Genomic DNA, 72,089 nt, shown 5'->3' on the forward strand with positions numbered 1-72,089 from the left:
AATTAAATGTTCACTAAGTGGGCACCAAACAACTCTGTTTCAACGAAGTTGTGTTTGTTGTCTGTTGGTGTTTGACTTTTGTTTGTGTTCTGCCACAATATTATAATAGGCATTTTCACTGCAAATGAAGTCAGTACTAGGCTTTAGAGCAAATTTTGTCTTCAGACTTTTTTTTAATGATGGCAACATTTTTGAGGTGTAATGCAATGCATAGAAGCCATTTAAATATTCCCATCGAAGTGTCGCCCTGCGACACGCCGTTCGGACTCGACTACAAAAAGGAGGACCGTCATTGAGCTTAAACTTGAAAAGGACAGCACTCATTGATATGTGAGAAGTTTGCCCCTATTTCTTAATGGAATGATCATGGGCAATTCACTTCACATTCAATATGATGGAATTAACAGAATGTCATTATTTATAATTTATAGTATCTTAGATCATTTTTTGACAATTTATAAGTTTCTTCCGCTTTTTTTGTATGAAGAAATATGCTATTCTCCGCTTACTAAGTAAATCGCAAGCAATTAATCGACAGTCAAAATATTTATTTCTCAAGTCTTTAAGCCTTGACTTAAAACTGTTACTTCAGTTGCTCTACTTTATCTGTGGCAACACTGTTATTTGTAATTAATTGGTATAATGGGGGGTTATTAGTGTACTTAACCATGAGAGAGAGAGAACCTAAAAGGTGAATACTCTTTCTCTCACTCTCATTGCGGTTACGCTGGATCAACAAGCATGATGATGACAATGACTGCGACGCCAACAGCCTAGCATAGCCATTGAACTCCTCCATAATGTTGCCACAGAATGTTGCTCATTTAGTTGTAATAAAGCTAAGCTACAAACCGTAACGGCTCGGAGTCCATAAGCGAAATTCGAAATGAAAAAGTAAAAGGGCAAAACCGAACAAGAAATTCAATCAAAAAAGTGATAAACATGCGTATAATGGTGCATTGAGATAAACAAAACTACGATTATATTACACATGATTAAGAAATTAAAAAGAGGAAAATCTTAAGAATTTATAAAATAAATATATGTAGATATATGAAAAATGTGATTCAATGGGAATCTAAGAAATTCTAGTGCAGTTGCCAGACAACAAACAAAAGTTATTGTGTTTATCTCATATATATCTCTACTGCGTCTGCGGCGAGTCGTGTTTAGTCCATCCAGTCATCCACAACCCATCGACCGACCTGCATTGTGATCCAATTCACTGCAGTTTCGAGCCGTTCTTATCACCATTACAATGGGTCGCTTTTGCAATCATAAACTATTGCTCAATTGTTGTAATTTGTTATTTTTAGTAAGTATTTAATTGTGATACATTTACATTTTTATTATTTACATACGCGTATCTAGGTATTTTGAAATTACCAGCATAATTTGGCTTCATTACCACTGCCAGCTAATAATGGAATGACTATTTTTTGATATGTGAAAGAGAAATCGACACACAAGGGTATTCCTTTGGAAGAGATAAACCACAAATTCGTTTAAATTTGTACTTAACCGTTATATGCATGTGTATGAATGTACGCATATGGGTTAGAGTGGGTGTGTGTGTGTTTATGTGTTTGTATAGTAATCCACCGCAGTAGTGTGGTTTTGTGTGACACACTCAGAGCTAGACTTTATGACGAGAATCTGGCGATAATGAAACGGGAATGAATGCTAATTACCATAAATTCGATATACCCCTACGTATGTCTATCGCTTTACCGGTAGGGCTTATGTTGTCGGCAATCCATATATGGTTTGAAACACATAAAGTAACATAAAAGTGCTACCTTATTTGGATTAATAGACAATTTGTCTAAGTGTAAAATTCAAATCAAAAGAATTATGTGACATACTGACCTCTTAAAAGGTTTTTATGAAAAACTGGCCCAGTGTGCAACAATGAATTTTTAACAACAAAGATTTTTTTTTAACTTTTAAGCTATTACTCAGAGGTTAAGGCGGTTGCATCTGCTAAACTATTTTGGTTTAACTTGTGCAGTTAACTTCATGAGGTGGTATGGCCAAAGGAAGGTCTCCAAGAACGGCTGTTGACCGCTTCCGCTACTATGCCCTTGTAAATGCTACTTAGAACCACCTGATACTCAGCTGGCTCTAGAGGCTCCCTTCTGCAGCGCAAACCTACATTACGATTTTGCAGTGGGGCTTTCACTTCTACAGGTGTTATGGGTGGCGGATGGATTCGGTAAGCTGTTTACCGCTACCGCTGTCCTACTGTAGTGAATGTTATTTAGGGGCACTTTGCTTGATCTAGAGGCTCTCTTTTGTAACGCTGAACCTCTCGTTCCAGATTATGAATATCCCACCTGATGTCTCTGGACGGTGATAGCCTATCTATTGCTTTTTGGTTGCCCAAAAAGTAATTGCGGATTTTTCATATAGTCGGCGTTGACAAATTTTTTCACAGCTTGTGACTCTGTAATTGCATTCTTTCTTCTGTCAGTCATCAGCTGTTACTTTTAGCTTGCTTTAGAAAAAAAGTGTAAAAAAAGTATATTTGATTAAAGTTCATTCTAAGTTTTATTAAAAATGCATTTACTTTCTTTTAAAAAATCCGCAATTACTTTTTGGGCAACCCAATTATAGATGTTGATTTGGATGGCTGCGATGAAAGGATCTTCATATTCTGATAGAGGTAATCCACATGAGAACTGGGGAGTTTGTAGTTTGTAGAGCATTATCCTGGCAGGTCTGGATTTCCTAAATGCTCAGCAATTGGGAATTCTCCACGATGGCTCGGGTGGATTAGTGCTCCTGAGAAGGGCGATCGGTCTATACGATTCTACCTTACCAGAATACTTTCCAGGTTGGGGAACTCTAAGGGTGTGCAGAGAGAGAGGTTGAGTACCTTGGTCATGTTGTCACAAACCCGGTGCATTCAGGCTCTACAGTATCAGTGTAGAGCTTCTTTTACAAACCAGTGCCCTAGATGACTTTGGGTTTTGGTTGGCGTACGTAATTGGCTTGGAGACCACATACATATGCGACGAATGGCCCTCATCCTCTCCTTATCCCCTTTTGGATGCTCAATAAATTGGCTGTAGAACAACTTGGCCCATCTTTTCGCATCAGTCACTTTTACACCGCCATAAGTGACTGAGGCCTTATACTCCCTTCTGGCGGGGTTCAAGACTGACTTGATAATAGACCATAGCCCACTAATGCCGACAGTACTTCAAGTGTTCTTGTCTTAAGTTCCGTTAACGTTCGTGATTTCAAGATGGGGTTTTCTGGCTCTCTTACTCTCTTTATCAATATTGGGATGCTTAATAAATTGACTGTTGAATAACCCGGCCAATCTTTTCTGCTCAATCGCTAAAAGTGAATAGCTGCAATCTGTGTTTTTAGGGTCTTTTTTCCAGGTGTCGCATAATCTCACTACAATGACGCTTGTGTCTGACTGACTAACATAGCATTAGCTGCAACGTTATTGTATGCCTTCATTGTCGAAGCCATGCAAAAAATTGAACATTCCATTAAGGAACGGGGCAAAACTTCACTGCGGCCTGTCCGATTCAAGTTAAAGCTCAATGATAAGGGTCCTCCTTTTTATAGCCGAGTCCGAACGGCGTGCCGCAATGCGACACCTCTTTGGGGAGAAGTTTCTACATGCCATAGTATCTCATATATGTTGCCAGCACTAGGAGGGGATAACCACTGCTGAAAAGTTTTGCTGGTATTCTCAACAGGATTCGAACGACATGGTAACCTCTGCGCTACGGTGGCATCCAATGACTACGTTTGCATAGTTGTAACGTAATTGAATGCCTTCACTACCGTATCCATACAGGCCAAACGAAATTCGATAGAATACGGAGAACTCTTCTCTCAAACACTCCAAGTACTGTTTTGCTGTGGTTATCACTTTTGGTTTCCGACACATAACATCGATGCCGTCGGCATAGCATGTGAATAGTGTGGCATACCTATTCACATCTCCATCTCGTTTAATTGTCTGCAGCAGGTTATTAAAGAGATCACACGTTAAACTGTTTCTCTGTCTGAAACCTCGTTTAGTCTTGAACGGTTGGGAGAGGTTCTTTCTTATTCTTACTGAGGAGCGTGTATCAGCATGCGTTATCCTGCAAAGTCTTATCAAATTGGCAGCGATACCAAACTCAGACATGGCTTGAATAATCTTTGAACGTATAGGAACGTCGAAAGCGGCTTTGTAATCGACGAAGAGATGATTGTCGTAAGTGTCAGTTTATCCTTTTAGGTTCTTTTTTAACCTTGTCCATCCATCTGTCGAAATTACCATAACTATTATATATAAAGATATCCGCTATGCCCAGATAATGTACGTCGTTGGGGATTGCATATGGGCTATATTGGTTCTGATTTGAATATAGCTCCCATATAAACCGATATCCCAATTTGAAAACTTGAACCCCTAGCAACCACAATTGTTATCCGATTTAGCTGAAATATTGGGTTGCCCAAAAAGTAATTGCGGATTTTTTAAAAGAAAGTAAATGCATTTTTAATAAAAATTAGAATGAACTTTAATCTAATATACTTTTTTTACACTTTTTTTCTAAAGCAAGCTAAAAGTAACAGCTGATAACTGACAGAATGCAATTACAGAGTCACAAGCTGTGAAAAAATTTGTCAACGCCGACTATATGAAAAATCCGCATTTACTTTTTGGGCAACTCAATATTTCACATAGTGTTCTGTTACGCCTTCTAACAACAGTGCCAAGTACGGTCCAAATCGGTCTATAATCGGATATGGCTCCCATATAAACCGATCTACCGATTTGACAGATTGACGCAATTTTTATCCGATTTGGCTGAAATTTGGCTTTTAGTGTTTTTTTAGGTGCTTCCAACATCCATGCTCAGTACGGTTCAAATCGATCAATAATCTGATATAGCTTTCATGCAAACCGATCTCGCGTTTTTGACATCCTGAGCCCTTAGCAGACGCAATTGCTATTTGATTTGACTGAAATTTTGCACATAGTGTTCTGTTACGACTTCTAATAACATTGCCAAGTACGGTCCAAATCGGTCTATAACCTAATATAGCACTCATTTAAACCGATCCCCCGATATGAAATCTTAAGCCTATGGAAGCCGCAATTGTTATCCGATTTGGCTGAAATTAGGCAGTGTTATTTAAGTACATCTAACCACCGTACTTAGTACGGTCCAAATCGGTCAATAATCTTATATAGCTTCCATATAAACCGATCACCCGATTTACGATATTAAGCCCCAGGAAGCCGCATTTGTTATCCGACTTGGCTGAAATTCGGCATATAGTGTTCTTTTAGTACTTCCAACCACATTGCTCAGTGCGGTCCAAATCGGTCAATAATCTTATATAGCTTCCATATAAACCGATCACCCGATTTACGATATAAAGCCCCAGGAAGCCGCAATTGTTATACGATTTGGCTTGAAATTTGTACGTTGTCTTGTGATATGACTTCCAACAAGCGTGGTAAGTATGGTGCAAAGCACTGTATAACATAATATAGGCCACATATAAACCGATCTCCAGATTAGTCTTATACGTAACCAAGAAGCTTAAACTTTTGGCTGATTTACTCTTGAAATAAATTAAATTTTGTAAATGTTTAGTATAATCCATGGTGGTTTCCCAAGAATCCGCCCGGCCGAATTAGCGCGTTTTTACTTGTTTTTCATGTACGGGGCATAGTATGCTGAGATTCAAATCATCGGGTATGTGATCTTCTAACCTGATCGGGCAGTTGCACCGATGCATACGCCTTATCAGCCAACAGTATTAAATAGTTCAGCTGGCAACCCATCGGCACCTGCTGGTTACTGCTACTTGAACCTCATTCTGATTAGGCGGTAAAGATTCTATACCATCATCTGGGATTGGTTCTGCGGTATTCCCCTCGATTCCAGCTGCTGGAAAAAATGATCTTTCCATTTCCTAAGCATGCTATCTACATCTGTTACCAGATTTCCTACTTTGTCTCTGCAGGAGGATGTGCCGGTACCAAAACCATTAGTTCGATGTTTGATTCTTTGGTAAAATTTCCGGACTTCACTCCGACTTCTGTACATCTCGATACGTGACGAATTGACGTTTCCCCTCTCTCTCTCGCCTCTGTTGCCGATACCTCTCCTTCATCTGGCGCTTTGCTACTTTTTGCAGAGTTACTCTATTTGGCGCATTCTTGGCTTCAGTAGCATTTCGACACTCTTGGTTGTACCATAGGTATCTTGGGGAAGGTTTCTTGTGCCCGAATACGGATTTCGAAGCATTTTTTACCAAGTAGTTCAAATCCTCAAAGAAAAAAAGTTATCGAGCCTTTGGTTAAGAAGTAAACCCGTAAACGATGGTTTACCTCCTATAAGCCTAGTGCGATATTTAGGGTATTACAATAGTCTCTGCGAATCTGTAAAATTTTTCGCAGTTTTCCTTTTCATTTGTTCAAAAATTTGTTTTGATGCAATGCAAACTTAATTTAGTTATGCTTCGATGAACGTTTTCGTTTTTTTTATTCAATTTTATGATTAAACATCAACAAAAAGCCGCAAAGAGCAATCCACCAAAGCTCATAATTTAGAAGTTTGGTTGGCGTTAATGGATAGCTGACTGGCTGGGTGGTTGGTTGGCTGGTTCAAATTTTTTTAGTTTTAATAAAAATTATAATAATAATAAATTCGGATATATGTATACATATACTGTACATACGTACAGATGTTGGCTGGTATGAGCGCTTATTAATAAGTGAGTAATTGTTTCACTTTCTACAGAAATCCAACCTTTACACACACCATCCATATCCAAGCCGTCATAAAGCCATCCATCTATAGGCGAGCACCACCCAATCTGTTTCATGAATCATTAAATCATCATCATCATCGTTATGCCTATGGCATACAAACTAGATTTTTTGTTTTTTTTTTTTTTTTTGAGAAGACTTGATACGAGGAGGCGGCACGGAATCTCTTTCGGAGATCATAGGCAAATGTTTTGGAAAATTATTTCTAGAGAGGTGTTTTCTAAATGAATTCAAGATATAAGCTTGAAATAGAAAATTACATTAACGTCGAGTGATCTCATACAAGAATTTTTTAAAGTCCACAGTATAGAACCTAATAATTCTGCAGAGCAAACATGTGGGGAATCGGTGTATAATTAAGTTTCGACAAGTTTAAGTTGGGTTGAAAAGAGGGAGCGGATATTAATCCATGCTACTATGAACAGCGATCTGTTGCGCGCTCTTAATACTAAACCAGTAAAAGCGTGCTAAGTTCGGCTGGGCTGAATCTTATATACCCTTTACCATGAATCGAGTTCTTTGCCCGGTATCTCTTTATAGGCATACAAAGGGTAACGGATAACAATTTTCATGCTATTGAAGCTATATCAGGTTATGGACCGATTGGACCATACCTGATTTGGTAGTTGGAGACCATAGTCAGTGAAGTCAGTGTGCAAAATTTCACCCAAATCGGATAAGAATTGGGCCCTATAGGCGCTTAAGAAATAAAATCGAGAGATCGGTATGCACCGATTCAGACCAGATTCAGCACGTAAATTAAAGGTTGTAGGAAAAGTCGTAGTGCAAAATTTGAGCCAAATCGGATAAGAAGTAAAATCGGGAGATCGGTTTATATGGGAGGTTATTACTCGATTTAGACCATACTTGACATATTTGTTGAATAAAATGGGGGAGACGTCCAGTGAGATGAGAGTATGTGGATGGTTTGGATGTTATCCAGGCTATTCCATCAACTGGTTGTCGGCTGTACTGTTCGATCACAGACTCACAGTTCTCACCAATATACCAAGGTGATAGAGGTTACCTGTAGAGCGGAATAAAAACGGGTGGAAAGTAAAACAAGGAGTTGTGCCCTCTGCAAGCCGATTACTGGCTTAGGTGTATGTCCATAGTGGTATGAGGCGGATTAATATCTGCACCCTCTTTTCGACCTAACCTAACCTTAAACAAGGAGTTAGGCTAATATTTCGAAGTGTTACAAAGCAAATGGCGAAATAAAGTAACCTCTAACAAAGTTAGGAATTCCGTGCTACTCACAAATACCTAATTGTCCTCCATTCCTCGCCGCTAAGTTGTGTATTGTGTCCCCAATTTAGTGTCTGTATTTGTAAGCCGCAAATGCCGGGCAATAACATAAGAAATGCTCCAACGCACAGTGGGAGAAAATCAAAAAAAAAAAATTAATAAAAAAAATGCCGTGTGAGAACGGGTAGAGAAATTGGTATGGTTAGAGCGAGATCGAGTGCAAAATTTCAATGCCCTAGGTTGTCGGGGCGCCTTTTGGCAGGCTCCTAAATTGGTCACCTCGGTATTTCGAAAATTTGTTGGGGCTGCCAAATCTTCGTTTTTGGTCCGATCTGTTTTTTTTAGTGCTCAAAAATCCCTACAAAAAAGTCCGCTTGAGATCTACATTATCTCCACTGGTTTCGTAGATATTCAAAAATTTTATGCAATTTTGACCGAGATGTGCTTTGTATTTTGCTATTTACGATCTCTTTAATACCTCAGCTCTAACCATTCCAAATTTCAAAGATATCACTACCCGTTCTTAAGTGGCATATTATTTACTAGTTTTTTTTCGATTTTCTCCCACTGTGCAACGTGTCTTCATCTTTCCCACATGTCCTACACAGGCTATCATTTGCATCATGTCTCGTTATGATACCAAAAGCTATTTTGATCTCCTTCTTACTTGTTTTCAGAAATAGCCTTGTCTTCCCATGATTTGGATCGCTGTTCCACAGTGTTATATGCGCATTGGACGCCCTCGCCCTTATCTTGGTTTGCGTCGCCCCGAAAAGCTTCGGATTCACTAAGCTTATTGACGGCTGTCCTCTGGCCTTCATTGCCAACACGTCTGCTCTTTTATTCCACATTACTCCGCTATGACCCGGCATCCAAACAATGGGGATAGTGCCATCCTCAGGGAAGGCGTTAATCTTTTTTCAATACTTCGTGTTGTTCGTGACCTTACCGTCCTGGTTGTTATATCCCTGATAACAACTTTGCAAATGTAAATTGGCCCATGAACATTCCATTAAGGAACTGGGGCAAACTTCTCATGGGGTCCTATTCAATTCTTAGCTCATTCATAAGGGACCTCTTTTTTATAGTCGAGTTCGAACGGCGTGCCGCAGAGCGACACCTCTTTGAAGAGAATTTTTTAAATGGCTAAATACCTCGCAAATGTCGCCAGCGTTGGGAGAGAATAAGCACCGCTGAAAATGTTTCTGATATTCCTGCCAAGATTCAAACACAGACGTTCAGCGTCATAGGCGGACATGCTAACCTCTCCGCTACGGTGGCCTCCTGGCCACAATACGATCCGAAAACTTGTTCTCACTCGAAGCCCTCGCGTAAACACCATACCACATCACGCATTCTGTGAATTGGAAATAGATCTCCGTCCCTGGGTCTTGTTGTTGTAGTTGATGCCACATTTGCATGTGGAGGGTGCGATTGTCGTCTAGCTCCTGTAGCTGAGCAAGCTCGTTCCGGTCCAAGGACCGATCACCACGAGAACATGGTGGCCAAAAACTCGCCTTGTCATATCGAGAATCATAGGCATTTGGTATTTATGCAAGAGACGGTGCCGCCCGGCCTCTCACGGAGACTCTCTGCTCGATACCGCTGATTGTCCGCGACGGCCGTTGCAGCTACTCCGTATAGAGCATTGCACCATCCGCAAACTGTGAACGCGCCCGTTTGCTCGCATCTAAACTTCTCGCGACAGCAGTGAACACCACACAGATCGGATCTAAAAATTCCAGCCCGTGTGGTGCTCACAGCTATCCCAAGCCTGGGTTTTCATTGTATACAACAGGGCCCTCTGACCTCTGGCTTTGATCCATCCATGTAGCATGGCAATATCAAAGTTCCGTTTATCCAAGACTGTGCCGATGGCTGTATGGCACGTAGTCGGTCTCAAGTGCCGTCTTAGGTATCCGAACCGAAACCTCATCCATTCCTTTCTATTGTCGCCTCGAATTCACCGCCATGTTGTGACCTGCTCCTATCCTCTGTACTTTCTCCCATCATCTTATGTGCCATAGCTGCAGTGGCCGCCACAAACTTAATTTCCACCAAACTCCTGTGGCGTTAGTAAGTTTTGGTCTAATCACGCTCCTGTTGAACCAGTGGACTATCCTTGGATTCAAGCTCCCAACATCTGTGTGCCTTCTCTATACGCTCCCGAATGTGACACTTCTAATTCAGTTTCCTGGCCAAGATTCCTTTTATGTATTTGACCTTGCCAGATATCGAAATGGCACCACACGGGTCCTTATAGGCTGTATAAACTGAATGCTAAGGAAAAGGTGGATAAATTGTGGGTCCAATGACATACATATAAGGAAGAAAGTGGCACAGGCCACGCTACACGCTACAGGGGGCATTTTATTGACCCTCTTATAGGTGAGGCCACCTAAGCGCAGAGATTAGCATGTCCGCCTATGACGCCGACCTCGTGGGTTTGAATCCTGGCAAGACCATCAGAAGAATTTTTTTTTTAAAACTTAGCACGTAGCGTTGTGACTTTTAATAACTGTGCCAAGTATGGTCAAATCGGTTCATATAGCTGCCATACAAACCGATCTCCCAATTTGACTTCATGAGCTTCTGAAGGGCGCAATTATTACTCGATTTGCCAGAAATTTTGGAGGTGGTATTTTTCTATGAGTTCTAAAAGCCCTGACAGATATGGTCCTTATCGCTCAACAACTTGATATAGCTCTTGTATAAAGGGTGATTTTTTAGCTATTATCGTTTCGACAGCACTGGTTTAAACACTTCACGCACGCTTTGTGTTTTGTTTCCCTGTCAAACACCATCAGTTTGATCAATAATTTAACCATGAATCGTCGAACAACGCTTGCAAATTATTGAATTTTGTTATCGAAATACGTGCTCTGTTAAGGAAGTTCATAGTATTCTTCTTCCATTTTATGGACGAACCTCATTTTTGGCCCAATGGGTACGTAAATAAGCAGAATTTTTTGGAGTGAAGATCAGCCAGAAACATTGCAAGAGCTACTAATGCATCCAGAAAAAGTCAGGGTTTCGTGCGGTTTATGGGTTGGTGGCATCATTGGACCGTACTTCTTCAAATATGCTGCGAATCGTAACGTAACTGTGAATGGTGAGCGCTACCGTGAGATGATATCCAAGTTTATTGCAGGACATGTGGTTTTAAAAAGACGGTGCCACATGTCACACAGCACGCGTGACAATGATCTTAAATGAGAGGCGAGTTTGGCGAACATTTCATTTCACGTTTGAGACCGGTCAAGTGGCCGCCTATATCGTGCGATTTAACGCCTTTAGACTATTTTTTGTGGAGCTATGTTCAAGCTCATATCTATACATGCAAACACGCATTGGATGACAACATTGAATCATTAATTCGTGAGATACCGGCCGAAATGTTGGAAAGAGAATACCAATAATGGACTAAGCAGGTGGATCATTTGAGGCGCAGATACGGTCAACATTTGCATGAAATAATCTTCAAACACTAAATTCCATGTACCGTACTATCGATCAAAATGAAGATTTTATGAATTTTTCTGAATTTTATGGGTTTTTTTAACTTTCCTAAAGCTTTTAAAAAATCACCCTATATTTGAAAAAATTTCTTGGCCCCTTTACTGGGTTTTTGTAATTAAGGTGGAAGTTGCTGACGAACAGACTATCGTTAAAACTCCATGATGTCAAATTTTGTTAGAATTCGTCGTAGATTCCGAATTCGATAACCGCTTTGTCGATTAAAAATTGATCCTCCCTAATGTACATGCATGTGGGGATATCGGATAGGTGGCTGCTTTTTGTCCTCCTCTTTTCCTTCTTACTCTCATTTCAAGGTCTATTGTAGAGAATAACTTCTTTTTTGCTTTTTCACCTGTTGGGTTGCCCAAAAAGTAATTGCGGATTTTTTAAAAGAAAGTAAATGCATTTTTAATAAAACTTAGAATGAACTTTAATCAAATATATTTTTTTACACTTTTTTTCTAAATCAAGCTAGAAGTAACAGCTGATAACTGACAGAAGAAAGAATGCAGTTACAGAGTCACAAGCTGTGAAAAAATTTGTCAACGCCGACTATATGAAAAATCCGCAATTACTTTTTGGGCAACCCAATATAATGATTCTCGCTAAGTTATCACAATAGGCCAAACTGACCACCAAGTGAACTCACCTTAATGGTGGGCCAAGCATTCAATCAAGCATTAAGAAGTTACGTAAGGGCATTGAAACCATTAAGTCAGCCCCTGGACCAACTAAATACCTACCATCCTACTCACTTGAAGTAAAACACCTCGGCGTTCACCTTAATGAAATATTTTGTAGATATACAGAACTTTTCGATTCAGAACCACTGTGCAATGATTAGATTTCAGGGTTGCCATTTTTCAGAAAAAATTATAAAAATAAATACTTAACAATTTCTGATCGTTTTTTTCTATTGTTTTTCTTCTATTGTTTCTTTCCAGGTATGTGGCACCATTCTTATTGTAGCTGGCTTTTATCTATTCACCGATACCAAACGAATACTGCTGTCCCGTCTGCTGGCAGCCACCAGCGAAAATCTCAATGATTTGCCTCAGCCTTTATTTTATTACATTTCCATAGGCTTGGCGGTAGCCGGCCTTATAGCTGTTCTAGCCGCAATGATGGGTTTCTGGGCTTCCTGTCTCAACACCTACTGCTGCCTGAGTTTTTATTTCCTAACGGTGGTGGTGCTGCTGTTGGCTGAGTCCATTGTTTGTTTAGCTATTACCCTGTGGCCCCATTGCCTGGGCATTAGTTTGGATGAGACGAAAATGGTCAAGGCATTGCAAGGCAATTATGGTGTACCGGGCAGAGAACAATTCACCATAGCCATGGATCTGGCCCAGGCCAAATTCGGTTGTTGTGGCATGAACAGTGACATCAACTATGACACCTCCTTGTGGAAAATTCAACCTTATGGTCCCCGCGACCGAGTGGTGCCGTTGACCTGCTGCATTCTGGATAACCCCTCGGATAAGAAATCCCATTTGGATCCCAAACCGGCAAATGAAACCATGTGCCAGTCGCTGGAGAAAAAGGACTATACACAATTTCGTTTCTCTTCGCCCTGCCTAAGTTATCTGGACAATTGGTATCGCCAGCAATATGTGATATTTCTGGCGGCCAGCCTTATCATAGCGGTGGTGGAATTTTGTGTATTGCTAAGCATAACCTTGGCGTGTACGAAAATTTCCACCAAAAAAGTTCAAGTGCAAAGCTTTATGGAATTGCGTCCCAGAATTAAATTGCGCCAACGTGAGGACAATGTCTATGAACCGGAGGTGGAATTGCGCTTGGCCGAGGATTCCCGGGGTGCTGTCATCCATGGGGTGCCCAGCGACATATCGGAAGACTTTAAAGAGGTCTATATACAACCGCGAGATCTGTATAAGAATCGTTACAACACCACTTTCAAACCGGTGTCCAGTGATTATAGTGTTCCCACTACAAGAAGTTATTTAGTTTAATTGTCCTGCCACCCCACTCACACTCTTCCTTAGTATTGAATTAAGTTTTCCATTCTATAGAAGAACTGATGGACAAGTATTTGAAATTATATATAAATTATTTTAATGTTAGTGTGTGTCTGTGCATTTTTTTATATATAAAATATTTAATTAAATAATTTTTAGTTTTTGTAAACCAAGAATGCGAACATAATAAAAACGAAACCAAAGAAGAAATTCCGAGAAACGCAGAAAGGTCCTTTAAAAATTAGTTGTTATAAAAAGGACGAGATTCTGATAAAATTTAAGGGCTAAAAATGTTAAAAAAGAACCTGTACCAAAAAATACTATTTTTGATGAAATTTTAAAAAAAAAACTCGGCCCCTTCCCTGCGCCTTCATTAACACCACATCCAAAAATATTTTTCTTACTAACTATGTATCCTATATAATTCTCCAGTACCATTTGCGAGACCGGGTTTGTGATTCACCCCTCCTGGTACTTGTGTACAAATTTGAATGTTAGGTTAGCACTCTACTAACAAAATATCTATCACTTGACCCCTCATTATCTTGATCGGTCAATTAACCTATTTTGGGGTGCTTTTAAGGATAGATCACCACCTATAGACTTGGACACAAATTACTCATATTCTTCATCTACTCTCAAGTACCTTTCATTTGAACATCATTTTGCCGTGATCGGTTAATATTCCCATTTTGGGAGGAGCTTAGGGGGGTGGGGCGGCCCCCCTACTTTACTTGGACCACATTTTTAATGTCATACTTGTAATCAACTCCCAAATACTTTTCATTTGAGCCTCATATTGACATAATCGTCCAAAATGCTTATATGGGCGGTTTTGTCCTTGGGGCGGCCCCCTAGGTACCTGGACCCAGTTTTTAAAATCATATTCATACTCTACTCCCAAATACCTTTTATGTGAGTCCCATGTTGTCCCGATAGGTTCACTTTTGATTTTGGGCGGTACTTTTGGGGCAGTTTTGAGCTCGCGGCGGGCACCTAGGCACACAAACTACTCATATTCTTCATCTACTCTCAAGAACCTTTCATTTGAACACCATATTGCCATGATCGGCTTATATTCCCATTTTGGGAGGAGCTTAAGGGGATGGGACGGACTCGTAATCTACTTCCGAATACTTTTCATTTGAGTCCCACATTGACATGATAGTCCAATATGCCTATTTGGGATGGTTTTGGGCTTGGGGAGACCCCCTAGATACCAGGACCCAATTTTTAAAATCATATTCATACTCTACTCCCAAATACCTTTTATTTGAGTCCCATATTGATTAATTTTTGATTTTGGGTGGTACTTTTGGGGTAGTTTTGAGCTCGCGGCGGGAGAGGACCCTCCCCTTTACCATAATTTTAAAAAATGCCAGATCTCAGATATGAGTTGGGCGATTTAAACCAAATTTCGATTTCACTTCATAGCAACCTAAAAACAAAAATTTGTGCCCAAATTTGGGGTGGGGTTCCTGGAAGGGACGCCCGACCCCCTTAAACCGGCCAAGGTATATACTGACCGCTCACGTCAATATGGGATTCAAATAAAAGGTATTTGAGAGTGGAAAACGAATCTGATAACCAATTTCAGAGCCAAGTATTTGGGATAGAGCCCCAACCCCTAAACTCCTTCCAAATCAAAGATATTTCCTGATTATGTATTGTAGATATGGGGCTCAAATAAAAGGTAATTGGGAGTAGAGAACCAAATTGATATCCACTTCTGGGTCCAAGTGTCTGGGGCTTACCCCATCCCCAACACACCCCCATACTGGACTTATTCATGAACCACTGTAATAAAGGGCTCAGAGCGAATCAGAGCGAACCCTGTCCAACTAGTCTTATATATTAAAATCAATCTATGCTTCTTTATTTGTTGGTTGGTGTGTTCAGAATAGACGTGTTCGGTGAGGCCGAATCTTGGGTATCCACCACCATGGGGGCTTTTAGGGGCTTAAGAAGTCAAATGCGGAGATCGGTTTGTACGGGGGCTATATCAGTATAAAGTCAGAACGAAAGTCCTTGTGCCAAATTTCAGCCAAATCGGATGAAAACTAAGGTTTCTAGGGGCTCAAGATGTTAAAACTGGGGATCGGTTTATATGGGGGTTATATCAGTTTATGGACCGATGCGGATCACACTCGGCACTGATGTTCAAAGTCAGAACAGAAGTCCTTGTGCCAAGTTTAAGAAAAATCGGATAAAAACAGAGGCTTATTAATATATCAGTTTATGGACCGATGCGGATTATACTCGCTTGTCCTAGAGCCAGTTTTAGCCAACTCGGATGAAAACAGAGACTTTTAGGGGCTCAAGAACACAAATCTGGGAATCGGTTTATATGAGGGTATACCAGATTGTTGACCGATTCGGATAATAATCGGCCCTGATGTTGAAATTCAAAACGAAAGTCCTTCTGGCAAATTTCAGCCAAATCGAATGAAAATTAAGGCTTCTAGGGGCTCAAGAAATCAAATCCGGGGATCGGTTTATATGGGGGCTATATCAGTTTATAGACCGATTAGGATCATACTCGGCGTTGATGTTGGCACTCAGAACAAAAGTCCTAGTGCCAAACTTCAGCCAAATTGGATGAAAACTAAGGCTTCTAGGGGTCCAAGAAGTCAAAACTGTGGATCGGGTTATAAGGGGGTTATATCAGTTTATGGACCGATTCGGATTATACTCGGCACTGATGTTGGAAGTAAGAACATAAGTCCTTGAGCCACGTGTTAGCCAACTCGGATGAAAGCTGAGGCTTTTAGGGGCTCAAGAAGTCAAATCCGGGGATCGGTTTATATGGGGGTATACCAGATTGTTGACCGATTCGGATAATAATCGGCACTGATGTTGGAAGTCTGGACAGTAATCCTTGTGCCAAGTTCTAGCCAAATCGGGTGAAAACAGAGGCTTCTAGTGGCTGAAGAAGTCAAATGCGGGGATCGGTTTTTAAAGGGGCTATATATCAGTTTATAAACCTATTCAGACCATACTCGGCACTGATGTTGAAAGTCAGAACCGAAGTCCTTGAGCCAAATTTCAGCCAACTCGATTGAAAACTAAGGCTTTTGGGAGCTCAATAAGTCAAATCCGGGGATCGGTTTGTATGGGCGCTATATCAGTTTATAGACCGAATCGGATTTTACTTGGCACTGATGTTGGAAGTCAAAACAGAAGTTCTTCTGCCAAATCGAATGAAAACTGAGGCTTTTAGGGGCTCAAGAGGTCAAATCCGAGGATCGGCTTTTTGGGGGCGATATCAGTTTATACACAGAGTATGATCCGAACTCGGCACGGATGATGATGTTGAAAGCCAGAACAGAAGTCTTTGGGCCAAATTTCAGTCAAATCGGATGAAAATTAAATCCTCTGGGGGCTCAAGAAATCCAAATAGGAAATCGGTTTACATGGGAGCTATGAGGCTATAGACTGATTTTGACAATACTAACCTCGTTCCATTCGAGGTTAGTATTGTCAAAATCAGGTTCGAGGAAGAAGCGATCATAGAACATTTACTGTGTCTGTGTCCCGCACTGGCAGTCAGAAGAAGTTCCACTTTAGGTTCTCATTTCCTTGAGAACTTGTCTGATTTAGCGGATGTGAACATTCGCAAGTTGTTGGGCGATCTGGATGGTTCAACGGTAGGAACTTGAAGGCATCTTCCTTCTTCTGTCCCTGTGGATGGGCTGTCTTCTAAGTTCTCATGTGGACCACCTTCATCAGGAGACAAAGATCCTACCAGTGCAAAGACATAACTACATGCTGTCTAAGCAATACCTTTTGAGCTGTTATCGCAGAGACCATCCAAATCATCATCTTGTGGATAGATATCCACCGCCCAGAAGCCTTAAGGTAGATCTACATGATCTAGAGTGTGAGGTTCAGCGCTACATGAAAGAAGCTCTAGATCAAGCGGCATATCAAGCGGGTCTAGACAACATTCATGCAGACACGTTAGCAGATGCGGTAAGTGACTACCGGGTGAATGTAGTCCTTGGAGAACGACCGCCTCCCATTGCACCTGAAGAAATTGACCTCCAGTTGTCCAGTTGTAACTAATACACAACTAGAGCTGTTTTATGTACATCCAAATGTATATTTAGAATTTTTTCACTTACAATTTCTCTAACACAGACCGCAACACAATTAAAAAGTAGGTTTTATGGACATTAAAAAAAGTACAGTTTCTAAAAGTAATGCGAGGTAAGTAACAATTGCAGATCTGTAACTAAAAGAGAACAAAACGCTTATCTTTACACTGAGTACAATATGGCAAAACAGTCTTTTTGTTTTTAAGGCAATAATACTAAGGACTTAAACAAATTCAATGTCATCATCATCATCATCTTCCGAGCTATCATCGATCATATGGACCTTTCTTTTTTTCTGCTTGGGTCCTTTGGCATTAGTTTGGCCTGTTGCCAATTTGGCTTTTTTCTTAGCTCTTCTACGATCTTTTAAAATCTTTTCGGCTCTCTCCAAAGGACACATGGAGACTTCAGTGACATTAGGATTATTAGTGATGAAGCTATCATCCTCATCGACCACAAATGAATCGGGAACATATTGTGAACATATCTCCTCGGGCAGCACTGCTTGCGAATAGATGTGAGAATGATCATTAAAAACGCGAGGAGCAGGAATTTTAAAAGCCCCTCTTCTATTCTGGGGACTTCTGCAAGAGAATACAATGGTATTTTTATTAGTCATTATAATATGGTAAATCCTTTTCTTTTCAAAAGGAAACTTACTTTAGTGATTGCAAATACATGGCCTGCATGTGTGACGTGGATGCCTGATCCGTATCATCTTCATCGCTTTGCACCACCACCGAATCGAGCAAATAACAACCCACTGAATGTTCAGCTTCATCTTCACTGTTTTCGGAACCGCTTACAGCTGCTTCTTGATCGATGAAGGAGTTAAAACGTCTTCGTTTTCTTCGATGGTGTATACTACTTCGTTCAGTCTGTTTATATGGACAATGTTGGAGAACAAGTGATTGAAATGAGGATTAGGGAGAGATTAGTCAAATTAATAATCTAGAAAACACGCATAATTAGGACTGAATCATACAAGTGTTATTTTTTTCTAAAAGGAAGTTTTAGACATCTACGACATCTACAGGTACCGAATTTACAAAATTTTTAGTTACTGTAGGATTGCTGGCATCGGTAGACTCTCCGTTATTCTATACAGAGAGAATATTATGAAAAGTTTTATTATATATATGAAAAAAGTCATAAATATTACGAAAATTCTGAATGAAAGAAAATGTATGAATATGATCGTTTATGAAAAAAAAGTTCTTATATTTATGAAACTATGTTTCATACATGCAAAAAAACTTTTCATAATATTAATAATTTTTAATCACTGGAGGATTGCTGACATCGGTAGACTCTCCGTTATTCTATACAGAGAGAATTTTCCTTCATAAATGTAATGATCGGCTTTCATAACCTTTTGTTCATAAATATTATGAAAAGTTTTATTACATATATGAAAAAAGTCATAAATATTACGAAAATTCTTAATGAAAGAAAATGTATGAATATGATCGTTTATGAAAAAAAAAGTTCTTATATTTATGAAACTATGTTTTATACATGTAAAGAAACTTTTCATAATATTAATAATTTTTATCACATATATAAAAATTGTGTTATCGAAATATTTCCGCGTAGGTATACAATGAAGCTGATATAGCTCCCATTGAAACCCATCTCCCGATTTGACTTTTTGAGCTTCTAGAGGGCGCAATTCGTATCCAATTTGGCTGAGATTCGGTACGACAAGCTCTCTTTTAGCCTCCAATATCTGTGCCAAGTATTGGGTTGCCCAAAAAGTAATTGCGGATTTTTCATATAGCCGGCGTTGACAAATTTTTTCACAGCTTGTGACTCTGTAATTGCATTCTTTCTTCTGTCAGTTATCAGCTGTTACTTTTAGCTTGCTTTAGAAAAAAAGTGTAAAAAAGTATATTTGATTAAAGTTCATTCTAAGTTTTATTAAAAATGCATTTACTTTCTTTTAAAAAATCCGCAATTACTTTTTGGGCAACCAAATATAATCCGAATAGGTCGATAATCTGATAGCTCCCACATCAACTGATCTCCCGATTAGACTTCTTGAGCCTCTAGAGGGCGCAATTCGCAACCAATTTGGCTGAGATTCGGCACGATAAGTTCTCTTTTATGACCTCCAAGAACTGTGTCAAGTATGATCCGAATAAGTCTATAACCTGGTATAGCTGCCATATAAACTGATCTACCGATCTCCCAATTCAACTCCTTGAGCTTCTAGAGAGCGCAATTTGTACCCGATTTGGCTGAAATTTGTTACTACAAGCTCTCTTAGGACCTCCAATATCTGTGATAAGTATAATCCGAATAGGTCTATAATTTGATACAACTGCCATATACACAGATCTACCGATTAGACTTTTTGAACCTCTAGAGGGCGCAATTCGTATCCAATGTGGCTGAAATTTGGCATGACAAGCTTTTTTATTACCTCCAACTTGTGTGCAATGCAAGATTTGAATAGGTTCATAAGCTGATATAGCTCTCATATAAACCTCACTCTCGATAAGACTTCTTAAGCTTCTAGAGGGCGCAATTCGTAGCTGAAATTTGGCACGACAAACTCTTTTATGATCTCCAACATGTGTGCCTAGTGAAATTCGAATAGATCCATACGCTGATATAACTCCCATATAAACCGATCTCCCGATTAGACTTCTTGAGCCTCTAGAGTGCCCAATTGGTATCTGAATTTGCTGAAATTTGGCACATAAATCTCTCATATGACTTCCAACGCCTTCGCCAAGTATAATCCGAAAAAGTCCATAAGCTGATATAGCTCCCATACAAGCCAATCTCCCGATTATACTTTTTGAGCCTCTAGAGGACGCAATACGTATCCGACTTGGCTAAAATTTGGTATGACAGACTCTTTTATGACCTCCAGCATCTGTGATTAGTATGATCTGAATAGGTCCATCTATATCAATAGCTGCCATATAAACCAATCTCCCGATTAGATGGCGCCTCTAGATGGCGCAATTCGTATTCGATTTGGCCGAAATTTTGTACGACAAGCTCTTTTATGACTTCCAGCATCTGTGATAAGTATGATCGGAATGGGTCTACAACATGACATAGCTCCAATATAAACCAATTTCCCGATTAGACTTCTTGAGACTCTAGAGGGCGCAATTCTTAATCGATTTGGTCGAAGGACACTCTCTCTTATAACCTCCAACATGTGCGATAAGTATGATCGGAATAGGTCCATAATCTTATATAACTCCCATATAAACCGATCTCCCGATTATACTTTTTGGGCCTCTAGAGGACGCAATTCGTATCCGACTTGGCTAAAATTTGGTACAACAAACTCTTTTATGACCTCCAGCATTTGTGATTAGTATGATCCGAATAAGTCCAAAACTTGATATAGCTGCCATATAAACCAGTCTCCCGATTAGACTTCCCGAGCCTCTAGATTGCGCAATTCGTATCCGATTAGTCTGAAATTTGGCACGAGAAGCTCTTTTATGACTTCCACCATCTGTGGCAAGTATGATCGGAATGGGTCTATAACATGACATAGCTCCATTATAGACCAATTTCCCGATTAGACTTCTTGAGACTCTAGAGGGCGCAATTCTTAATCGATTTGGTCGAAATTTGGAAGGACACCCTATGATCCGAATAGGTCCATAATCTTATATAACTCCCATATAAATCCATCTCTCGATTAGACTTATTGAGCCTCTAGAGGGCGCAATTGGTATTTGATTTTGCTGAAATTTAGCTGCTTGTAAAGAGAAGCCGTTCAAACAACTTAATACGCTATCCATGGTAGAGGGTAGAAGAAGTTTGCATGTCGGCCTATAACGCCGAACGGCTAGGTTCAAATCCCTGCGTGAACATCAGAAAATTTGGTTAACACCTTACTAATGCTTGCTACATTTTTGAGGAGGTTTCCTGCCAACTTCTGTACCAAGTGCTGTGGCTATGCGACAAGCCGTTCGAACTCGGCATAAAAAAGGAGTCCCCTTATCATTGAGCTTAAACTTAAATCGGACTGTACTCATTTTTAAGAGAGAAGTATACCCTGTTCTTTAATGAAATGTTCATGGGAAATTTAGTAGTCCCACGAGTTTAGGCCAATTCGCCTGTTACTCGCTGAGGCGCCCAGGTAACAGAAAGTCTCCCGGTTCCTTTCCTGCCTGCGAGTAAACGTTGGTCGCCCTGACTTGTCCTTTGTAGGTTTAACTATGGGGGATCTCGATCAAAGGGCAACTTCGGCACATTTAAAATTCCAAGCTGTCTGTTCAGGGCGTAAGGCTCTACAAACCCGCCTTAACCCCTCGGGCGAACATTTTGGTCAGTCTGGACAACAGGGAGAAGATAAAATAATTTGAATTAAGTTTTACAATTACTACAAAAATTTACTTAGCACAAGGGTTTGTTACTAAATTATAATGAAAAATAAGTGCCAAAACATTTTTTTTTACAAAAAGTAAAAAATTTAATTTATTCATTACAATTTTAAAGCTAGAATATAAACATCACAAGCTATTCTCTATTCAAAATAGTATACTCTACTCTACTTTAGATGACTACATCTAACTAGGCTACAGTAAATGCTGATATATCACTTAAGAAAACTTACCCCTTGAGTGGCAGCAACTTCATTTTCAAAATCACTATCACTATTATCTTCATTTCCATTGGCTTTTCCTGCATCAATTATTGTTACATCATTTTGGCTATCTTCACTGCCGGAATCACTATCGAATATCTTGCGTTTGGGAGGATTTTTAGATTTCCTCAGCACAATGAGGCTTTCATTCTGTGTGGCAGGCAGGGCGGGTGAATTGTTGTTGGTACCAGCTGTTTGATCACTCATGGACGATATACCCAAGCATGAGGAGGTATTTCTCAAGGCACTGGGTAATTTAACTCTACCCTTGGCATTTTTCAAATACATATCAAAGAGACTGGGTGACTTTTCATTTTTTTGCTTATCGATGGGCAGGCGGGTTGAGGGAGAAGACAATGTGAGACTGCTTAAAGATTTTGGAGGCGATTTGAAGACGTTTGCGGTTGTCGTAGAAGGATTTAAGGAAGACTGACATTTTTTTACATTTAATTTTGAGGAAAGTTTAGAGGCTAGAGTGTTGGGTTTACGCTCCACAACTTTGACTTGCAATAAGTTGGGAGATTTAGCATGATCTTCGGCAAACAAATCCGGTGAGTGGCGAGCCAAAGACTCTTTATTTAAATTCTCCTTAAGGCTCTCTCTTCTAGCAGGCAGTGTTTGTGTTTTTGGTGGTGGTGGTTGTTGGTTCTTCTTAAGAAGTTCTTCTTCCTCGGGAAAGGGTTCCATGAAGGCATCCATATCAATATCCAATTCATGTTGTATAGAAATTTCGGGAGGTGTTGGTAGATTGGAGGTTATTTTGGGTTGCTCTGCAGGCATTTGAAATTCTAGTAACTCTGGGGTGGAATTTAAGGAAGGCGGTGTTAGTTTTACGCTGGATGAGTTTTTTTCCAGGTTCAAGGCAGCTCCATCATTTGTGGTTATATTCATCAGATCATCAGGTGTCTTATCCCTATCAGAGCTGGTGTTTAGCGTTTTCTCCTTATTTGCCTCCGTTTTGCTTTGTGTATAACGCATTTCAGCTTCCAAGGCAGCTAAAAACATTTCATCCTCTTCATCATCTTCCAAAGCATTGCTTATATCATGGCCATTGGTGGGTTTCAAAGTTGAAGACAATATTTCTGGAGCTTTGGTTTCTGGATATTCAGTTTCTGGCATGGCTAAGGAACCTGTGGTCACATCAGTATCTCTGGAGGTAGAATCATCATCATCTTCATTCACCACATTTTTGTGATGCCCTTCTTCCTGTCGCCTTTCCAGCAACAATGTGTTCAATTCCTTTTCACACATTAACAAAGAGTCCAAAAATTTACTGGAGCTGGAGTTATTCAAAGTTGTTTCTTTATTTGCCTTCCAAGGTTCTTTAGGTTCATCTTCCACTGTTTCCTCTTCCTTAACTTCCTCCAGTTTGTTTAATAAACTAATTTTTTTGCTTACCCCTCCTTCGCCTCTTAGATTAAGAACTTTATTTGTGGTAGTTTGCATAGGCGTCGATTTGAAGGCTATATCTGGCTTATTGAATTCCAACCATTGACTGCAGTATTTGGATTCTGTAAATGAAACATCATCAACTTCATCGTTAAGAGTTTCTTCCTCCCCATCATCTTCTCCTTGCACATATGTTTTATAGACCATGGATTCTTGCACACCCATAATGGAGTCCTCTCTTGCCTTTTCCCATTCTTTATATCTTTCAGTTTCTTTGTACTTTTGCTGAACCCAATCAAAAGTTTCTTCACTTTTTAAGGCCGGACCAAGATCACCAAATATTTTATCCAATTTTTGCTGAAACAAAACTTCTTCGCCAGAATCCTCATCATCTGAGTAGCCAATGCCTATGGCTGGTGATTCTTCTTTGAATTTTTCCATATCAACATCTTGCAAATATTGTTCCAGTTGTTCCACGCCTCCAAACAGAGTGACTATAATATGATGGATTTCCTTAATGGACTTTTCTTCTTCCATCTCATTTTCATAATCCTGTAGAGCACTCAAGACTTTCATTTGTTCCAGATTTTCTTTAATAAACTCCAAATTGCCGGTAAGCAATAAATGTTTCATATCATTGGACATTTCTTGAGACCTCAAATGATAGTTCAAATCTTGTATTCTTGCACGTTTCAGCACAGGAGGAGTTGTGAAGTTTGTCTCCATAAATTCAGTCAATTTCTTCAAAAATTCCTGAGAAGCAGTTGGATCTTTGGTTGTGTTTTCATCATCAGCAAGGGCCTTGCCATCACTGGTGTCCCTCAAAAAGGATTTAATGGAGCTTTGGCTGTTTTGCTCTGATTTTAAACGTTTTCTGGGCGATGGTTCCTCAATAGGCTCCGAAGAGTCTTCATCACACAAATCTATGGGTTCTCCAATAATAATTTGGGGAATTTCTTTGCTGGTGCTGGGTTTGGTGTTAAGTCTTTTCTGTGCCTTTTGTGTGGGCGCTGGAGATTGCAAATCTTTGAAAAGGTCTTTGATACCACCCAAGCTTTTCTCCATCTTCTGTTGTGTATGCACTCCAGGGCGAGCTTGAGTCATTTTGGCATCCAGCTCAAAGAATTCCAAATCTTCTGCGTCCATTTCTCTCACAGGTTTTTTGTTGAAAAATCTACGCAAATCTTGTGCTCCCTTCTCAGGGACTTTGACACCCTTTTGTCCCGACTTTTTGCTAACGGCAACTTTGTTCGGCTTCCCTTCTCCTTCCCCCTCATCATCTTCGTAGGGTGTTATATATGTCTGCTGACATGTTGGCTTTAAATCGGTGGGCACTAATCGCGGTGCATGTTTATACAAGGCTTGCTGCACCACACTAGATCTAAGGATTTTCTTATTTGTCTGATCCTTATTGCTTAGGACATCTTTTAGGATTTGCTGTTCTCTGCCCTCGGTCACCAACATTACCACATTGCCATTTTTCTTGCGTCCAGTACGTCCAATGCGTTGCACAAATCTGGTGGGGTTGGAAGTGCTGATGTCGAAACACACAATCAAATCAACTTCACCCACATCGATGCCTTCTTCGCCTATAGAGGTAGCTATCAGAATGTTACTCTTGCCAGAGCGAAAATCATTCATAATTTGGATTTGCTGCTTTTGGGTTAGGGCCCTTAAATTGCCAGTACCACCTTGACCTATACAAAAAAAAAACGAAAAAGGTGAAAGTGGCTCTCAATATTTTCATTTCAAAGTTGCCTTAGGGTTTCATACCCACAAAACATCTTGGCCTTAATATGGGTACATGCTGCAGTAGCATGCGATAAATCAACAATACCGATTCTCGGTATTCGCAAAAGACTATGGCTCGGGATTCTTTGTTCTCCTGCAAGTAAAAGAAATGAAAAGTGTAAATAAAGGATGAAACTGTAGCAGACGAAGAAAAGACTCTATGATAGAGTTAATGGAACAAAAGCGAGGTGAAATTGTCTAAGAGAGCCTCTTATCTACAAAGGGGGTTAAGCACCTATAGACAAGGATTCTTAGAATCACAACAAGAAATAAGGAGCCTTGGTTCATTTTTACTATTCTTGAACTCCTAGATGCGATGAACTTTTCGGGGTATTGGATGTGGCGATCAACCGATAGATTTCGATGCTATTGATGCCTCTCTGGTAAAACAAAGTGTTGAGTCACTGGCGCTGGTTGAGGACATGAGAACAGAGAAGAGTATAGTCAGAGCGTTGAATTCATTTAAACCGAGTAATCCCCAAGCACTGGTGCCCATAGATTGCGTTCAACAGTGAGATCACTGAACAACCTATCAGGGAGCCTATGATAGGTCGCAATTGTCTGCAATGCACAACAGATACCAGACTCAAAACGATGTGCAAACCATTTTGGAAGACAATTTATCAAGGACAAAACTAGATACAAGGCGAGATGGAGCGCCTCAAGAAAGGCACGGAAATTTCCATTCAGAACTGCACTACAACTATTCAGTACAGATGACGTTACCGAGGTTATAAGCCTTCGAAAGCTAAGGGCCCCTTTGAATTATCGATGCTGATGCTCAAGCGTTTGGGTGAAATGGCGCCACACTAAAGACCATCATAGAATGGAGCCGACCATGTACACGAGGAGACTAAGATCCTCAGGGTTAAGAACCTCTGTGAACTTCTTTCTAAACTGTTTCTCCTGATTTGCCATCGAGAGAACCATCTGAATTTCCCACTCAGAGGGCGGACCCCCACCTGCCAGAAACAAGAAGAAGAATACCTGAATGTTTAAGAACGCAGTCCGATAACACCTCTCGGTTCCGCTCACAACTGCCTCATAGAGGATATCCCCCAAGATGCAGTAACTAGTGAAACCTTATCGTACCGATCGAATAAAGTCCTTGGTGTGCGCCCACCACCCATCCCACCACCAGCTGGTGACGAGAAATACTTGTCTAGAAGGACCTCGGATGGTGTAACAGACTGAGCTCCTATCGCTCAAGGTTAGACGATACCATTACAAAAATTTGCCTTGAGTGCGTTACTACACACCATGACACCAATCACCAATTTAGATGTCTTGCAACACCAGCAAATCTGTCTGCAGAGGGACTATGAACCTAACCAGTTGAAGCAGCCAGATTTTTAGAGAATCTAGGAAGCATTTCCAAGTCAGGATGATCTCAGAGAGAAGAGTGGACTAGGAAGTCAGACGAAGACTCATTATTCTTGCAACGTCAGGTTACAACAAAAACAACCAATCCCATGGCAGCCAGTTGTGCTCTACAAGAAACAACAAGAAAAAAGGACGGCATGGGTTTATAGAGCCTACTATGTTACAGAAGGCAGAACCCTTTGCCATGCGGTTTCATAAGTGGATTTTTAGGAGATGTATGTTGCTGAACCATGAAACACCGATCCACTTCCATTCGAAGCCTCAGGCCGATTAATCTTGAAGACCCTGTAGCAGCAGACGAGAGTATAGATGAAGAGGAGACGAGAGGATAAGGATAAGGATAAGGATAAAGATAAAGATAAGGATTAGGATTAAGATAAGGATAAGGATAAGGATTAGGATAGGGATAAGGATAAGGATAAGGATAAGGATAAGGATAAGGATAAGGATAAGGATAAGGATAAGGATAAGGATAAGGATAAGGATAAGGATAAGGATAAGGATAAGGATAAGGATAAGGATAAGTATAAGGATAAGGATAACGATAAGGATAAGGATAAGGAAAAGGAAAAGGATAAGGATAAGGATAAGAATGAGGATAAGGATAAGGATAAGGATTAGGATAGGGATAAGGATAAGGATAAGGATAAGGATAAGGATAAGGATAAGGATAAGGATAAGGATAAGGATAAGGATAAGGATAAGGATAAGGATAAGGATAAGGATAACGATAAGGATAAGTATAAGGATAAGGATAACGATAAGGATAAAAATAAAGATAAGGATAAAAAAAAAGATAAGGATATAGATAAGGATAAGGACAAGGGCAAGGATAAGGATAACGATAACGATAAGGATAGGGATTAGGATAAGGATAAGGATAACGATAAGGATAAAAATAAAGATAAGGATAAAAATAAAGATAAGGACAAGGGCAAGGATAAGGATAAGGATAAGGATAACGATAAGGATAGGGATTAGGATAAGGATAAGGATTAGGATAAGGATAAGGATAAGGATAAGGATAAGGATAAGGATAAGGATAAGGATAAGGATAAGGATAAGGATGAGGATGATGTTTAGGATAAGGATAAGAATAAGGATAAGGATAACAATAAGGATAAGGAAAAGGATATGAATAAGGATAACGATAAGGATTAAAATAAAGATAAGGATAAGGCCAAGGACTAGGACCAGAATAAGGAATAGGACTAGGACTAGAATAAGGCCAAGGGCAAGGTCTGGGACATGAATAAGGATAATGAAAAGGATGAAAATATATTAAGGATAAGGATAAGCATAAGGATAACGATAAGGCTAATGATAAGGCTAATGATAAGGACAAGGACTAGGACAAAAATAAAGACAAGGGCAAGGACTGGCACAAGAATAAGGATACGGATAGAATGGGATAGGATAGGATAACGATAAGTATAAGGGCAAGGATAACGATAAGGATAGGGATAAGTATAAGGAAAGGATAAGGATAGGAACAAGGACACAGAAACAGGGGATTTTATTAAGTTTCACGAACCTGGAATCATTAAGACTTCTGGACTAGTGAAGCTTTTTTAATGGAACGTTTTCAATGTCCTGAAAGCTGTAAAGACGATGTCGAAACTGCACAACTGCCTTTTTAAACAATCTCGAATCATGTGGATAGCGGCGCTAAGACTCTGGTGACGTGCCTTGTGAGGCCAAGACCGATGCAGAGAAATTCTTCGGGCAAGACTTACCGACGAGTTTACCAGTTCACAATTTATGTGGAAAGTCAGATGGAGGTGAAGGCTCTAAAGGCGCCAGCCTGAATAAGTCACTAACAGATATTTGCAACGCCACGGCATCGACCAGCCCTCGCCTGCTCTAGTATTTTGGCAAGATTGGGCTAATTCGCTAGTATTTTGAAAGGATTGGGCTAATGACATAGGTTTTCGTGTCGATCAAGACACTGTGATACAATTTTTTTGTTAAGGAGAATGTCTCTTAATATAGAACGACGTTAGGCTGCTGATGATCATTAGAATTCTGGAAGCAAAATATGAACACCTTTGCAGACTTTGTGGTTAAAAGGAGAAGATCGAAATATTCAAGCTTAGTGTAAATGAACTCTAAGAACGCCATTAACTTGGTTACTGTTTACCACCTCAGCTACTGTATCTCCATAAATGTTGCTCAAACCTGCCAAATATAAAAATTGTTCTTCCGCTGTAACTATTGCCTCTTATAGAATAGTAAATAACGATTCTGGCCCTGTTGTTGTTGCAACCACACTTGCATTTGGAGGTGGCAATGCTTGTTAAGCTCTTTAGATGAGCAAGGTCGTTCCGGTCGAGAAGGCCGATTGCCGCGGGAACGTGATAGCTCTTTTTTATTTAAAGGCGCCAATAACCCGCCTAGTCATATTGAGCAACATATGCACTTAGTATTTAAGCAAGAGCCAGAGCCACCGGTACTCTCCACTTGATACTGCTGATTTTCCGCGACTGCAGTTGAAGCTACACCATATGGAGCACCCGGTAGCTCCCAGCTATCTTTTGCGAAGAACACCACACAGATTAGAGCTCAAAGTTGCAGCCTGTGTGGTGCTTATAGAAATCCTGTGCCGGGCCCTACTTACTAGGGTGTGATTGGGTTGGCTCCTGAGACACAGCACTAAGGATACTGCATTGTAGTGCACAATTAGTGATGAAACAGCCCATGATAGCAAAAAAACAAAATCTACTATCTGTTAAAAATTAATCGGGTCGGTTATCCTTTATCCATAAAAGAAGTTAACAGCATATAATAAAATATTTAAAATTTCTTTTTCAATTACCTTAAAATGCTTTAGCAAACACTCTCGTGCCTTTTCAAATTTCGGATGTCCAAAATCTAAATCTTTTGGCATTTCAGCTATCTGACCATTTGTCATGGGGCCTGCTGATACATTAAACGGATTAGGGCCAACTTCATCTTTTAGGCGGTCAATCATATCTCTCAAACGACGTTCCATTTGTAGCACAAATTTTCCTTTGCCATCTTCATCCTCTTCGAAATTATTAAGAAAAACACGCAGGCCATGACGTTCCAACAGCTCCAACGAGTGATAGAGACTGATACATATGGCAAAGTTACTGCTTATTGCCGAATGTTGAGGATGGCGGCCATTGTGCAGACAACGTTCCTGATAACGCTTCTGCTCATATACCAGAAAGTTTCGATTTATGTTCGCCAAGGATCCCGAAAGCATTTGAAAATCTATCAGTTGTCTCAAATAGGGATCGATAATTTCCAAAAGTTCTTCACGTATTTCCTTAATGCGATCGCCTAGGGTAACCACCACTGTTTGCATGGAACGTTTGTGAACATAGGGCAGAACATCTAGAGAAGTGTCCCACCGCACTTCTATATGGGATATTAATAAATTTCGACATACTTCAGCCACATCCTCCATGGTACGACCGGGTGTGGCGGAAAGTGCCACTACACGAAAATATTTATTTCTTGCCATTATGGCCTGAGTTACCTCTGTGTAGGCGTATTTACCCTTAGCTTTATGGGCCTCGTCAATCACTATAAGTTTGATGTCTTCAAAGGGGAATTCAAATTTGTTTGCACTAGAGGAATCATCAAAGGTTGTTCCATCATGTTCACTATCAGCCACATAACTGCCCATGATATCCGATTGCACTACCTGAGGAGTGGCAAAGAATACCCGTTTACTTTTCCATAAGTCAGCTCTTTTTGCCTTTTGCAACTTGCCGGTCAATTCCACGGTATCCTTTCGCGGGAAGGGCATAATTTTCTGACAAGCTTCAATCTGTTGATTTACCAAAGGTCTGGTAGGGGCCATAAATATCACCTTACCTCGGGGATACCATCGATACAGGTTGTACATAACCACCGCAGCTATAAAGGTCTTTCCCAAGCCTGTGGGTAATACCACCAGTGTGTTGCGGTAGAGTGCCGCCTGTACTATGCTCATTTGGTATGCTCTGCATGGTAGGTTAATGGGATAGATCCATGAATCTCCAACACTACTATCGAAGCCCCGATGTTGTTCCGCATCACGCAAGCGAGAATTATCTATGGAGTCCAGAGGTTTGTCTAGCAACTTTTGTAAATCGCCATCATCAAAGCTTAAATCTGTCCATGGGTCTTTTTCCTTTTGTTCAGCTGCCATTTCTCTTATTGTACATTGTTCTTCGTTTTCCTTCAATAGGGGTACACAAAATCAATTACATAAACAAGAACAGACACGCACAATTGACAATAATCGACAAAATATGAATATAAACAAATAAACAACTTTAATTTGCAGATTTGCAGTGCAATCTCAGTCTTCTTCTTTTTCTGTTTACAGCTGTTGATCTTCTCTTTGAGAGTTACCCAATTTCGAAAATTCAAAAGGTCGCAGTAAATAAAGGAACGTTCACACGTTAAGGTTAATACCAAGTTCGCCAAATAAGGGTGTTTTATTTAAAAGGGCGTCGAAAATGTTTCCTCACGGTAAAACCCAACACTTCCATTCAACGTTGAACAACACTAACATACTTCCGAAAAAACACCCTAAATTCGTTTCAGACAGGCCATATATACACCAATTGCACGATTTGACTGTCTTGAGATTATAGATTAGGTTTAGGTTGAATGGGTACCCACCTTGAAAGGTGAGAAAAAAATGGGTACCCACCTTGAAAGGTGAAAAAAACTGCACTCATAATAAAAACCCGTTTACACTGCTCATTAAATCCGGATTTAAGGCTTTCGTCAGCTGGTTTTTATCGTATCGGTAGTACGACATCGTCCGCATATGCGATAAACACTACAATCCAATCTGTCCACCAGGAGATACTCGAGAGGGGTCACTCTCCCGTCTGCGACCATCGGCCTTCTTTCCACGTTGTCAAATGCCCCCACAATATCTAAGAAGGTCACTATCGTTGGAGAGACGTCTCGACTTCTCGTACCGCTTAGTGGAGAGCCGTCCGAACCAACCTTCCCTGCAGGTATGCATGGTGTGCCCCACTCAAGTCCTTCGTCCTCTTTCCTTCCTTCACCTTTAGGTCTATTACGTTAGGTTAGGTCCAAATGTGTATGTCGGTCCAGAAACTGTTAAACCCTATTTAAACTCATTCACCGGTTTAAATTCTTAAGCTGAGCTCATATCGCCTAAAACATATCCACTGCCGAACACGAAATCTGTTTTTGCGGCCCTTCGGGACCACTAAGAATCAAAATTATATTTTGAATCCCTTTATTATCCTTTATTATTATTTAGCAACTTTAAGTCGAATCAGGCGATTTAAGGTCCATATTGTGAATAAAAACGCTAGTTTTCTCTGGCCTGAAAACCCACGGTCAAATGCAACCAGTTCACTTTTGTTAATTTTCTCATACCTTTCATTTGATATCCAAATCGCTTAGGTTTTAAACGCTCATGTCTACTCACCTTTTATTAATCCTGAAATATGACCATCGTATTTTTTAAATTGCATAGTCAAAGCATTTTGGTTTCGATAGCCTTTAAATGGTTTTCAATATTATAACAGTTTTATAAAAACTCATAAAGTGAGGTTGTTGCTTAACATGATGATTTCAGTCTCTTTTTAAGCTAGGCCTTCTCAACCTCTTATTCGCCCCTGTTAAAGCTGGCACACAGCCGCCACACATTGTGACATTCATTGACTGCAGAAACCAAACGAAATGTTATTTCGTGAACAATGTTGTTTAAGCACAGCAGCAAAGCGCGGACGGTCGTCACTAAAAAAGGATTACGTGAGGAGAAAGGATGCAATTTAGTTTATCGTGCTTCAAAATAAACAGAATAAGTGATAATTATAAAAGCATATAAAGAAAAATAAGTAAATCTAGCAAAAATTGCAGTGCATTTAAAGATCAACAAGATGACAAAAATCATGAATACAAGTGAATGTGTGTGTGCAAACTTTGCTCGGTATTGTGCTTCAACTGTAATCGTGATGTTAAATGTAAACAAACAAGGTTTCTGTTAGCAGTTCTAACCAAAGAGGTTGTTGAAATTTGGAAAGTGCAGTGCGTTAACAAATAAATGGCGCGTCTTTTTTCGATTTGTGAAATAATTTTGTGGTTAAAAACAGATTTAAGTGAATGTTTGGTAATTAAAAGCTGCTTAGAAGTGAATAAATTTAGTGCTTAGTTTTGTGCGTGTGTGTATGTTTGTATGACTGTAAGCTCACGTGGAAATTGCATTTTGGATGTGCATTCAATAATTGCCGCAATAATCAAACAAGGAAGGAACATAGGTAAGTGAGTTTTCCCCTTCATTTTACACATTTCGTTTATTAAATAATATGCAAAGTAAATGAAAATTAGTGCTTTATATTGTTTTGCATCTTTTTTTTTTTGTTTTGTGCAAAAACGCATTCATCAGACAGCTGTGCTCTCTTAAGTTGTTTGGTGAGGGAGGTGCAAAGAGAGCCAATTGCCATTACTTGGTAGAATTTTTGTTTTAAGAAATTGTTAAATAAATTGCTGTACAGAGGCGCATTATACATTTTGTGGACTATCTTTATTGATATTATGAATTTTAAGCGTTTAATTTGATTCAAAGTTTCTGTGTTAAAAAACTAAGGGCGATCGACAGTTATTTTTTTACTCTCATTTTTTTTCTCTTTGACATTTGTTTTGATTTTGTCAAATTGATTTGTTTATGTTGCTCAAATGCTATGGTTGTCTCTTTCCCCCATATGCAAATATTTGGATGTAAAATTTCAAAGGGTTGCCAAGCAAATTTAAATCAATTTGGTACTAATATGAGACATTGTGTTGAAAATTGACAATTGGAAAACTAATACATTCAGTTATTAGCAAGTTTCACAAATAATTCCTTTGAAAACTATCTAAAAAGTAAAATATGTACATTAAGCTCTATTATAAAAATGAGCCAATATAGTTTGGAAATGATTTTGGGAAAATGGTTTGAAAATCACAAAACAAAAAAATCCTATAGATTTGTAAACAAATATAGTGTTCTAAGGGCAAAAGAGTAATTTGCGGAGAAAATGGCCAAATATTGTTTAATTTTTGCATATCCCAGGAACAAGAATACCAGGCCCCTTTTTGGAACTTAGGGAAGGGACCAATGACCCACATGATGAAAATGTGCGTAAAAAATGCATTATTGAACTTATAGGTAATTTTGCGTAGGTCAAAAATTGACCCAGATGAGTTGGGTATCATAACTGTCTTTCACATACCACTCTGTGTACACAATTAGGCTTGGGAAGTCAATTCGAGAGATGGCTTTATACGAGGGGCCATATTTATTTATGGATCTTTTAGGGCCGTTTTCGTTGTGAGTATTGGAGATCTTAAGTGTAGTTAAATTTGTTGCCATATCGGTTCAAAATTTGGCCTTCTAGTAGCTCAAAAGGTTAAATCGGGTAATTCGCAAGATTTCAATAGGGTATTTAATAGGGTAAAAAATAAAATTATTTAATATCTGAAAGGGGAAGAAACATTTCCCCCATTACAATTTTCAATCCGTAAGATTGTGAATATTAGTAAAGCGATTTATGTGATTTTCCATAAAAAAACCTTATTTTAACCCAAAAATTCAAATAGTAAGAAAATGGAATGAAGTGTACGGAGAGATTACGCACCCCACGTAGGATTAAGTGAATGGGGAGATGCCCCACCCAAAACTCCCAAACAGATAACTAGGAAAATCTTGGGAATATGGAAGTCAAATGAAAGCTATTTGAAAGTAGAGTATGAGTCTAACACAAAAAACTGTTTCAAAAAATTTGGAAGTCCTCCCAACCCCTCCCTTAAAAAACACCCCGAAATAGAACCGGTCGGGACAGGACAGCGTGAGAGGAGAGCTGGAACAATATGACACTCAAAAGAATGATAAGTTTGAGTAGAATAAGAATCCATTATTCATCCAAATTCAAGGACAGTATATCGGGGCATCCACGAGAAACCCGCATTTGGAAATTTTAACCTATCATGACAATATGGGAATCAAATAAATAAAAAATATTAGTAGCGGGTAGAGTATGAATCTATCTTTCGAAGATCGGGCCAAGTGTCAAGATCAGAAAAATTTCCACTAAATACAATATTAAAAAAAAAATTCTCTAAAATATATTCAAAAAATATTCTTTAAAGACTAAGTAACAAAAATTTTTCTCTAAAGAAATTATTGAAGAAATTTTCTCCAACGACAACATTTCAAAAAATTTTTTCTGAAGAAATATTTTAATTTTTCTCCAAAAATTTTAAGAAATTTCCTCTAAAGAAAACATTTCAAGAAATTTCCTCTAAAGAAACAATTTCAAGAAATTTTCTCTAAAGACAAAATTTCAAGAAATTTTCTCTAAAGAAAAAATTTCAAGAAATTTTCTCTAAAGAAAAAATTTCAAGAAATTTTCTCTAAAGAAAAAATTTCAAGAAATTTTCTCTAAAGAAAAAATTTCAAGAAATTTTCTCTAAAGAAAAAATTTCAAGAAATTTTCTCTAAAGAAAAAATTTCAAGAAATTTTCTCTAAAGAAAAAATTTCAAGAAATTTTCTCTAAAGAAAAAATTTCAAGAAATTTTCTCTAAAGAAAAAATTTCAAGAAATTTTCTCTAAAGAAAAAATTTCAAGAAATTTTCTCTAAAGAAAAAATTTCAAGAAATTTTCTCAAAAGAAAAAATTTCAAGAAATTTTCTCTAAAGAAAAAATTTCAAGAAATTTTCTCAAAAGAAAAAATTTCAAGAAATTTTCTCAAAAGAAAAAATTTCAAGAAATTTTCTCAAAGAAAAAATTTCAAGAAATTTTCTCTAAAGACAAAATTTCAAGAAATTTTCTCTAAAGACAAAATTTCAAGAAATTTTCTCTAAAGAAAAAATTTTAAAGAATTTTTTATGCATAAAATTTAAAACTTCTTCCATTGAGTTCTTTTCATTATTCCCCTTTTTCAATGTAATACATAATTTCGTATAGTTTTGTACAATACTTGCCAGGGCGCTAAGATTATTTCCGCTACAATGATTTGAGCTTATTAAGATAATTAACTTCAATTAGGCTAATAATCCCGCTGCCAATTGATGTTTATCCAGGTAAATTCAATTAACGCAACAATCAAGTTAGCCGTCAACTCTTACATTAGCTTCGTTCCACTTTCACTCTAAGTACTCTCTTTTCAAGCAAATAGGTCAGGAAGTTCGTGCCTAGGTATTCATTTTCTTTTTTTGTAAAGGCTAATGAAAAAAAACAACCACAAGGACATCGTAGTCCTTGAGGCCATCAAAGACTAAGACAGCAAATTGCATTCACACGCAATGGCAAGAAACCAGCCACCTAAGAGTTGGTGTTATTTTTATCCATTCTAAAAATAAGCCTAACATGCGAGTATTTTAGTCTTATAATTGTAATAAGATTTCCAAGCCAATAGTAGTTTTAATAATAAAAACCCTCAGCTAAAAGCAATTAAAATGCGAACTCATTAAGACCAGAGCTCCAAAGACTGCGTACAGATTTGCGTCATAACTACATTGGAGGAATTAATCGATGTAAATAGAAGTAGATTAGAAATAACATGGGATAATTAGGCCTGAGTATGCATTTGCGTGGTATTTTTAGTCAGTCTGGTATTTATCATAGATTTAGCAATGGTATAATTCCCACTGTTTAAAGCATAATAAAACTGATAATGAAAGGAAAGAGAACATTGGCATACAAGTGAAGAGTATCATTGAATGTTTTAGGCCACCATCTTAAAAAAGTTGGTAAGTTGGGGTTTTGATTCTTTGTTAGAATTTTCGAACTTCTTTCTGACATTCTGAACATAGCGATTAGTTAACACTGATAATTGTTTTGTTCTTTCTACGGAATAAACGTGTTTTTTCACCTGACACCTCTCCTTCATTGCTGCTGACTCCAAGTCATCGGATATTCTCTAGTGGAGTTTAAATTTTCCCGCAATCGGACTCATTTATAGAAAAACACATCCGCCACAATTTTGCGACATGAAACCACTGTGCATTATAACTGTTTTTTCTCCTGACACCTCTCCTTCGCTGCTGCTGACTGCAAGTCATCGGATGTTCTGTAGTGGAGTATAAATTTTCCCGCAATCACGCTCACTTATAGGAAAACACATCCACCACAATTTTTTTCTACATGAAACCACTGTGCATTATAAGATGGTTGCATACTATAGTCAGTCACTCGATTTGTTTACTTCGAAATATCGATATTTAACCCTTCCGTTAAGGTTAAGGCTAAATAAGTAGTCCACTATAAAGGAGTGTTCCCTTGGAAGCCGTTTAGAACCATTGTGATTTCCCAGCACGAAAAACTGCAAGTGAGAAAATATCCCCAGATCAGAACGGAAGAGATAAAAAAAGAGAAAAAAATTTCAAGAAATTTACTCTAAAAAAAAAAATTCTCAAAAGACAAAATTTCAAAAAAATTTTCTCTAAAGAAAAAATTTCAAGAAACTTTATCTAAAGAAAGAATTTTAAGAAATTTTCTCTAAAGAACAAATTTCAAGAAATATTCTCAAAAGACAAAATTTCAAAAAAATTTTCTCTAAGAAAAAATTTTAAGAAATTTTCTCTAAGAAAAAATTTTAAGAAATTTTCTCTAAAGAAAAAATTTCAAGAAATTTGGCTTAAAAAATTTCAAGAAACTTTGTCTAAAGAAAGAATTTTAAGAAATTTTCTCTAAAAGAACTTTCAAAAACGAAAACTTTCAAGAAATTTTCCGTAAAGAAAAAATTTTAGAGATCAGTGTTGATATATGGGGTCATTGTGAGACCAGTTTTGATATATGGGGAACTTACATGTTGGTAGGCTGTATATACGTGGTGGGCTTGAACCAGGAAGTTGGTGAATGTCCGAAGTTCCCCAACTTCCCGGTTCAAGCCCACCACCTATCTAAAGCCTTCTATCATACCAGTTCCCCATATATCAACACTGGTCTCACAATGGCCGTATACAATCAGAAATCATTTTTGGATTACCTCCTCACTTTCTAGAGAACGTCCTCCTGTAGGAGTTTAAGTCGTACGGTGCGTTCAGCTTTCTTACTCTGTATGCCTTTTCCCGGACAGTTTCCTAGGTATTTCGCCTACTTCGATGACTGCAAAGTGTTTTGTCCCAGAGACTGGAGTCTACATTCCGGTATTTCATATCTCCGAATAAAAAATATAAGTTTCGGCTTTCTAAGATTTATCCTTAAAATCAACAAATAATTTTTCGGCGATGGTTATCCCCTCCTAATGCTGGCGACATTTGTGAGGTATTATGCCATGTAAAAACTTCTCCCCAAATAGGTGTCGCACAACGGCAAGCCGTTCGCACTCGGCTATAAAAAGGAGGTCCCTTAATATTGAGCTTAAAAATTTGAATCGGACAGCATTCATTGATATGTGAAAAGTTTTCCGCTGTTCCCTAATGAAATGTTCATGTGCAAGATTGTCTTTGCAAGGTTTATCCTCAACGATATCCTCCTACCCTTTCTCCTCCAAGTCACTGAGTAGGACTTATCCATAAACTCGCTGATCTTCGGTAGACTTACCTTCGATCGGCAACACGACATCGTTCGCTTGTGTGATTATTTCAATGGGACTTCGTTTATCTACTGCTATCAGGGAGTCATATTCCATCCGTCTATATTCCAAGTTTATATTGATAATCCTGCTGCATTGCATATTACACAGTGCAACAGTAAATTTCGGGGATAGGAAATTCCAAATGGCGATGAAAGTACTAGGTCCGTAGAGCAAACCCTCAAAAGGGGGTTGAATTTTCAGGCGTCTCTATATTTTGCGATATATGCGGGATAATCAGAGATGGGTGGACCAATTTAAGCGAATATTTGTTTTCACCATAATTCAAATGCAATTCAAATTTGGAAATTTGCCCAACACATTCCATCAAGGAATAGGGCGCAAACTTCTCACATATCAATAAGTGCTGCGCGATTCAAGTTTAAGCTCAATGATAAGGGACCTCCTTTTAATAGCCTAGTCCGAATGGAGTGCCGGAGCGCGACACCTCTATGGGGACAAGTTTTTACATGGTTGATATCCTCCACCATGATGGGGGTATACTGATTTCGTCATTCTGTTTCTAACACCTCGAAATATGCGTCTAAGGCGCCATAATGTATATATAATCTTGATCGTCTTGACATTTTAAGTCCGTCCGACTGTCTGTCGAAAGCGCACTAACTTTCGAAGGAATAAAGCTAGCCGCTTGAAAATTTGCACAAATACTTCTTATTATTGTAGGTTGGGATTGTAAATGGGTAACATCGGTCCATGTTTTGAAATAGCTGCCATATAAACCGATCAGGGTCTGGACTCCACGAGCCTCTAGAGGGCGCAATTCCTAACCGATTTGGCTGAAATTTAGCATGACGTTTTTTTTATGATTTTCAACCGATATAAATTGATCTGGCATCTTGACTTCTTGAGTCTCTAGAGGTCGCAATTCCTATCCAATTTGGCTGAAATTTTTGTGTTTCGTTATGATTTTCAACAACTGTACTAAGTATGGTTGATATCGGTCCATAACTTGATATAGCTGCCATATATATCGATCTGGGATATTGATTTCTTAAGCCTCTTCAGGGCGCAATTATTATCCGATTTGACTGAAATTTTGTACAACGGCTCCGTCCATAACCCTCAGCATATGGTCTGAATCAGTCTATAGCCTAATACAGCTCCCATATTAACCGATCTCACAATTTTACTTCATGAGCCTTCTTGAGCTACAGGGCGCAATTCTTATTCGAATTGGCTGAAATTTTATGCAATGACTTCTACTATGGTCTACAACATTCAATTCAATTAGGGTTCGCACCGGGCCATAACTTGATTAAGCTCCAATAGCATAGCAATTCTTTTCATTCATCCTTTGTGAGACTCAATACCGGGAAAAGAACTCGACATATGTGATCCATGGTGTAGGGTATATAAGATTCGGCCCGGCCGAACTAAGCGCGTTTTTACTATAATACCTAACAAATGTCGCCAGCATAAGAGGAGGATAACCACCGCAGACAAATTTTTTTCGAATGTTCGGATATGCTAACCTTTGCTCCGCAATAGTTACCCAAAACACAAAGCACGTATTTATATTTATATTTGGGGTCAATTACCTAGAGACACGTTCCTCCCTCAAAACCCCTAAACATACATATAGACCGATTGGTACAATATGGGACTTGAATGAAAGGTATTTGCGAGTAGAATACGAATCAGTTGTGCCAAATAAAGGGGCCAAATGTCAATGGGTCCGCTCGAAAACTACGCGAAACGGGCGTACAGTTTTATCGTTTTACATCGCACAGTGGTATAAAATCCAAGGCCATATTAAAAGGGCCCGAAAATAGTTTCACCTGGGAAGTCAAAGCCCTTTTCAGGTTTGCCCTACTGACATAGTGCTTTCATCCACATTTGGAATTTCCCTCTACACACATCGCGATGCTGACATTGTTTCACAATATTATTCATTCATTGCGAGAGATTTGAATGGAACCTTGTGCGGTCCAGGGCGGCGACCATCAACCCTATCCCCACGTTGTTAAGTGCCCCCTTCACTCTACTTTAGCCGGAGATATGTCTCGACCTCCCCTATTTCTTTGTGGAGGGCCATCTTCACTGACTTTGCCTTGAGGTATGCTTGCCTTCAAGAAGTCTTTCGGTGTCAGTCCCCATTTTAATGTTTTTGTTTTTGGGAATTGAAACTGCCGATTTGAATTCATTATTCCAAAAAGGTTCAATTTGTATCCGATTTGTGAAGAAAACTTATGGTGCCTAAGATTCTGAATAAATGCTCAACGAAAAGAACCATAGAAAGATACAGCCGCTATTCACCAATTTGACATTTTGAGTCTCTAGAAGCCCCAATTTATAGAGCGGGCAAACTTCTTACATATCAATGAGTGCTGTCCGATTCAAGATTTAAGCTCAATGATAAGGGCCCCCCTTTTTATAGCCCCGTCAAATGACATGGTTTGCCCCTTATCCTTAATGGAATGTTTGTGGACAAATTTGCCTTTGCAGGAGCTTGAAATAATGCCCAATTTTGCCAAATTGTGAATGACCGGCACCACCCATATCAAATACTGCCCCTGTAGGTCTATATGTAGGTCCGAAATAGGGGGCGTTTCGCGTTTTGAACCCCTGCTTGATGTACAACATCCAACCAAAGTACACCTAAGACCTCTAACATTCGAAACAAAGACACCCCAAGAAACTTCTAAAAGAATTTTTTGAACCCCTAAAAGTCTCAATTTCTGTTCGATTTGTCTAAAAAATGATACATGTATGCCCTTCAATGCTCACTTCCAATTCAACCTTTATAGAGAAATAAATTGATATAGCCTTCCCTTTAAAAACGATAACCCGTTCTGAATTCTTGAGACCCTACACGACTTTTTTTTACTTGTTTTTAATTTCATTGTCTTCACACTTTTGTCTTAAACTCTGCATGTTTATGTTTTTTTGAACTAAAAATTGTTTCGTTTCGTTTTTTATGTGCTCGGTTTCGCTTCATACCATACAATACCACACCACGTAACAACAATCTGGTTAATTTGTGGACATAACTTTTTGTTTTGCAAGTTGCCGGTCATGTGGTTGGACAGGCGACCGGCAGGCAGGCCGGCCGGCCGGTCACTATCTTGAGTTTGTATTTCCTTGGAATTTAGAATATTTGTGACATGAGTCATTTTATTTCTTTAACAGCATGCCAGTGATAAGAGATTATGAGCAATAGGCAGCACAGCACTTGAAGTATGTAATCCAAACAATAAAGAAGGTAGCATTATTGCTAGCTGTACAACTAAAGGCCAGAAATTTCTACAAAACCTTTTTAAATTGAATTATCCACCAAAAGCATTTAATCTCCACACAGCATATCCAAGCAAAGGCTTGTTGATAGGCTAGAAGGCAATACTCACTCATTCACTCACTCAGCCATTGCACGCGAATAATTGGAATGCAAAATTTCTTTGCAAGGTTTGTTCTGGAGTACCTCTTGGAATGACGACTCACTCTCGAGCATATGTCGAGCTAGGTAGTTTTCCACTCTCTTTGTATGAAAGTGGAAACTAGATTTTTGTTAACAAGCTCAACATATGGAATTTCCAATTATTCTCTAGTTGACATGTTCAAGGTGGCATACGTATGTGCAGAGGTTATGATGCTTTGCTACACACATAGTCAAAAGGTGAAGCTTTAAAGAAAATGCGTTTAATATGATGGCTTATGGGCACTAAGATTAAGCTAGCATTGAAGCTTCTTAGGACCCTCTTTACAAATCTATCCAATTTGGAAGCCTTAGTATTTAAGGAACCGGGCTATTTTCCATTTTTGGTAAAATCAGATAATTTATCCTTATAATGTCCAATTTTTCAGACTAAATGGACCACCAATGGGTCAACTGGAAAATAGTGGGCTAAAACTGTTTACCGGATATGTAAAAAGAACAGCGCTCTTACCGATTCTATCCATTTTGGAATCCTAAGTATTAAAGAAATCAATATATTGGCAATTGTTGGAAACATTTTGTAATTTTTCCTTATGATGCCTCAGTTTTCAGAGTAAATGGCCCACTATGATTAACTGGGAAATAGTGGGATAAAACCGTTTACAGAAAATATAATAGGGAGTACGGTCTTACCGAATCTATCCAATTTGGAGCCCTTTAGTATTAAAGAAACCAAGATACTGGGCATTTTTGGAAAAATTTGGTAATTTTTCTATACGATGCCCCATTGTTCAAAGTTATTGGCCCACTTTGGCGACTGGAAAATAGTGGGCTAAAACCGTTTTCAGGTTCTCTCTCTTTCCGAATCTATTTGGAGCCCTAGGTATGAAAGAAACCAATATATTGGCAATTTTTGGAAAATTTTTGTCATTTTTCCTTATGATGCCACATTTTTCACAGTAAATGGTCCACTATGGCCAACTGGGAAATAGTGGGTTAAACCCGTTTACAGGAAACATAATAGAGACTACGCTCTAGCCGCGTCTATTCAATTTAGAGCCCTAAGTATTAAAGAAACCAAGATATTGGCAATTTTTGGAAAAATTTGTTAATTTTTCCCTATGATACCCAATTTTTCAGAGTAAATGGCTCACTGTGGCCAACTGGGAAATAGTGGCTAAAAGTGTTTACAGTAAATATAATAGGGAGTACGGTCTTTCCGAATCTATCCAATTTGGAGCCCTAAGTATTAAAGAAACCAAGATATTGGACATTTTTGGAAAAAATTTGGTAATTTTTCTATACGATGCCCCATTGTTCAGAGTAAATGGCCCATTGTGGCTAACTGGGAAATAGTGGACTAAAACCGTTTACAGGAAACATAATGGGGACTACTCTCTTTCCGGTTCTATTCAATTTGGAGCCCTAAGTATTTAAAAACCATGATATAGACCATTTTTTTCAAAATGTGGTAATTTTTCCTTACGATGCCTCATTTATCAGAGTAAATGATCCACTGTGGCCAACTGGGAAATAGTGGCCTAAAACCGTTTCCAGGAAACATAATAGAGACTACGCTCTAGCCGCGTCTATTCAATTTGGAGCCATAAGTATTAAAGAAACCAAGATATTGGCAATTTTTTTGCAAAATTTGGTAATTTTTCCATATGTTGACTCATTTTTCAGAGTAAATGACCCACTGTGGCCTTATGGGAAATTGTGGGCTAAAAGTGTTTACAGGAAATATAAAAGGGACTACACTCTTTTCGAATCTATTAAATTTGGAGCCCTAAGTATTAAAGAAACCAAGATATTGGCCATTTTTGGAAAATTTTGGTAATTTTTCTAAATGTTGACCCATTTTTCAGACTAAATGGCCCACTGTGGTCAAATGGGAAATTGTGGGCTAAAAGTGTTTACAGGAAATATAATAAGAACTTCGTTCTTTCCGAATCTATTCAATTTGGAGTCCTAAGTGTTGACGAAACCAATATATATATATATACAAAATTTCGTAATTTTACCTTATGATGCCCCATTTTTCAGAGTAAATGGCCCACTGTGGCCAAATGAGAAATAGTGGGCTGAAACCGTTTTCAGGAAATTTAATACTAACCTCGCTCTTTCCGAAGCTATCCAATTTGGAACGTTAAGTATTAAAGAAACTAATATATTGGCAATTTTTGCAAAAATTTGGTAATTTTTGTTTATGATGCCACATTTTTCTCAGTAAATTGCCCACTGTGGTTAACAGGGAAATAGTGGACTAAAACCGTTTACAGCAAAGATAAAACGAACCTCTCTCTTTCCAAATCTATTCAATTTGGAACCCTTAGTATAAAAAAAACCAAGATATTGACATTTGTTGCAAAATTTGATCATGTTTCTTTATGATCTCCATTTTTCAGAGTAAATGGCCCACTGTGGCTAACAGGGAAATAGTGGACAAAAACCGTTTACAGCAAAAATAAAACGAATCTCTCTCTTTCCATATCAATCCAATTTGGAACCCATAGTATAAAAAAAACAAGATATTGACATTAGTGGCAAAATTTGATCATGTTTGTTTATGATCTCCATGTTTCAGAGTAAATGGCCCACTGTGGCTAACAGGGAAATAATGGGCTTAAACCGTTTACAGGAAAAATAAAACGAACCTCGCTCTTTCCAAATCTGTCCAATTTGGAACCCTTAGTATAAAAGAAACCATGATATTGGCAATTTTTGGCAAAATGTGGTAATTTTGATGCTCCACTTTTCGGAGCAAATAGACCACTGTGGTCAACTGGAAAATCTATTCAATTTGGAACCTTAAGTATTAAAGAAACCAAGAAAAACGAAAAGGACACGAGTAGATAGGATTATGATTGCAATAGTGGGATCCAACCATCGAAGATAGTTGTGTCCTTCGAAAAAGGAAATCAACCCAAGGAGATACGCAACATTGAGAAGGAGGTCTGCAGGCTTTATAGAAGGGCATTTCGTAAAAAAGCGACAGTTTACTGGAACATATATTAGACATGATTAAAGAAATACGAAAGAATAACCAGAGAAAGTCTGATAGGGTTTTGATGATAGCATTCGGCTAGTATAAACCTAGGTTTGAAAGTAAATTCAGAGAGATTGCAATAAAGAGGACTAAGTTTTACCGATGCGATAAGAAACGACAAGCTCAAATACTCAGAAGTGCTCTTGTATAGGAATCTTAAGTGTCCTATACAGGAGTGCACTTAGGTTAGGTTAGCTTAGGTTAAAAAAAAGGGTGCAGATATTAATCCGCCCATGCCACAAAGTAAAAGTAACCTCGAAAAAAGTTGGGAATTCCGTGCTACTTATAAAATTCTCAGTTGTTTTCCACATCACTCCCCTAAGTTGGTTGATGCCTGTAAGAACTAAAAAGTAACCTCGAAAAAAAATTTAAGTTAGAAATTCCGTGCTACTTACAAAATCCTTAGTTGTTTTCCACACCACTCCCCTAAGTTGGTTCATGCCTGGTATCGTGTCCCCATTTAAGTACGGGTGTCTGTTAGCCGCGAATTCCGGGCAATGACATAGGAAATGCTGCAACGTCTTATCATCTTCCCCACATGCCCTACACATGCTATCACTTGCCGCAGCGATTTTGCATTAGTGAGCTCGTAGTCCTATGTGTCCCGTTATGACACCAAAAGCTATGCTGATCTCCTTCTTACTTCCTTTCAGTAATAGCCTTGTGTTCTCACGATCCGGATCTCTCCGTAGGATTTTAGCCGTCCTACCGACCGTTTCACTGTTCCCACGCCCTTAACTCGGACTGCGTCGACCAGAAAGGCTTCGGGTTAACCTAGTTTATAGACGGCAGTCCTCTAGCCTTCACCGCCAAATCATCTCCGTTACGGCCCGGCACCCAAACGATGCGGATTTTGCCATTATCAGAGAAGGCGTTTCTCCTTCTTACACTGCAAGACTGTTAGTAACCTTACCGTCCTGGTTGTTATTCCCCTCATGGCAATTTTACTGTCCGTAAAGATGTTCACGTCCTCGCGTTAGCACCACATCGCATCACCTCATGCATTCCGTGATCGTCCGGAACTCCATCTGTAGGACCGTATTATGGTCAGGCATTCTAAAACAGATCTCAATCCCTGGGTTCTTAATATAGACCCCCAGGACCACTCTGTCCCCTAGCTTTGAACCATCCGTGTAACGTGATCTTCCAAACGACAATATTCGGGTTCTGTCGGTCCAAAACTGTGCCGCTGGCAGCAGATTCTTGCACTCGACCTCAAGTGCTGCCACAGGTATCCGATCGGAAACCTCTTCCCCCTCTTCCAGATTTCCATACCGCGATGGTATGAGCTGCTCTCATCCTTAATCCATTCTTCCATAGCCTTAAGTCTCATAGCCGCAGTGGCTGCCTCACATCATCGGATATCTAGAATATTCTTCAGTGCCCTAGTGGGCGTGGTCCTCATCGCTCCGCCTATGCCAAGATCAAATGTTCTGAACCTGTTGTATGGTTCTTATGTTGCAATTTTTCTCCATAGCAGTCCACCATACTACTGAGGCATAAGTAACTATTAGTCTAATCATGCTTCTGCAGAGCCAGTGGACTATCCTTGGATTCAGGTCCCATTTCGGTCCCGTCTACATAATGCCCAACGTCTGTGAGCCTTCTAGGTACGCTCCTGAATGTGACACTTCCAATTAAGTTTCCTATCCAAGATGACTCCTAAATATTTGACCTTGTCAGATATCGAAATCTTTGTATTGAGGAAACGTGGTGCGTTAAACGTGGCCCAACTTCGTCTCTCTGTGAACATATTTCAGTCTTCTCTGGGTTAACATTGAGATCCCTCGGTCTAGTCCAGTCATATGGCATACGCAAGACCTTTTCGGCCCTTCAGCAGAGCTGATTCGGATCCTTAAGCCTAAGAAGTATTATAACATCGTCTGCATATCGGGCGGGTTCAAATCCGTCCTCAGTCAGCATCCGTAATAGGTTATTTATGGTGGTCACCCAAAGGAGTGGGGATAAAATGCCTCCCTGTGGCGTGCCCTGTGCCAATTTCTCCACAACCTCGACATTTCAAAAAATTTTCGGGCTGTCAAATCTTCATTTGTGGTTCGATTTTCAAAAATTTTTAAGCTCAAAAATCCCCACAAAAACTTAAAAAAGAGTAGTGATATTTTAACAACTTTTTTCATTTATTGAAGACATCCAACTCTGCATCTGGATAGCCTTAATTATCATGCTATGGATTATAACTGTTTGTGGTTAAAACGGCAGCCAGCATGCCAGCGGCTTTTATCAACCATCAGGCACTAGATGTTGCTCGAAAACATTCAGTTTTCTCTTTCTCTCTCTCATGGACCACAAAACGAGTACAACAAAATGCAAGCAGCTGTATATGCAACATATGTATCTTGTGTTGCATGCAACATGCGGCTTCCTCGCATGATACAAACCCACCATCTACATATCTACCCAACTACCGAAAATGTATCCCGAAAACGAATGCAGGATAACAAAGCACAATGCAATGCTACACACCAAGTATTATGGCCCAACTTGCTTGGGGTATCCCAGTTTTTTAGGGCCATTTCATTGCTATTATGCGACAAAATGTTGCACGACCACCGATTCCTGTCCCATTCCAGGTGTTTTGTGCCTCATGCCTACTAGGCGTTCAGCATTTGCAGCTAAGTGCAAATGCATTGCCAGCAATGTTGCAACAAGTCTGTGAGCAATAAATTGCATAAAACACATCGAACGGAGTCAGAGCTAGTCAGGAATACTCAGTCAGTCAGCAGATGTGCTTCGCAACAGTAGCAAACAGAGTATTCGTAGCTTGAAGATGATGAGATGACTCTGGTGGCTCCTAGTATGCCATGATGCCTTACACACAGACGAAAAAGAGTCATTTAGCAAAGGACGGACAAACAGATAAACAGTTGTTGTTTTTTTTTTTTCCATGACTGAAGTTGGTGAATTGTGGGGTCCATCAATGTTTTGTTTTGCTCCTTCATTTTGTTTTACTTTCTGTCTTTATGGTCTCTCTATTTTGTGGTGGTCTTTAGTTTTGCTGCAGCCTCTTCAGGTCTGCATATGCCATATGCGTCTGACTCGAGCTGAGGCCACTCTCTTTCTTCCTTGGCATTACTTTCCAGTTTTGAGTTTTGGTTTTCTTATTCGATTTCAGTTTGAGGCTGTCTGCAATGGAGAATGACGCCGTCATCGCTATCCGATTGGATAAATGGTCGCTTTTGTCTTTATTGAATTTTTCATAGTTTGCGTTGTTTGCCTTTAAGGTGATGCTGGGACTAAGTTTTGATGACAAATGCTTAAAGTGGGAATTTGAGGAATTGTTGGGGTCTATTATCATTGGATGACTAATGATCTGATGTGATATACAGCTGATCTTAGGGAACATTTCTATTTTCTCCAAAGATAAAATTTAAAGGAAATTTTCTCTGAAGACAAAATTTCCAGGAAATTTTCTGTGAAGACAAAATTTTTAGGAAATTTTCTCTGAAGACAAAATTTTTAGAAAATTTTCTCTAAAAGCAAAATATTCAGGAAATTTTCTCTAAAGACAAAATTTCTGGGAAATTTTCTCTAAAGACAAAATTTTTAGAAAATTTTCTCTAAAGGCAAAATATTCAGGAAATTTTCTCTAAAGACAAAATTTCTGGGAAATTTTCTCTAAAGACAAAATTTCTAGGAAATTTTCTCTAAAGACAAAATTTCTAGGAAATTTTCTCTAAATGCAAAATATCCTGGAAATTTTCTCTAAAAACAAAATTTCTAGGAAATTTTCTCTAAAGACAAAATTTTTAGGAAATTTTCTCTTAAGACAAAATTTCTAGGAAATTTTCTCTAAAGACAAAATTTCTAGGAAATTTTCTCTAAAGACAAAATTCCTGGGAAATTTTCTCTAAAGACAAAATTTCTAGAAAAATTCCATGAAATCGTCTCTAAGACAATATTCCCTAAATTTTGGTTTTTGATGGATTTTTGATAAAATTTTTAATTTTTTGATGGTGGGAAGGGAAATGGGGCCCTTTTGGACGCTTGGTTTAGGAGAAACTGACAATTTAAAGTTTTCCTGGTAAAATTGCTATTTTTAATAGATTTTCCATGAATTTTTAGATGGTGTCACGAATTATAGCCCATTTCCCTCTAGGACGTTTAGTTTAGGAGATACAGCCAATTTAAATTTTCCTGGTGAAATTTCCTTTTTTAATGGATTTTCGATAAAATTTTGAATTTTTGGATGGTGTCACCAATTAAAGCCCATTTACCTCTAGGACGCTTAGTTTAGGAGATACAGTCAATTTAAAGTTTTCCTGGTGAAAATTTGATCTTCATTGGATTTTTGATAAAATTTTGAATTTTTGGATGGTGTCACGAATAAAGGCCTATTTCCCTCTAGGGCGCTTAATTTGAGATATACAGCCAATTTAAAGTTTTCCTGGCGAATTTCCCTTTTTGATGAAATTTGGAATTTTAGGATGGTGTCACGATTCGAGGCCCATTTCCCTCTAGAACGCTTAGTTTGAGAGATACAGGCAATTTAAATCTTTTCTTAGTAAAATTTCCATTTTTGAGGAAATTTTTGGATGGTGTCACGATTTAAGGCCCATTTCCCTCTAGAATGCTTAGTTTGAGAGGTACTGCCCTTTCAATTGGCTGGTAAAATTTCGGTTTTTTAAGGGGTTTTTGGTAAAATTTTGAATTTTTTGATGATATCACGTATCCATTTCCCTCTAGGAAGTTTAGTTTAGGAGATACAGCCAATTTAAAGTTTTCCTGCAAAATTTCGATTTTTAATGGATTTTCGATGAAATTTTGAATTTTTTGATGGTGTCACGAATTAAAGCCCTTTTCCTCTAGGACGCATGGTTTAAGAGGTGCAGCCAATTTATAGTTTACTTGGTGAAATTTTATTCTCAAGACAAAATTTACTTAAGATTTTTTCGAAAGAAAAATTTCCATGAAAATTTCTCTAAAGACAAAATTTCCATGAAATTTTCACAAATGACAAAATTTTCCATGAAATTTTCACTTAAGACAAAATTTCCTTGAAATTTTCTCTAAAGACAAGATTAAGTTGAAAAGAGGGTGCTGATATTAATCCGCCCCATGCCACTATGGATATACACCTAAGCCAGTAATCGGCTTGTTGTGCGTTCAAAATACTAAAAAAGTAACCTCGAAAAAGAAAATCTAAGTAAGGTAGTCCGTGCTAATTTTAATACTCTTAAATGTTTTCCATGCCACTCACCTAAGTATGTCTGGAATGTCGGAAATGCCTGGTATTTGTCGAAGACTCGCCTCGCACTCGACCTCAAATGTCGTCTCAGGTATCCGATCGGAAACTTTTTCATTCCTTCCAGGTTTCCTATCGTTGTCTATCGATTATACCGCGATGGTATGACCTGCTCCTATCCTCTATCCATTCTCCCATCGCCTTTAGTCTCATAGCCGCAATGGCTGCCTCACACTTAATCTGTATGTCTGTGGGTCGGATATCTGGAATGGTCTTCATTGCTCTAATAGGAGTGGTCCTCATCGCTCCGCCTATGCCAGGACAACTTATTCTCCATTGCAGTCCACCAAACTACAGAGGCGTGAGTAAGTATTGGTCTAATCACGTTCTGTAGAGCCAGTGTACTATCCTCGGATTCAGGCCCGATTTCGAGCCTACATAGTGACCAACATCAGTGAGCCTACGCTCCTGAATGTAACACTTCCAATTTAGTTTCCTGTCCAAGATCACTCTACGAATTTGACCTTGTCGGATATCGAAATTGTTCTATTGAGGAAACGTGGTGCGTTAAATTGGCCCACCTTCGTCTTCCTCGTGAACAGGCATATTTCAGTTTTCTGTGCGTTAACATTGAGACCTCTGGGTCTAGCCTAGTCATATGCCATATGCAAGACCATTTGAGCCCTTCTGCATAGCCCTTCGGATCCTTACCCCTTACAAGTATTATACCATCCTCTGCATAGCAGACGTGTTCTAATCCCTCCACAGTCAGTATCCGTAATAGGTTATTTATGGTGGTCAACCAAAGAAGTGGCGATAAAATGGCCCCCCTGTGGCGTGCCCTCTGCCACTTTCTCCCTTATATTTATATCGACCTTCCCTTGACATAGGCATGCTGGAATTTTCTGCAAAGGTAAAATTTCCATGAAATTTTCTCTAAAAACAAAATTCCTATAAAATTTTCTTTGAAGATAAAATATCCCGATTGAGCTTCCTTCTACTTGTAGACCTATAATCCATCCGGAGAATCTTTGGTTTCTTGTAAGAATTTTGTCCCATTTTTTCTCTAAGTGTGAATATGATGATTTCTATCACTTTCTATGCATTGACATTTCGAACACGATTATGTTACACTTTTCATTGACGTCAATGGCGTTGTAGTTTAACCACCTGCCATGGCAGCAGGCCTTCTTCAAACCCGTTAAGACCCCTCCAACAGTTTCTATAAAGATTTTTGAAACAAGTTTCTTAAGCATAAAGAATTAACACCATATAAACGATAGAATTAATATGGTCAATTTGTTTATTTCAGCTGACAGAAAAAGACAAAATGAGGAAAAGGGTAGCACTGGTTTATTTTGTATTCTTTGGAATGATAGAAATCGAAAAATGTTCTTGATTTGGGTAGTTTTGGTGATAAACCGGATAGTTTAGGTCTCACTTTAAGTATGAGCATCACTACATATGAGGAAGTGATTCTTTCGTTAAAGGCAAATGACCATGAAGATTCCCGGAGATACATCTCCCTTCTCATTGAGTGCTGTCCGATTCAAGTTTTAGTTCAATTATAGAGAAGCATGTCCAAATAGCGTGCCGCAGAGCAACACCACTTAGTAGAGAAGTTTTACACGGTTGAATGCCTCACAAGTATCGCCAGAATTAGAGGGGGGAAGAATCACCAAAAAATCATCAACAAATTATGTTCTTGCAAGGATTCGAATCCAGTATCATAGGTGGACATGCTAAGCCTTCTTTGAAAGAACCTAGCTAAAAAATAAAAAATTTCCAGAAATTTCATTCAGGATAGCAGGGAGATGTGTCTTCCATAAAGGAGTGTTATTCGCCTCAAGTATAAGCTAACAGACAGCCTATGTATGGCTCAGTAAGAAAGGTGTGCCCTCAATAGACATTTCTTCATAGAGAAGTTCCTTAAGGCCTTACACCAGTCCCCAGCTTTAGCGAGAAGTTAACCACTTCTAAAAGATTTTTCTTTTTATCTTTGTTACAAAATTTTATATTTCCCCTTCTATTTCGTGATAAAGTGCAAATTATTACTGTTTATTATTTATTTGACATGTCGTCTTAGTTGAAACCCCTTTCCTTAACTCCACATAATGAACACCCTATCTGCTGTGTCAGACAGGTTTCACAAAAATGCTAATTAATTTGTGCTTATTTATTGTACATTTTTATACCATTTTTGGATTTTTATTTGAAACTTTTATGGCATTAGAGGGAGTAGAAAAAAAAATCATAATTTTAGGGATGTCAATACTTGAAACAAATGGGAATATAAACAATTAGTTAACAATTGCCTCGTTGTAATAAACAGTAGATGTCCATGAAGATAAAGTTAACTTTAACTAGCAGAGACGCAAACCCATTCAATTAGCAGCACACTGTTACGAGCTTAGCAGAGCTATGCTAACAATTTAACAGAAAAGATCTAGAAACAAAATCAAGAAAAATAATGACAAAATTCATAAGAAACGACAACAAGAGCACTAAAAGGACCACAAACATTTAACATTTGGCATTTAAAGTTAAAGTTAGAATTAACAGAATGGCCCACTGTGCAAAAACTAAGAGGGGTGTCAGGTACCCACTTATAGTGAAGGAAGCTCTTGATGCCTAGGATCTAAATCAAAAAACAAAATATGCAAAAAGCCGCCAGTATTTGAGATAATTGGCATTTAAAGTTAAAGTTAGTTCTGTTAATTCTAACTTTAACTTTAAATGCCAATTATCTCAAATACTGGCGGCTTTTTGCATATCTTGCTTTTTGATTATGATCCTAGGCATCAAGAGCTTCCTTCACTATAAGTGGGTACTCGGCACCCCTCTTAGTTTTTGCACAGTGGGCCATTCTGTTAATTCTAACTTTAACTTTAAATGCCAATTATCTCAAATACTGGCGGCTTTTTGCATATTTTGCTTTTTGATTTAGATCCTAGGCATCAAGAGCTTCCTTCACTATAAGTGGGTACCTGACACCCCTCTTAGTTTTTGCACAGTGGGCCATTCTGTTAATTCTAACTTTAACTTTAAATGCCAATTATCTCAAATACTGGCGGCTTTTTGCATATTTTGCTTTTTGATTTAGATCCTAGGCATCAAGAGCTTCCTTCACTCTAAGTGGGTACCCGGCACCCCTCTTAGTTTTTCTACTTTTCGCTTTGGACTTTTTGGTGTTGAAGATTTGTTCCTTATGCATTTATTACTTTGTTAGATAGTTTTTTACAAAATTCGCAATGTTTGTGGTCCTTTTAGTGCTCTTGTTGTCGTTTCTTTTGAATTTTGTCATTATTTTTCTTGATTTTGTTTCTAGATCTTTTCTGTTAAATTGTTAGAATAGCTCTGCTAAGCTCGTAACAGTGTGCTGCTAATTGAATGGGTTTGTGTCTCTGCTAGTTAAAGTTAACTTTATCTTCACGGACATAAACAGTAGGTATGTGATTGCCGTGGTCTCATTTGTACAACAACCACAAATCATCCGCCATCTTGCCATCAAGCTGATCGTCGTTTTGCCAACACACTCATACAAATTTGTGTGCATGTGTGTATACGTGTGCGTGCATGAGCAGAGAATAAAAGAAAGCAAACAAAAATCTTACATCTTAATACCGTCAAACCCGGCCAGCTGTTCGCGTGAGACCACCTTTTTAAATCCGCCAAGTATTTTATCCACATTGTAAACACTTTGACAAAAGCAGCTGACAGGGATATCCATTTTCTGTGCATGACTATCGAGCAGCCAATGACTGGTGAGGGTGGCAACCATGTTCCTTATATAAAGGCGTAAAGGCAGGTACTATGTTCGTTTTTCACAGTTGAAAATACACGTTTTTAGCGATTATTTTTTTAAAACACTACAAAAATCTAAATTTTAATAAAAAAAATCATAAGTTATAAAGGAATCTCCTACTGAATAAAATCAGCAAGTTTTTTTGTTTAAAAATCTGTTATTTAAAATAAGTTACAGCGAAAATATGGCGAAAAGCAAACATAGTACCATACTTAAGAGAAAAACTGTAAGGTATCGACAGCCTAATTAAGGCCGATTAATTCGTGGGTTTTTCCAAACTGCCGTGGCCGTGGCGAAATTTGGATATCCACTACCATGGACGTACATTAGGGTGATGACGTTTTATACCCACCGCCGAAGGATGGGGGTATATTAATTTTGCCATTCCGTTTGAAACACATCCAAACATCCATTTCGGACCCTATAAAGTATTTATATTCTTGATCAGCGTAAAAATCTAAGACGATCTAGCCATGTCCGTCCGTCTGTTTGTTAAAATCACCATACAGTCTTTAAAAATAGAGATATTGAGATACTGAAACTTTGCACAGATTCTTTTTTTGTCCAGGCAGCAGGTTAGATTTGGATATAGCTGCCATATAGACCGATCCCCCGATTCAGGGTCTTAGGCCCATAAAAGCTACATTTATTATCCGATTTTGCTGAAATTTGGGACAGTGAGTTGTGTTAGGCCCTTCGACATCCTTCTTCAGATCGGTCTAGAAATGGATATAGCTGCCATATAGACCGATCTCTCGATTTAAGGTTTTGGGCACATAAAAGGCGCATTTATTGTCCGATGTCGCCGAAATTTTGGACAGTGAGTTAAGCTAAGCCCCTCGACATATTTCTGCAATTTGGCCTAGATCGATCAAGATTTGCATATAGCTGCCATATAGACCGATTTCTCGATTTAAGGTTTTGGGCCCATAAAAGGCGCATTTATTGTCCGATGTCGCCGAAATTTGGGACAGTGAGTTGTGTTAAGCTCTTCGACATTTTTCTGCAACTTGGCCCAAATTGGTCCAGATTTGGATATAGCTGCCATATAGATCGATATCTCGACTTAAAGCCTTTGTCCCATAAAAGGCGCATTTATAATCCGATTTCACTGAAATTTGACACAGTGACTTATCTTAGGCTTTTCGACATACGTGTCGCATATGGTTCAGATCGGTTTATTTTTAGTTATAGCTACTAAAAAGACCAATATTTTGTTATACGCAATAGAACAATGACTTGTACTTATTAGTATTTGGTCCAAATCGGAACCTATTTCGATATAGCTGCTATGGGGCATAAGGTTCACCAGATTTTGAGGAAAGGTGGTTTACATATATACCCGAGGTAGGGGGTATACAAAGTTCGGCCCAGCCGAACTTAACGCCTTTTTACTTGTTAGATATGTGAAACTCCCCATACACTCTCGGCATCTCTATAGAGAACATTTGCATCCCTTGCTGGTACAAAATCCTCCACAGACTGGCTAAAATCACTCCTTGACAATGATCCTTAGCATACTTTTTTATAGTAGTTATCCACAGGAGCGAAAATCTGTTTTTCACCCCTATGACATCCTCCCTTACGCATCTATTCCTAAGCTTGTGGCTTTAAGAGTCTCTGAGAGAACCTGGCCTTCTGGTTATGCTGGTCTCAGGATTAGAAGAGTGTGTCGGCCCTCATATTTTTCAAGGGTCCCTCAATGTCAAGGTTCATTTTGGCACTGAATAACTTATCTTGACTTTTCCATATCTCGTGCTTAGGCTGTCCACTAACCTCTTTTAAATTAAGCGTAAGGTGTGTACACGAAAACTTGCAATGCAAATTTAGGGTAAACTTCTCGCATTTTAATGAGTTTTCAAGTTTTATGCCGATTCCGAACAGAGTTGCTCTTTGCAACACCACTTACTAGAGAAGTTTTAACTTGGCTAGATACCTTACAAAAGTCACCAGCATTAGTAAGGGGATAACCACCGCTGAAGTGTGGAACGCGACGTGATTTCAAACCAGGCGTTCGGCGTCATAGGCGGACATGTTTATCTCTGCGCCACGGTGGCCTCCAGTGAAAAATTATTAACTCTACCCATGGTTTGCCATAGAAGAAGGGAAAAGAAGAGAAATAAGACATTGAACATACAAGGAAGTAAAGTGAAAAGAGAAGGACAAATCGACACACACGGAAAAGGTTAAAGAAGCCCGTGGGCTCAGAGAAAAGCTCTCATCGCTCTCTACAGTGGTCTTAAATAAGGAGAAGGCTTTGTAAATGGAAAGAATTTAGACACAGAGAGATGTGTTCATCCAAATTCCTGTTCATTCATAATCCCCGTTATGTAACAAGGCTGTAGGAGCCGATGGGTTTACAACTAAACTATTTAGGCATGAACTATGCGCTATTTGCTGACTATTCCCTTTGAAAATTGAATTGCTCCAACTCAAAAAAAATAAATAGTTCAATAGGCTCCCGAAGATGGTTAAAGGAAAAGATTAAATAAAAATGTCACATCAATCCAAATCGACACCCCTAGTAGATCAAAGTGGTATCAAGACTTAGTAACTTTGTATACCGGCAACAATCGTAAAAGCAAAACCAACAACACCTCTAATCGGTGGTAGCACTTTATTGGTAGTATTTCAGCATTAGCAAAGCGAAAAGAAACACATTCATAATTCCAAGACATCAGTAAAAACAAAAACGCCCAGTGTTTGGAATCATAATCCAAGCCCAAGCCAAACAATCGAGCGCAACCAAGCAGCCGATTACCACTGTCTAATCTCTGAAACGCTTTGCATAGACAAAGCTAGCCAGCTAAACAAAGCTGAATAAAAATTAGTAGCGCGTGGGAAAATATTTTCTTAATATTTTTGTTTTTTGTTTAGAAATCTAAGTCAGCAAAAAAATGCCAACTTTTATACACTTTTTTTTGCTTATCTTGGCGCAATTTCAATGATTTGATGGTTGATGATGATACAAGCGTTGAGTGGGGAGGGGGTTTCGCGAAATATGTTTTGGATTTCGATTTGACTGAAAACAAAACTAGGTTTCATTTTTATTCATCATTGTGCGAATACCAACAAGACATTACCATAAGAGTTAGTCTTTGATTTGGAGGTATGAAGTTTTGCACAAATTAAGCCATTCTTCTTGGACAGCAGCAACGTGTGGAAAAAATATTTAATTTATGCACACTTTGGAGTTCATGGGTCATTTCTTATTCCAGAGCGTCAAGTGGGAAGAGGATGCAAAAAATAAATCAAAAGTAGCAGAAAGTATTCAATAGTTGAAGAAAATGATATCAAGTCGAGAGCTGATTGTATCATACACAGAGAAAAAACCCCAAAACATTTTCAATTAACAATTTAGTTGAAACTAAACTCGTTTTCAATTAAAAAAATTTATTGATTCAATCATTTTTTAATTGAATATAATTTTTATTTCAATTACAATCGTGGTTGAAATTTTTGTTATTTTCAATTAGAAAATTAATGGACTCAATTAAGTTTTTAATTGAATCTAAAAATTTTTTCAATCACAATCTTGATTGTAAATTTGGTAATTTTCAATTAAAAATTAATTGATTCAATCATTTTTTTAAAAGAATCTTAAAAAATGTTCAAATATGGTGCTTACGTTAATTCAATTTAAAGCTATTTTATACCCTACAATATATAGGTAAAGAGATTTCAAAGACCCTTACCTCCCATATTTCGACAAATCTATAGCAATACTATGGCAGCCGGTTCTACCTGCCAAATTAATTCAATGGAGTCGTTCATCAGTCAAGAGTTGCCGCCTCAACGCACAACACTCTGCTACCACAGCAACAACAATTCTATAAGGCATCCCTAACCGACACCCAAAATTTTTTCGAGAACCCCCCGCGGTGGTGTTTTTTTTATACGGGTGACAACGGACCTCTAAACAAGCAAAACACGTCAAGGTCATGTTCCAGGTACATATCTGTGTATCAAATATAGAAATTAATTGGTATTTTTAAAAATGTCAATCATTTTTTAATTGAATCAAATAACAAATTAATTGAAAATGTCAAAATCTTCAATCCTATTTTTAATTGATCCAATTAAAAAAATAATTGAAAATTTCAAAATTTTCAATTATTTTTTAATTAAATATGCAATTTTATGCCCTCCACTATAGGATGGGGGTATACTAATTAGTCAGTCCTTTTGTAACACCTCGAAACATTCGTCTAAGACCACCTAAAGTGTAAATATTCTTGATCCCATCCTTTATTAACCGCTGTATCATAATGCCTAAAAAATGCCTCAAAAACTAAATTTAAGACCTTGAAAACCTTAGATGAGTCTATTTCACTGACTAACCCTTCATTGCTAAAAAGTAATAACTTGTAGATGAATCAGTTTCTTTGCTTAAATTCTTAGTCACACTTAGCCGTCCATGGTTGGGCCATTCCACCGCTATAGCGTTTATTTGGGGTATGATGCTTTAAATTCTGGTTTGTTTGGAATTTCAAAACTGTTTGTGTTTTTTTATGGCTTGGCTCTTTTAACAAAGCGCTCCCGAGCATTTGGCTAGTTGTTGGTTGACCGGCAGAATTGGCGGCATGACTTTCTCGATTGACTCAACATAAGATGGAGATTGGCTGGTTGGTTGGTTGGTAGTAAAGTCTGAGTGACTGAATGACTATATGTCAACATTGTTTAATCAATCATTCTACATGGACGGCATGGATTGAGATACCAGTGGTCATAGGTACATACATACATACGTGTATAGCATATAGCCAAGTTGTTACTAATACTTTTGAGATATACAGTCCAGGAGATGTGAGTAGGTATAAAAAGATTGTTAAAACAAGGTTGATTTTTTAAGAAATATAGGAAAGTTTTTCAAAATATCCCATAAAAGCACCCAAGCGATGCCGATTGTGCCATCCTCAGAGAATGCGTTAATCTCCTTTTTTCACTGTATGACTGTTCGTTATCTTACCCTCCTGGTTGTTATTGCCCTTATGGCCATTTTACTGTCCGTAAAAATGTTCACACTCGACATCCTCGCTTTAGCACTACACTACCTCACGCTTTCCGTGATCGCCCGGATCTCTGCCTGCAGGACCGTATTATGGTCAGGCAATCTAAAACAGAACTCAGTCTCTGGGCTCTCAATGTAGACCCCCAGGCCCACTCTTTCCCTTAGCTTAGATCCATCCGTGTAACATGATCTTCCCGCAGTCCAAGACTGCCGCTGGCAGCAGTGCCACGCACTCGACCTCAAGTGTCGTCTCAGATATCCGATGGGAAACCTCATCCCTTCCTTCCAGGTTTCCTATCGACGCCTCGATTATACTGAGATGGTATGAGCTGCTCCCATCCTCTATCAATTCTCCAATCACCTTAAATCTCATAGCCGCAGTGGCTGCCTCACATTTAATCTCAATGGGTCTGATATCTAGAATAGTCTACAGTGCCCTAGTTGGCGTGGTCCTAATCGCCCCGCCTATGCCAAGACAGCATGTTCTCTGAACTTGTTGTATGGTCCTAACATTGCACTTTTTCTCCAAAGCAGGCCACCAAACTACTGAGGCGTAGGTAAGTATTGGTCTAATAACGCTTCTGTAGAGCCAGTCAACTATCCTTGGATTCAGGCCCCATTTCGAGCCTACGACCCGACTACATAATGCCCAACATCTGTGAGCCTTGCAATTAAGTTTCCTATTCAAGCTCACTCCTAAGTATTTGACCTTGTCAGATATCAAATTCGTTTTACTGGGGAAACTTGATGCGTCAAATTGGCCCACCTTCGTCTTCCTCGTGAAAAGGCATATATCAGTCTTCTCTAGGTTAACATTGAGACCCCTGGGTCTAGCCCAGTCATATGCCATATGCAAGACCCTTGCCTGTTTAAGTTGCTCAGCAGACAATTCATCGGTTTGTTGTGGTATTCTCCTCAATGATCGGAGATATTTCTTTGCAACTGGAAAAGGAAAGCCAGAGATCACAACACACACCTATCACTATGGGCTGCCTTTCGTAATTTGGTTTAGAATTACTCCTCAGCCATATTAGATGCGAAGGCTTTAAGGACCGTACATTGATAGTTGTATTTATACAGAATTTATTGCGTAAACGCCTCTATGATATAAATACCACATTAACCACGATCGACAACCCTGTCGATGTACAATGGCAGACTTTTTGTCTACACAAATTACACTACTCCCATGGTATACACATGATCTCTGTGCATCTGTTGGAAGTTGTATCGATAGCTTCAAACGCTAGACAGCGGCAGCGGCTCTCGCTGTTGCTCCGTGTGCCCAGGTTTGAATCCTGGCTGGGTTCTGCCGAATTTATAATTTTCAAGTTTTTCGCATGCTGGGGCGAAGATCTTTAAATTTTACAATTTTTTGTTTGCTTTTCTTTCGAGATGAGCTCAATAATCGGAAATATTTGTTTGCGAATGGAAAAGGAAAGCCAGAGATCGTAACACACACCAATCACTATGGGACGCGTTTCGTAATTTGGTTTAGAATTATTCCTTAGCCATATTAGGTGCGAAGGCTTCAAGGACCGTACGTTGGTATGTTGTACTTGTACAGAATTTATTGCGAAAACGTTTCTACGTTAAAAATACCACATTAACCACGCTCGTCAACCCTGTCTATTAGCTGTACTTTTCCCAATGCATGTGTTTTTGTGTACTTGTACAGAATTTATTGCGAAAACGTTTCTACGTTAAAAATACCACATTAACCACGCTCGTCAACCCTGTCTATTGGCTGTACTTTTCCCAATGCATGTGTTTTTGTGCAATACCAGATTTTTTGTCTACACAAATTACACTACTCCCATGGTATACACATGATCTCTGTGCATCTGTTGGAAGTTGTATCGATGACTTCCAACGGCAGCGGCTCTCGCTGTTGTTCGTCTTCCCAGGTTTGAATCCTGACCGGGCTCTGCCTAATTTTTCATTTTCAAGCTTTTTACATGTTACGGCGAAGATCATTAAATTTTACAATTTTTTCTCAGAGTCCCTTTTGCTTCGATTTGGTACTTCAATTTGAAATCTATTTTCAGACTATTCTACTAGTCTTATTTCAATTTCCCTCACTGTATATGTTCTGTCTTTGCCTGTAAATCCATGAGTCGGAATATGAAATCCATTGCAATGTCTCCGCCTGAAATGCTTTGAATTTTGCTGTTGTTGATGCACCTTAAACGCATTAATCATGTTGATCCATTTTAGCCTTTTCCTTGCCGCGATTCAATATTGGTGGTGCTTGATGGTGGTGGTTGTCGTTGGTGACTGTCATTTTCCTACTGCTTTTCTAAGCAATGACTTTTCCTCATTTCAATTGAATTCCAATGTTTCTTTTTTCCTCATATTCCATTACTAATTTGTTTGAATTTTGTCTCTTTCCCTATTGACGTATTGTTTTTATGGCTAATTGAAACTATTGTTCCATCATGGGTGATGGGTGATCCCTTATTTGAAATGAATATTGTCTGTGGTATGAAGAAGATGGACAAAATGAGATTAGCATTTAGACAATAATGCTCAATCTACCATATACTCCCTTAATGTGTAGTGCAATTATAATCTAAATTGATGAAATCTAATGAGTGGTTTTGGCTTAGAGCATCTATCGCACTTCGTGTAAGACGGTAATGTTGGTCTTGTGATCTTCACCAGTGCGTATGATGTAGTTTTTCTGTAGTAAGTTCGGGCATTCTAGGTACAGATTCGCAAATATGAAGAGAGTGCATTTTTATACCTACCACCATAGGATGGGGGCATACTAATCTAGTCATTCCGTTTGTAACACCTCGAAATATTGATCTAAGACCTCATAAAGTATTGGGTTGCCCAAAAAGTAATAGCGGATTTTTCATATAGTCGGCGTTGACAAATTTTTTCACAGCTTGTGACTCTGTAATTGCATTCTTTCTTCTGTCAGTTATCAGCTGTTACTTTTAGCTTGCTTTAGAAAAAAAGTGTAAAAAAAGTATATTTGATTAAAGTTTATTCTAAGTTTTATTAAAAATGCATTTACTTTCTTTTAAAAAATCCGCAATTACTTTTTGGGCAACCCAATACATATATTCTTGGTAATCTCGACGTTCTGAGTCGATCTAGCCATGTCCGTTTGTCGAAATCGCGATAGAGTTTGAACGCGTTTTTTTTGTATTGCTGTAGGTCGTTGTGGATTACAAATGGGCCATGTCGGTTCAGATTTACATAAAGCTCCCATATTCGATCTGTCGTTCGTACTCGTTCGACCATAGGCCGAGTCTTCGAGAGATTGAGGACAAGAGGCGGGTTATGGATGAATGCAAAAAAAAATGCAAATTTTGCCCATGAACATTCCAATAAGGAACAGGGGCAAACTTCTCATATATCAATGAGTGCAGTGCGATTCAAGTTCTAAGCTCAATGATAAGGGGCCTCCTTTTTATAGCCGAGTCCGAACGACACGCCTCAGTGCGACACCTCTTTGAAGAGAAGTTTTACATGGCATAACACCTCACAAATGTTGCCAGCATTAGGAGGGGAAAACCACCGTTGAAAATTTTTTTCTTATGGTCTCGCCAGGATTCGAACCCAGGCGTTCAGCGTCATAGGCGGACATGCTAACCTCTGCGCTACAGTGGCCTCCGGACATGAATCTAGTGAATTTTAATGCACGTTGTTGTCACACAAACGATTCGCTGACACATTACGATCACCATTGTCTATTAACGGTATAGATGTTGAGCAAAGTGATGTCCGTTGAGCCATATCGGTTCAGATTTACATATAGCTCCCATATTCGCTCTGTCATTCGTACTCATTCGACCATAGGCCGAGTCTTCGAGAAATTGAGAACAGGAGGAGGGTTATGAATGATACACTCTGCCAACATTTGCTGGCCATTTCTGAGTGGAGTCGAATGAATCGAGTAGATTTTAATGCACGGAAGACTCAGTGCTGCTTGTTGTCACACAAACGATTCGCTTACCCATTACGATCATCTTTATCTATTAACGGTATATATGTTGAGCAATCAGAAGCTCTTGATGTTCTGGGCATGCAAATACAAAGTGATGTCCGTTGGGCTAAACATGTATTTGAAGTGTCGAAAGAAGTATTCAAGCGCTTAGGCTTCCTTAACTTTCTTCACTCCTTCTGATCTTCTTAACATCCATACCACTTTCATAAGGCCGAAAATGGAGTACAACTCACATGTATGGGCTGAAGCTTCAAAATCATCCCTGGTGCTACTGGACCGTGTACAGAGGAGAGCGATGGCGTTGATTTGGGACAGAAGGGTATCCAACTCTATTGCCTGACTTTATCATCTTCGCAATGTGGGTTGTTTGGCGCTGTTCTATCGGTATTTTCCTGGTGTGTGTTCGTCTGATATTCGTCTTCTTATTCTTCCTGATGTAAAAATGTATTGGGTTGTCCAAAAAGTAATTGCGGATTTTTCATATAGTCGGCGTTGATAAATTTTTTCACAGCTTGTGACTCTGTAATTGCATTCTTTCTTCTGTCAGTTATCAGCTGTTACTTTTAGCTTGCTTTAGAAAAAAAGTGTAAAAAAAGAATATTTGATTAAAGTTCATTCTAAGATTTATTAAAAATGCATTTACTTTCTTTTAAAAAATCCGCAATTACTTTTTGGGCAACCCAATATATCAGGGATACTAGACATTCCAGGAACTCACACCCGTTTGTAATTGATTGGCCAGCGGATCGCACAACGCATTATAGAGAGAATTCTTAATTCGCCCGAACCTTTCGTATGTGGAATCAACTTGCGACTTTGACATCCAGAGATTTAAGACAAAGACTACATCCATTCCCCCACCCCCTCCCTCTCCATCCAATTCCTAATTTCCTTTCGCCTTTCGCATTCATAGGGGACATCCCCAGCGTGTTGGTTGATAGAAAAAAAGCCGCAATTTTTGTCCGATGTGGCTGAAATTTTGCATGTAGTGTTTTATTATGAGTTCCAACAACTGTGCCAAGTGAGGTTCAAATCGGTCTATAACTTGATATAGCTCCCATATAAACCGATCTCCCGATTTGACTCTTTGAGCCCCTGGAAGCCTTAATTTTGAACCGATTTGGCTGAAACTTTGCACAAAGTGAGGTTCAAATCGGTCTATAAGCTGATATAGCTTCCATATAAACCGATCTCCAGATTTAATCTCCCGATTTGACTTCTTGAGCCCTTACAAGCCGCATTTTTTGTCCGATTTGGCTAAAATTTTGCATGTAGTGTTCTCTTACAACTTCCAACAACTGTGCCAAGTGAGGTTCAAATCGGTCTATAACTTGATATAGCTCCCATATAAACCGATCTCCCGATTTGACTCTTTGAGCCCCTGGAAGCCTTAATTTTGAACCGATTTGGCTGAAACTTTGCACAAAGTGTTCTGTTATGACTTCCAACATTTGTGCCAAGTACGATCCAAATCGGTCTATAACCTGATATAGCTCCCATATAAACCGATCTCCCGATTTGACTCTTTGAGCCCCTGGAAGCCTTAATTTTGATTCGATTTGGCTGAAACTTTGCACAAAGTGTTCTGTTATGACTTCAAACATTTGTGCCAAGTACGATCCAAATCGGTCTATAACCTGATATAGCTCCCATATAAACCGATCTCCCGATTTGAATTCTTCAGTCTTTACAAGACGCAATTTTTGTCCGATTTGGCTGAAATTTTTCATGTAGAGTTCTGTTATGACTTCCAACATTTGTGCCAAGTACGATCCAAATCGGTCTATAAGCTGATATAGCTGCCATATAAACCGATCTCCCGATTTGACTTCTTGAGCCCTTGGTGGACGCTATTTTTGTACGATTTGGCTGAAATTATGCATGTAATGTTCTGTTATGACTTCCATTAACTGTGCCAAGTACGATCCAAATCGGTCTATAAGCTGATATAGCTGCCATATAAACCGATCTCCCGATTTGAACTCTTGAACCACTGGAAGACGCAATTTTTATCCGATTTGGCTGAAGTTTTGCATATAGTGTTCTGTTATGACTTCCATTAACTGTGCCAAGTACGGTCTAAATTGATCTATAACTTGATATAGCCCCCATATAAACCGATCTCCCGACTTGACTTCTTGAGCCCTTATAAGACGCAATTTTTGTCCGATTTGGCTGAATTTTGCATGCGGTGTTATGTTATGACTTCCAACAAAAGTGCCAAATGCCGAAATCAGTCTATAACCTGATATAGCTTACACATAAACCGGTCTCTCGATCCTTGTTCGGTTCCTTTAGAGCTTTAATTTTTGCTGCTTCGACAGTAGTTTGGTATATAGAATAAAATAATGCCCTTCAACTAGGTTGCCCAAAAAGTAATTGCGGATTTTTCATATAGTCGGCGTTGACAAATTTTTTCACAGCTTGTGACTCTGTAATTGCATTCTTTCTTCTGTCAGTTATCAGCTGTTACTTTTAGCTTGCTTTAGAAAAAAGTGTAAAAAAAAGTATATTTGATTAAAGTTCATTCTAAGTTTTATGAAAAATGCATTTACTTTCTTTTAAAAAATCCGCAATTACTTTTTGGGCAACCCATAAAAATTTATTTCGTAAAAATTTTTAGCAGATGGTGGTGTGTTCGGCCCGGCCGAACTTAGCATGCTTTTTCTTGCTCTGTAGTAAGTTCGGCCATTCCAGGTACAGCGTTGAAAATCGTTTATTTTGAAAGATGTGTTGTATTTTTTCTTTCTTCAGTTTTGAATGTACAATACATTGTTGTGCTTTATTCTTCTCCTAAAACATTCAACTGCAAAACTGAGTTTGTATCGTTTTTTGTCTTTTTTAAGGCATTTCTTCTATTGTGTATTGTGTGAGTTTGCAGACGCAGATTAAAGCTAATTAAGTATCCCACAAAAGAAACCACAGGCAATTAATTTATCCGACTAACAATTGAATGACCCATTCATTTGTCTATTCTTCTATTGCTAAGTCATCTTTGGTTGCATTAATGCACTACTAGTCTCGCATACGCCTTCCGTCTTCATCACCAGTTAGGACAATGCTTTAGTGGCAACACTTATGGGCATATAAAGTGCGCATTTCGCATGTTCCAATATTCCAATAGCAGATGATGTTCCATACGCCATCGCTGGGGTTATAGTCGTCTTTTTTCTCCTTTTGGTTGGGTTTTCATCAAATGCACATTAACAAGATGAAAAATGGCAACTTATGGCCTCACTTCCACTAAAACTACTTTGTCACCGCTGAGGCAGCCAACCAAGCATTCAAGCGAGCCGCAGCAGCAACACTATTTACAATCATCATCGTCATCATCAGGGGGAAGCTTGGGACTTCAACGACACCACCTCAACGCCTTTGCCATCATGAGCCTGGTGTAGCATAGCGTGTTGCCACCACCTCCCAGCTATACCCTTTATAAAGTGCCACAAGAGTCTGTCATCGTCATCGTCATCGTCCGCATCATCATCAACATCATCAGCTGCTGCCTTGCATCGAAATATGCATCCAACTGCAAAATTTCTATTAGTGATGTAAAAATATAATCAACTTAACAACGCGGCACTCGCTCGCCATTGTAAAACGAAAGTCGTGAAAGAAAATACCACAAGAAAATGCATCTAACCAGAAAACTATGGCAAATGTGCCATGATGGCTCATTGTGTGAAAGAGCGCGAGTTTTTGTTTTTTCTCTAATTAAAACTTGGAAAAGCATTTTCTGCATTTGCTGTAAGAAAGCAAACGAATCGAAAGTTAATTTAACAAAAATTTGAGTGCTAAGCTTGATGGCATTGTTTGTGTAAGAGATTGAGAGCGAACGGCGCTCAGATAATTCGGCCCTTCGTGGCAGTTTAAGATCTCGGTATACGCCATCGCATGGATTCCATTAACCCATTAACGACGACTGGGTAGAAAAATACCCAAGAATAGAGCTATATCAGAAAAATCTGTTGCCCAAAAAGTAATTGCGGATTTTTCATATAGTCGGCGTTGACAAATTTTTTCACAGCTTGTGACTCTGTAATTGCATTCTTTCTTCTGTCAGTTATCAGCTGTAACTTTTAGCTTGCTTTAGAAAAAAAGTGTTAAAAAAAGTATATTTGATTAATGTTCATTCTAAGTTTTATTAAAAATGCATTTTCTTTCTTTTAAAAAATCCGCAATTACTTTTTGGGCAACGTCAATATGCTTCCATCAATGGCGCATTCATTATCCGATTTCGCTGAAATTCGATACAGCGAGTTGAATAAGGCCCGTTAATACCCGTACTGAGTATGGTAAAGATCGTACCATGTATCTCGATTTAAGGTATTGAGCCATCATAGGCGCATTTATTACACGATTTCTATGTTGTAGTTGTTCTATCTTTCGTCTGCTTGATTCTGTTGAGGAACTCTGTGACTTAAATGGGTTGCGTCCAGTGGGATCTGGGTCTGAGACGAGTAGGTCTGGCTGGGCAGTTAAACAGGTGACGTGTTTCGTGTGGTCCCTGGTCACAATCGGGACAAACATGCTTCAAGTTCAAGGCATCAATCCTTGCTTTCTAGAAATTGGGGGGACTACATCTGCCGGATCGTAATTGAGCCACAACTACTCTGGTTTGCTGGGGGCGGACAATTTTTTCAATTGCAATGGACCACAATCACCCGGTAGCTATTCACCGCATCTGCTTCCGTGTCTGCATGAATGTTGTCTAGACCCACTTGGTGCGCCGCTTGATCTAAAGGTTCTCTCTTGTTGTGTTCGACCTCACGGTCTAGATCATGTAGATCTACCTTAAACTTCTGGGCGGTGAATATCCATCCACAAGATGATGATTTGGATGGTCTCTGCGACAACAGCCCAGAAGGTATTGCTTAGACAGCATGTATTGGGTTGCCCAAAAAGTAATTGCGGATTTTTTAAAAGAAAGTAAATGCATTTTTAATAAAACTTAGAATGAACTTTAATCAAATATACTTTTTTTACACTTTTTTTCTAAAGTAAGCTAAAAGTTACAGCTGATAACTGACAGAAGAAAGAATGCAATTACAGAGTCACAAGCTGTGAAAAAATTTGTCAACGCTGACTATATGAAAAATCCGCAATTACTTTTTGGGCAACCCAATAGTTATGGCTTCGCTTCGCACCGGTAGGATCTTTGTCTCCTGATGGAGGTGGTACATGTGAGAACTGAGGCCCATCGCAGTTCGAAGAGCGGCATTGTGACAGATCTGAATATTCTTTCTCAGCTTGTCACAAGGCTGACGAGACCACAGAGCGGCCAATTGCTTTGCACGTGGTCAACAAGGTTTCTTTGTCAGCGCCCCAAGTGCTGCCGGCAAGTGGCTTGAGGACCTTGTTTCTACTTTTGACTTTATCGCCAATTACTGTGGCATGCGTGGGGAAATTTGTAAAAGCTGTCAAATGTGATACCAAATATGTTTTTGGTCACTTGATGGTCGGAATTGTCACTCCGTCTACCATCACATTCAGCTTCCTACGCACGTCGTGCGTGTATTTGGTGGCAGATATCTTCAGATTTCTTATGGCGAAATGAAAGGCAAGTTCGTTGAGGTTGACGTTTAATCCATCGCAGATGTCATCAATGGGGGGGCGGGGCATGATGCCATGATCGTACAATTGTCCGTATATGATACGATATCTATTCCGTCTGGAGGGGGCGGAATGTAGGATAGGTAGAGGTTAAACTGTACCGGAGATATCATCCCGCTTTGGGAAACTCCCGGTTTCACTCTTCGGTGTTTCGATTTCTTATCCCTAAATTCCACAAATGATTGGCGACCACACAGTTAATTCGCAACCTAGCGCCAATACGTCCCTCAGGCCTGGCTGGAGGGACGTATTGCCGATGTCGTCAAAAAGTTTGGCATGGCTGACCGTGTTGAATGCCTTCAATAGGTCCATTGGCACGAAAACAGTCTTATCACATGGCCTGGGCAAATGCGTGCGGGGATGGCATTTAGAGCAGTTGGAAATTCTCCAACGAGTCTTGGGAGAAGTAATCCCTCAAGCGTCTTGGCTACTGGTGAATGAAGGGAGATCGGTCTGTACACGGGTCCTTTCCAGGCTTCAATAGCGGGATTACTCTGCCCATCTTCTATGCTGATGCTCGGCGAATGGAAGTTCTCCAACGATCAGCAGTCCTTCAAGCGTCTTGGCTACTGGTGAGAGTAGGGATTTCGATCTGTACACGGGCCCTTTCCAGGCTTCAATAGCGGGATCACCCTGCCCATCTTCCAGACATCGAGTACTATAGGAGGGTTCAAAAACAGATTGAGGACAGTTGATGCAGATTCTTCAGCATCAGTGTAGAGATTCCGTTGGGGTTCAACGCCTTGGATGACTTGGAGCCATGGATGACATTCGTAACTTCGTCCACGGCAAATTGTGATGGTTGTTCTTCGGCTCGGAGACCTCGTATTCGTGGCTTTATATCTACTTCTGTCACTCTCAGGATGCACAATAAATCGACGGTTGAACAACCTGGAGTACCTCACGATAACGTCGCCAAAAGTGACTGAGGTCCTGTCATCTCGTCTACCGGGGTTAGAGAGTGACTTTACAGAACACCACAGTTTGCCTAAACCGGTACCTAAGTTACATTGCTCTAAGTATTCCAGCCACAAATTCCGCTTATGTTTATTGACTACCCTGTTAATTTCCAGATTCAGCTCACTGTTCTGGGTTAGTGGGGTCAGTGCACCGAACTCCATTACACTTGTCAGCGAATACCACTACCTGCTCCGGGAAATTGGGCCACACTTGGTGTATTCGATCGGCTGGTATAAAGCGAGCGGATGTTGCGTTAAAGATATCTCGGAATTTTCTCCCGGAAGTGTCAGTTCAGTGAAACGGCTATTGGTGTACTCTGTGAACCCGACCCAATCGGTTTTCTTTTAATTGATAAACGTCCTGCTCTCAGAGATTATGAAGTCGGGTGTTCGATTGATGTTGAGAATGACGGGGAACTGACCTAGATGCTGCACCTCCTCGTAATCCTAGTGGGGGCATCCTCATTCACCGTGCAAAACGTGGAGCCGTCAATCTGCTCTGCCAAAGCCATGCCTCGCTGGTCATTACCTAGGGGAGAATGCCATGAAATGTGATGCGCATTAAAGTCCCCTAAAACCAGACGATTGTGGCCAGATAGTAACCCACTTATGTTGGGGTTGTAAGCCTGGTCATTAATTGGGACACAGTGCACACGTTGTATAGTTCTATCTCGGCAGTACCGGACCTGACTGCTATCCCCATGCACTCCATGTAGGGGTCACTAGCGCCAGGCGTAGGCGAGATGGATCTATATTGCACGGAATGGCGTATCACGAAGGCCAAACCCCCATCTCCATTCCTTGAACGATACTTACGTAGCACATTGAATGCGTGACAACTGTGCAAGCTGTAGGTGTTGGTCAGCTTTGAGTCTTCCGACTCATAAAATCCACAATCTCGTCGATCTTGCCACGGAGACCGTTGCAGTTCAGTTACAAAAGTGATACAATTCCAGGCACTGGCCTGGCAATATTGGAGCTGGGATGTCGCACAGAAGAGGACGGGGAGTCACATAGTCCCACTACGAGAACGCAGAAGGCGACGGCGACGACACTTGTAATCCACTGCTGTCTATGTTCGCACAGCACCTCGCCACATATTCAGTGTGACTGTACTCCCGTAGTGACGTAAGGCCAGAGCAAGATTGGAATGTACCCACTCCATGCATCGGTTACACCGATACCGACTGATGATGGAGGAGGTTTTGGGAAACCGAACAGAACCTGGGTGGGGGGTTTTGATACAATCCCGGCACGCACCAGAAGCATGCGGAGAAGGCATTCCGGGATGTGCTTTTCTCCTGGCGAAAAAAGGACGAACACGTATACTGAGGCGGCAGCCCTTGCCGACGAGGGACTCTATTGGTCTAATCTGGTGCGTACAACCGCCTGCCGTGGCATTGATTTCTCTGTTATTTGGCACTCGACATTCTTACCGAGTATGGTCCAGAACAAACTTTTTATTATACCCTCCACCATAAGATGGGGGGTATACTAATTTCGTCATTCTGTTTGTAACTACTCGAAATATTCGTCTGAGACCCCATAAAGTATATATATTCTTGATCGTCGTGATATTTTATGTCGATCTCGCCATGTCCGTCCTTCCGTCTGTCTGTCGAAAGCACGCTAACTTCCGAAGGAGTAAAGCTAGCCGCTTGAAATTTTGCACAAATACTTCTCATTAGTGTAGGTCGGTTGGTATTGTAAATGGGCCATATCGGTCCATGTTTTGATATAGCTGTCGTATAAACCGATCTTGGGTCTTGACTTTTTGAGCCTCTAGAGAGCGCAATTCTTATCCGATTTGAATGAATTTTGGCACTACGAGTTTTGTTATGATATCCAACAACTGTGCCAAGTATGGTTCAAATCGGTCCATAACCTGATATAGCTGCCATATAATCCGATCTTGGGTCTTGACTTCTTGAGCCTCTAGAGGGCGCAATTCTTATCCGATTTGAATGAAATTTCGCACGACGTATTTTGTCATGATATCCAACAACTGTGCCAAGTATGGTTCAAATCGGTCCATAACCTAATATAGCTGCCATATAAACCGATCTTGGGTCTTGACTTCTTGAGCCTCTAGAGGGCGCAATTCTTATCCGATTTGAATGAATTTTGGCACGACGTGTTTTGTTATGATATCCAACAACTGTGCCAAGTATGGTACAAATCGGTTCATAACCTGATATAGCTGTCATATAAAACGATCTGGGATCTTGACTTCTTGAGCCACTAGAGGTCGCAATTATTATCCGATTTGCCTGAAATTTTCTACGACGGATTCTCTCATGACCATCAACATACGTGTTTATTATGGTCTGAATCGGTCTATAGCCCGATACAGCTCCCATATAAATCGATCTCTCTATTTTACTTCTTGAGCCCCCAAAGGGCGCAATTTTATTCGAATTGGTTGACATTTTACACAGGCCTCAAACATACAATTTAATTGTGGTCCAAACCGGACCATATCTTGATATCGCTCTAATAGCAGAGGAAATCTTTTGTTATATCCTTTTTTCCCAAAGAAGAGATGCCCGGAAAAGAACTCGACAAATGCGATCCATGGTGGAGGGTATATAAGATTCGGCCCGGCCGAAATTAGCACGCTTTTACTTGTTTATGAATATAACTGCCATTTATGAAGATCTCCCAATTTAAGGTCGTAGGCCCATCATAGTCGCATTAATTAAC

The 72,089-nt window shown here is 39.3% G+C and overlaps 2 protein-coding genes across 2 annotated transcripts; one reads left to right on the forward strand and one right to left on the reverse strand.

Moving 5' to 3' along the window:
• The first annotated feature begins 843 nt into the window (after nucleotides 1-843).
• LOC106083244 (tetraspanin-11) lies at nucleotides 844-13,756 on the forward strand. Its single transcript, XM_013246156.2, has 2 exons — nucleotides 844-1,315; nucleotides 12,514-13,756. Exons 1-2 carry the CDS (start codon nucleotides 1,259-1,261, stop codon nucleotides 13,537-13,539), a joined length of 1,083 nt encoding a protein of 360 aa, XP_013101610.1. The 5' UTR covers nucleotides 844-1,258; the 3' UTR covers nucleotides 13,540-13,756.
• Nucleotides 13,757-17,666: 3,910 nt separating this feature from the next.
• Nucleotides 17,667-31,142, reverse strand: LOC106083252 (uncharacterized). The gene is made up of 5 exons (XM_013246164.2): nucleotides 29,645-31,142; nucleotides 25,429-25,540; nucleotides 22,237-25,352; nucleotides 18,303-18,520; nucleotides 17,667-18,226 (listed from the first exon to the last, which is right to left on the reverse strand). The coding sequence occupies exons 1-5, from the start codon at nucleotides 30,989-30,991 to the stop codon at nucleotides 17,866-17,868; spliced, it is 5,154 nt and encodes a 1,717-aa protein (XP_013101618.2). The 5' UTR covers nucleotides 30,992-31,142; the 3' UTR covers nucleotides 17,667-17,865.
• Between the last annotated feature and the right edge of the window lie 40,947 nt (nucleotides 31,143-72,089).

Source organism: Stomoxys calcitrans, chromosome 5 (assembly GCF_963082655.1).
Source record: "Stomoxys calcitrans chromosome 5, idStoCalc2.1, whole genome shotgun sequence".
In the NCBI taxonomy this organism is placed as follows: domain Eukaryota; kingdom Metazoa; phylum Arthropoda; class Insecta; order Diptera; family Muscidae; genus Stomoxys; species Stomoxys calcitrans.

Bases quoted from the DNA above. Each gene is read 5' to 3' on its own strand.
- LOC106083244 (XM_013246156.2), top strand. From the start codon at position 1,259: ATGGGTCGCTTTTGCAATCATAAACTATTGCTCAATTGTTGTAATTTG. The intron at 1,316-12,513 runs GTAAGTATTTAA...GTTTCTTTCCAG, and splicing joins GTTGTAATTTGTTATTTTTA to GTATGTGGCACCATTCTTAT.
- LOC106083252 (XM_013246164.2), bottom strand. From the start codon at position 30,991: ATGGCAGCTGAACAAAAGGAAAAAGACCCATGGACAGATTTAAGCTTT. The intron at 18,521-22,236 runs GTAAGTTTTCTT...CCATATAAACAG, and splicing joins AAGTTGCTGCCACTCAAGGG to ACTGAACGAAGTAGTATACA. The intron at 18,227-18,302 runs GTAAGTTTCCTT...ATTCTCTTGCAG, and splicing joins ATGTATTTGCAATCACTAAA to AAGTCCCCAGAATAGAAGAG.